At 33.0% G+C, this 67,076-nt stretch overlaps 3 protein-coding genes across 3 annotated transcripts; all 3 read left to right on the forward strand.

Annotated features, from left to right (window-relative positions):
- Positions 1–600: 600 nt before the first annotated feature.
- Positions 601–3,300, forward strand: LOC142611658 (putative 26S proteasome regulatory subunit p28). The gene is made up of 3 exons (XM_075783756.1): positions 601–1,402; positions 1,578–1,727; positions 3,002–3,300. The coding sequence occupies exons 1-2, from the start codon at positions 874–876 to the stop codon at positions 1,634–1,636; spliced, it is 588 nt and encodes a 195-aa protein (XP_075639871.1). The 5' UTR covers positions 601–873; the 3' UTR covers positions 1,637–1,727; positions 3,002–3,300.
- A 28,350-nt stretch (positions 3,301–31,650) lies between these two features.
- On the forward strand, positions 31,651–40,293 carry LOC142612511 (uncharacterized). Its single transcript, XM_075784596.1, has 8 exons — positions 31,651–32,244; positions 32,421–32,570; positions 33,564–33,755; positions 35,634–35,780; positions 35,881–35,994; positions 36,626–36,937; positions 38,497–38,837; positions 39,631–40,293. The coding sequence occupies exons 1-8, from the start codon at positions 31,716–31,718 to the stop codon at positions 40,237–40,239; spliced, it is 2,394 nt and encodes a 797-aa protein (XP_075640711.1). The 5' UTR covers positions 31,651–31,715; the 3' UTR covers positions 40,240–40,293.
- A 2,692-nt stretch (positions 40,294–42,985) lies between these two features.
- On the forward strand, positions 42,986–54,327 carry LOC142612512 (uncharacterized). The gene is made up of 8 exons (XM_075784597.1): positions 42,986–43,506; positions 43,850–43,999; positions 45,781–46,170; positions 48,281–48,349; positions 48,842–48,955; positions 49,803–50,102; positions 51,310–51,653; positions 53,716–54,327. The coding sequence occupies exons 1-8, from the start codon at positions 43,017–43,019 to the stop codon at positions 54,325–54,327; spliced, it is 2,469 nt and encodes an 822-aa protein (XP_075640712.1). The 5' UTR covers positions 42,986–43,016.
- The last annotated feature ends 12,749 nt before the right edge of the window (positions 54,328–67,076 follow it).

Genomic DNA, 67,076 nt, shown 5'->3' on the forward strand with positions numbered 1-67,076 from the left:
GCATACATTCCCTATCTTTTTCTTTTTCTTTTTCTCTGCGTACATTCTTAAAAGAAGGACCGAAACGCATACCAAAAGAAAAAAAGAAAAAAAAAAAAAAACGTGGTAGTTTTTATTTATTTTATTTTTTTTTTTTTATTCTGAGAAGGAAAAAAGAGTAGTAATTGTTTAGATAGAGGAAGAAGTTCTAGGGAAGAATAAATTTTAATCTATGCTGTATAGTATATAAATCCAATATAGGGTGTTTGAATGTAGCTTTTTACAGAAAAAATCTATTTGTTGACATGAAAATTGATTTAAATATAATTGCATATGGAAAATATATAGCTTTAAAAACCGTGTAAAGTGAGGTAAGAATCTAATTTGTTCAAAAGGAAAAGCTTGGATTCTGGTGTGAAAAACAGGTGGTCGAATCATCATCATTTGGAACATACTTCGCTTGAGGTCCAAGTCTAGTGGGATAATCTATTGTTTTTTAACTTGACATTCTATTCGACGTTATATTTCTTAAACTTATTTGGTACAAATTCCCCCACACTCTGTTCACTGTCACTAATTTCATCAAAAGCCAAATTGACTCCAGTAATGTTGCACAATTAATTCCACTGTTTTTTTTCCTGATCCTTTTTCTAAATACTAATGACACTACAAACTTCAAGACGATGTAGTCTTAATCTACAAGCTACAAATATGCTAGTAAAAACTACAGCATGTGGAAGAAGCTTTCCTTAAAAGTGTTAGTGTGTTTCTTTATGGCACTAGCACAGACTCGGTCTCTAGTATATTATATCAATACACAAGTCCCAGTTTCACCCATCTTCTACTCATCTAACTCCACTCATTTCCTGTCCTCCTTTGTTACTGTTAGAAAAAATGGCTTCCACCTTAGACCAACTGAATCCAGACATGGAGAGCATCAAGAAAGATTTGTTCAAAATGGCCATGAAAGGCGAATGGGATAGCGTGGTTGAAATATATAGGAAAAATGCAATGGCCCACACGGCCAAGCTCACCAGGTCAGGGGACACAGCATTACACATTGCTGTCTCCGATAGCCAAGAAGGCATAGTCCAAGAACTTGTAGAATGTATTTCCACTCACCGAAAAGGCAAAGAGAACGAGGTTCTAGAAATTGGAAACGAGCAAGGGAATACTCCTCTCCATATTGCTGCATCGATAGGGAGTGTGGCTATGTGTCAGTGCATTGCAGAAGTTGAAAATTCATTGGTGGGTGCTCGCAATCACGACAAAGAGACCCCTTTTTTCTTGGCAGTTCTCTATGGTAAAAAAGAAGCCTTTCTTTGTCTTCACCGGCTCTGTGGTACCGAGAATGGCTATGCATATTCAAGGAGGAGGGATGGTGACACTATTCTTCATTGCGCTATCTCTGGAGACTATTTTGGTGAGTATTTTAACTATTTATATATATGTATGCTTCTTTACTAATTTGCAACATATGTTACGTATTAAAGAGGTTGAGGAAGCAGCAAAATACTTGTTATTTAGAGAATTTGGGCTACTGATTTTTTTATTTGGGTACTAAGACATGTTTCAAATTAATGTTGCTTTTTTGACAGATTTGGCATTTAGAATAATTCACTTGTATGACGAACTAGTTAACTCTTTCAATGAGTAAGGGTGGACCCCTCTTCATTTATTAGCGAGCAAGCCTTCTGCTTTCAGAAGTGGTAGCCACCTTAGACGATGGTATCAAATGATTTACTATTGTAAGTAACACAATATAGTACATAGAATTCAAATCTTCTAAATTTTTTAAGATATTTTACTAAATAAAATTTCTTAAATTCTAACTATATTTTAATAATTTAATAATTTAGATTTTGTTGTGTCAGTATTCTACTCATTTATGAAATCTTATATAGTCACATCGAACAAAATGCTTTCAAATTTCATCCTCCTTTTTAGTTGCATTAATTTACAACAACTTATTACTTCCCGAACACCTTTTCCTCACAAAAAAAAAAATTTCCTGAACTCAAAATTCTAGTCTTTTATATATATAATTAAATTAGAACTTTTTAAGTGTACGTACATTTATATTTATATATATATATATATATAAACTAAATCTATTTTATAAATTGATACATTTAATATTCCAATTTCTAATGAATGTATGAGCATGAAGTACATAATCAATCATTTTCCTTCCTTCCTCCCCATTGTTTTTTTTTTTTTTTTTGGCATTCACGATGTGTGCATGGCAATTTAATTGTCAGTCCTGGCGTATAATCATAGAGTATAAAATAAAATAAGACAATTAGTCCTAAAAATAATCGTGGTTGCATGCATTATTAATTACATCAAGAATCTAGCTATCTTCTCTTTGTCTTAACTGCTAAGTGCATACACTCTCTTATATTATTGAGATAGTTTACTTAATTTTTAAAATACTTTATTTTAGGTAAAACTTTATTACCTAATTTTCAAGAATTTAAAATTTTACTCCAAATAAAATTATATATCAAAAGTTTCAAATAATTTAAAAATAAAATTTTATGTTTTTCTTAATTATTTAGATTATATGATAATTTTTTTTAATAATATACATGGAAAAGCTTGTACATTAGTAAATTCGTAATATAACAAGCAACTTAATTCACATGTATTATACGTTGTAATGTGTTTGTCACATGGCTCAATAATTTCTAATCTAGTTTCAGTGATATTAGTAAAAAAAAAAGTAAAAAACTATTTTATTTACATACAGTTAATATTTTTTTTTTTATGTATTATTTTTAACTACAGCACACTGCAGGCTACTAATAATAATATAATAATAATAAATTGAATAAGAAAAAGATGAAATGGGACTTTAACCTCTTTTTCAGTCAAAGATAGAAAACTTTAACTTTCTTTTATTTCTCTAAGTGGCACTTTAACTTTAATTTATTATTTTATGTTTTATTAATATAATCAATATTCAATATCCGATCTATCACAGATCATTGATTTACCATCCTCTATTGTTATTTGGAAGGTATCTTTGTTGATGAGCTCAAGAAGGAACCATCTGATGACTATTCAACGGGACCAAATAACAATCTCAATCGCCAAAAGAAGAAGTATCCAGAGAATTACAGAACATGCATAAACTTCTGGAAATTAATGGATGATGTGGTTTTACTCACCAACTTCCTCCAATGGTTTTGGAATGTGGTTACAGGTGGTATGTGACGGAATCTTTGTTTTAATATTTGTTTAAGTACAGTAAATATCTGACAAACATCATACCAACGGGATCATATTGTGTCTGATTTAATTGTTTGATATAAATGGCCCTCCTTGCGCGCAGATGCCCTAAGATAAAATTATGTTCCCTCATTTCGATTTTACAATGACATACTTCTTTCTGAGGTAAATAAAAGTATCAATTGTATTTAAAAAGAAGTACAATAAACATGATAATAATGAAATGAATTGATATTATATATTAGCAGCATAATAAAAAATTTCTTTATATGATTAAATTCTTATTTTATATACATTTTAATTTAGAAAAAACAATATAGACCTTGAATATCTCTATTGAAAATATTAAGAAAGTGTAAATATTTTAGATCATTGTCTTTTTTTATGATGAAATGAAAAATAAAAAAATCTCCACTTTTGGAGGGGAAAATATCATCTAAGCCCGCACCAAGGAACAATCTACTAACTAGATATGGCCTCACAAATGTTGGGACTCATAATTTGCGAGTAATCCATTCCATAAATGGGCTCATAAGAGCATTAACATTCAGTTTCTAAAAAATATTTCATTTTATTATCTTAAAAGCTACTTTATCCATTATACTATATCATTTTACAACATACCCAACATCCCAAATTTTATTTTTATATACAATACATTAAAATAGTATAAATTATACAATAAAATAATGTAAAAAAATCTATCTGTCTTCTCTCTTCATCTCTGTTCTCTCTCTAATTTCTTTCTCTCCATTTCCTTCTCTCAACCACCCACCACCAACCCAAACCTAGAACAACCACCCACCACCAAACCCAAACCCTGAATAACCACCACCAAACCCAATCATCACCACCATCAAACCCAATCAACACTACCACCAAACCAACCCAAACCCAATCAGCACCACCACCATACCCAATCAGCACCCACGGCAAAAACCTAAATCCACAAAAAAAAACCCATGGCATACCCACATACAAAAACCCATGGCAAATCCACAACAAATCCAAATACAAAAATTTGGACAAAAACCCCCAACAAACCACCACCATCAATCCATGCCAATATTTGCCTTGATCGAAGTTACCATTGTTGCTAAACCCCAACAAACCCCAACTTCGCTTTTAGGTATTTTTTGCTTTTGCACTTTGATCTGATTTTTCATTTGGTTCTCCAAAAAAAAGGCCGATTTGAGATCCACCTCATACACTGCTCCATGCCAATTTGAGAGTGAGGAAGGATAGAGAGGGTGGGAAGAGAGATAGAGGTTGGAAGGCTGAGATGAGACGAGAGAGACTTAGATGCGAGAGAGAGAGAGAGAAAGAGAGAGGTGAGCCAGGGAGAGATCGAGAGAGAAAGAGGAAGATGTTTTTTAGGAGAATGAATAAAAATAGCATTTAATTTTTGCAAGTGAGCTACAGTACCAATGGACTATCATAAATTTAGAATAATACTGTACCACAATTGTAAACTTTTTTACAATTACAAGACCAGATAATGAGATTTTTTTTTTTTTGGCTTTGATACTAAAATATAGCATTTTATATCATATGCAAGACCAGGTACTAATGTTCTAAATAAGATAATTGGTCCCATTGGAGGTCTGGAGCTTAAATAAAGTAATACATATGGCTTGCTATTGACCAAACCTTCTCCTTCTTCTTCTTCAATTTTGTTTTAGCTATATGCGTACTTAACATCTAAATAAGATTGGCATCTGCGAAGCCCAAAGCCACACGGACATAATGCCTATCTAGTTATGACTCATTTCCTTTGTGCTTGCTATTGACGAAACATTGTTTTTTAACTCTAAGAAAGAAGGTGCGAACAGATGCACACAACTTTGATGAAAGATCAAAGATTATAAAAATAGCAGATAATATTAGTGGAGTACTAATAGATGTAGAGAACCCTAAAGGATCAAAGATGAAACCAGCTGGAGGGGGTAATCAAGGTGAGCCAATTTTTTTGCACGGGTCATTTACTACAAAAAAACGCGGGCTGTAGCCGCGTTTACAAAAAAATGCAGCTATAGCTGATCAATAGCCACGTTTAATAAACGCGGTTATAGTTGACCTATAGTCACATTTTGAAAATGCAACTATTCTGTCAATTTGGTATCAGAGCATATTCTGCCTTCATGGCCGAAACATGATCCTTGGCTACTCTCAATGAAAAATACAACACTCTTTCATTCACTTTTGACCAGCATGAATAAGAAATATGAGGAAATCACCAGAATTTGGATGCTATGGCTTCTGTGCTGCAACCCTTGACAGAGACTGTGCAAGGACTTACTGATGCTAGAAATCAATGGCACCAAAGGACTTCACCCTCATCTCCTGCAACCACAACAACACAATTGGACTCACTTGCAGCAATTTCGAAGACAGTGAGATTGGAGTTTCCAAGATTCAAAGGAGATAATCCCTCTGGTTAGGTTTATAAGGCTCACTAGTTCTTCCAATCGTACAACACACCCATCAATGAAAGGATTCTTTTAGCTTCTTACCACATGGAAGATGAAGCTTTGATTTGGTTCCAAGATACTAAGGAAACAGGGCAATTCACAAGTTAGGAAGCCTTTGTGAGAGCATTGCATACCAAATTTGGAACTTCAGCCTATGATGATCCAATGGAAGCTCTAACAAAACTAAGGCAAGTTAGTTCTATGTCATCTTACAAAGCTCAGTTTGAAGCTTTATCTAATAGGATTAAAGAATTGTCTGAAAAACACAAACTTAGTTGCTTCTTGAGTGGTTTGAGGGATGAAATCCGTTTGCCTATCAAGATATTAAATCCACAAAACCTTAATTCTACCTTTGGTCTTGCTAAGATACAAGAAGAATATCTCCTTAGTAACAAGAGAACTACCAAACCATGGATGAATATGTCTAAAACTTCCATTCTTGGTCCATCACCAGCAATCAAGAATGAAGGGAATGATGTCAAAACTACTAAGTTCCCTATTCAAAAACTACTTGCTGCACAGATTGAAGAAAGGAGAAAGAAAAGGGATATGTTTTCACTGTAAGGAGAAGTGGCATGTAGGTCACCAATGTAAGGTTCCAAGGATCTTTCTTATGGAGGGGTTGCAAGATCTCAATTCTAGAGTTCGATTGCAAGAAGTGGTGTTTGAAGATGCAGGTGGACTGGAACAAGATGTGGTGGAGGGTGTTGTAGATTTGAAAAGCAGTGTTGCTAAGATTACTCTTTATACCCTACTTGGTAGTCCTTCTCTAGGTACAATGAGGGTTTTGGCAAGGATTAGACAATAAGAAATGGTCATTTTGATTGATAGTGGGAACACACACAATGTTTTGGATGAGACTATGTGGTTGGCATTGAATTTGCCCTTATCATCAGAAGAAACATTTGAATTTCAGATTTCTAATGGTGTCTTATTTAGAACTAAAGGGGGTAGCTATGGGGTTCCATTTAGGGTTTAAAGGCATAATTTTAAGGTGGATTTGAATATACTGCCCCTTGGTGATTGTGCAGTGGTTTTGGAACACAATGGCTATATTCTTTGGGCTGATTCAGTAGGACTTCAAACACCTCACCATGCAATTCTAGTATGAAGGTACTTTTGTCCTGCTTAAGGGCTTACAACCCTCAAAGCCTTCTCTTCAAGAGGGTGAAAGGTTTTTAACACCTACTGTCAAGAAAGGGCTATTGCTGTAGATTTTATCCACACCATCAGTAGCCTCAACAGTGCAGCCTCATCTTGGTCTAACTCAGCTTCTCTAGGACTTTAGCAAAATTTTTGCAATGCCTTATGGACATCAAATTATCTTGAAGGAAGGAAGCCAACCAATCTGTGAAAGACCCTACAAGTACCTTTTCTATCAAAAATCTAAAATTGAGAAGATTGTGAAGGAGTTGCTTGAGGCAGGTTCTATTAAAGCTAGTCAAAGTCCTTTCTCTTCACCTATTTTATTAGTTAGATAGGCAGATTGCAACCAGCGTATGTGCATTGATTATAGGTCACTTAATAAAGTCACTGACAAGGATAAGTATCCCATACCAGTGGTAGATGAATTTGTTGATGAATTGTGTGGTGCAACTATCTTTTCATAATTGGATCTTAGGTCTTGTTACCATAAAATCAAGATGAAGGAAAGTGACATTCCAAAAACTGCATTTAGGACTCATGAAGGGCATTATGAGTTCCTAATCATGCCTTTTGGCTTAACAAATGCACCATCCACTTTCCAATTATTAATGAATCATATCTTTAAGCCTTTCTTAAGGAAGTTTGTTTTGTTGTTCTTTGATGACATTTTAGCATACAACAAGACATTGGATGAGCATGTTTCTCTTTTGAAATTGGTCTTGAATGTGCTGCTTGTGAATCAATTATTTGCTAAAATGAGCAAATGTGTTTTTGGGTGTCATGAGGTCGAGTATTTACTATTTAGGCCATTTGATCTCGGGTAATGGGGTTAGGACTGACTCTAGGAAGATAGAAGCTATGTAGAATTGGCCTACCCCTACCTCAATTAAGGCTCTCAGAGGTTTCCTTGGCCTAATAGGCTATTACAGAAAATTTATCAAGGATTATGGGGTCATTGCTGCAGCTTTGACTGCCCTACTTAAGAAAGACTCCTTCCATTGGTCCCTTGATGCTGATTTGGCCTTTAATGCACTCAAACATGCTGTCTCCAATCCACCAGTTGTAGCTCTACCAGATTTTTCAAAACCCTTTGTAGTTGAATGTGATGCTTCTGGATATGGTTTAGGGGCTGTCTTAATGCAAGATAATAGACCCTTAGCTTTCCATAGTGAAGCTCTTAAAGGAAGATGTTTGCATCTATCTACTTATGAGAAGGAGCTCTTAGCATTGGTAAAGGCAGTTAAGAAATGGAGACCATATTTGGTTGGAAATCATTTTCTCATCAGAATTGATCAGCAAAGTCTCAAATTCATTCTTGAACAAAGAATTGGTACTCCCACACAACAGAATGGATCACAAAGCTGTTGGGTTATTCGTTTGTGGTGGAGTATAAAAAAGGAAGAGAAAATAAGGCTGCTAATGCTCTTTCTAGAGTGGAATCCTCTGCTGATTGTCTTGATCAAACTGCATCACTTTATCTCATTTCATTTCCTTGTCCACTATGGTTGGATTTGCTTAGGGATAGTTACAATTCTGATGATACTTATCAGAAGTTGCTCTCCAAGCTTACTGCTGATCCCACATTCACTCCAACTGGTTATTCCTTTCAGAATGGTCTAATTTTTTACAAGAATAAGATCTTTCTTAGCCCTTCTTCTCCCTTGAAACCTTTGATTCTACAGAATGTGCATAATAGCCCAATTAGTGGTCATTCTGGTTATCTAAAGACCTTCAATCAGGTTAAGCGGGATTTTTATTGGCAAGGCATGAAATTTGATATTAAGTACCACATTAAGTGCTATGAGGTTTGTCAAAGAACCAAGGGTGACACTTCCAAACTTGTTGGCCTATTGCAACCTCTTCCAATACGTGATAGCCCTTGGTTGGATATTAGCATGGATTTTATTGAGGGGCTGCCTAAGTCATATGGTTATGATGTTATTTTGGTGGTGGTAGACAAGCTCATCAAGTTTGTGCTCTTTTCTCTTCATCATCCGTTCACTATTGCTAAAGTTGCTGCTGTCTTCATGCAAGGAGTTTTCAAGTTACATGGCATGCCTAAGTCAATTGTTAGTGATAGGGGGCTGCTTTTACTTCTGCTATCTAGAGAGAATTGTTTAGGTTGCTAGGCACAAAGCTAGCTATGTCTTCAGCTTACCATGCCTAAACTGATGGGCAAACTAAAGTTGTTAATAGGAGCTTGGAGCAGTACCTTAGGTCATTTGTAAGTGACAAACTGCATACTTGGACTGATTGGTTGCATTTGGCAGAGTTCTGGTTCAATACAAATTACCATACCTCTACCAAAGTGACTTCCTTTGAGGCCTTGTATGGTTACTCTCCACCTAGGCTTTTGGATTATGTTCCAGGTATTACTCAAGTGGAGGCAGCGGATAGCTTCTTGCACTCTAAGCATGAGCTTATTCCTCTTTTGAAGTAGAACCTAGTTTCAACTCAAGCTAGGATGAAGTTCCTGGCTGATCAACATAGGTCAGATAAGTCCATCAATGTTGGTGATTGGGTTTACCTCAAGCTTCAGCCTTATAGACAACTCTCTCTACGGATGAAGGGTTTCAATAAGCTTTCTCCTAGATTTTTTGGTCCATTTCAAATTGTTCAGCATATTGGTGAGGTTGCTTACAAGTTGGAATTGCTTGTGGACTGCCCAATTAATCCTATATTCCACATCTCTTGTTTGAGGCAGAAGTTGGGGGATCAGATTACTCCCCTTCCTACCTTTCCCTCTTTGGCTGTTGAAGGGTCAATTTAGCCAGAACCTATTGCCATTTTGTAGCAAAGGTCTAAGCAATTGAGGAATCGTACAATTACTGAAGTCTTGGTTCAGTGGCAGGGGCAATCTGTCGAGAATGCATCTTGGGAGACCCTTTATGCACTCCAACATCAATTCCCTCAACTTGTGGGCAAGGTTCTTTGAGATAGGGGGAGTGTTTGGGCTGTCTAGAACCTTGAGGACAAGGTTTTTTTTTAAGGGGGATGGATTGATAGGAGCAATTGATTGAGTTAGTGACTTAGTGTTTAGTGTTAATTGAGTCAATGATTGATGGAGAAGTTAGTTAAGAAGTTAGTTAGGGTGACAACTGTATACAGTAGTAGGATAGTAGTTAGGAATGAGCTAATGATTGTAACTAACTAAATGGTATATAGAGAATAGATGTGAGAATGGGAGAGATAATCAGAAATAACACAAGCACATTCTTTGTTTCCTTTTCTCTCTAATCTCTCTAATTCTTCTATTTCATATTCTCATTCCTTAGAAGGCCAGTTCCTTTGAAGAACTACTGAATAAAACCATCACCATTAAGGTGATTTCTATTAGGGAACACGGTTTAGACCAAGTTAAATAACGACTCCTAGTTGCAAAAGGATCCTAGTGATCACAACTGAAAATGGAAGGACAATCTTCTTAGAATTGTTCCAATATTTGTCTATTATGGTCTAAGTTATGTGCCTACACAAATATATAGGAACATGTATGCCCAGTGCCCACTTTGTGTAGTAGTATTTATTTATTTCTATTAAGTAAAATTAAAGTACATGAGAGGAGTGGATATGTTATAAGTGTAAATCCCAAGTGCATCTCAAAACTCTCAAAATGCAATACGAGACATTTTATTATTAAGATATGTGTAATGACTTAGAAAACACATATCAAGCCTATAAATGAGTTTATACTTGTTTTGTATCGAGCCTCATAGTTCACGAGCATGTTAATGAACAAATATTTTTGTTTGGGCTCAGCTTATTTACAAAACAGCCTAAAACCAAGGCTTAAACATGGCCTGTTTATAAATAAACAAACATAAACGAGCTTTTCATCGAGCCGAGGTTGAGTTGTTTATGAACGGCTTGTTTCATTTATAGCCCTGATAGTTATTACTTATTTGCTATTTGCTAGTGAACAAACTTTTTTTCTTCTTCTTATCAGTCGTAAAAAAGAATTGGGTGCGAAAGGCACAGAACCATGAAATATCAAATGTCATATCTATAGCAGAAACAAAGAGTGGAGTGGCAACAGATGAAGAAAACCCTAAAGCTGAAGCAGGTAATCAAGTTGAGGTGTGACACCACAGATATTATTGACTAAATTTTATAAAGGTATTACACAAACATATGTCTAATCTCAGAATATTAAGTACAAAGTTTATCTGAAAAATAAAAAATAGTTACGGAAGAATCCCAAATATAATCAATATTTTTGGGATATCATCGGAAAGGGTATATAGGGTGTAAATGTAAGGGTTATCACAATATCCCTTTTGATAAATGATAAAATGACATAAACAATACCAGTGTGTCTATCAGCTATAGTTTTAATGCCACTATTGGTGCTATTAAGTAGAACTAACTAAGAAAATATTGTTAAAATGTTAAAAGTCTTGCAAATTATAAAAAAAAGTAATTGAATTGTTTTCCAGCCTAACCATAATACAGTGAAGGCTCTGCAATTATATATAAATGTATAGATGATCAGATACAAACTATTTGAGATATAATGACTTTGAAATACCGAGAAGTTTGACATACAAATAACTCTTCTTATCTTATCACAATCTACAGATTTAGTTGAGTTTGTATTTCATAATGTAGTTATCACTTATCATAAATATTTGAACTCTTGGACTCTATGAGTTGGCTCTTATCCTTAACACAAACCAACTGGCATCTTTTAGTATTTTCAACAAAAATATCCGAAGTTCAAATCTCTTATTCTTCTTTATAACTATCAAATTTATCCAAAAAAGAAAAAACAACCAACCAAATATTTGTAGCAAAGAATAGAAAAAATAAAAGATTTGATTAGATATTTTTTTGAGATAGTTTTAACCTATGACGTTCCCTCTGAAAACAAATACGTTGTCTTTACACAGAAACAAAAAGTGGAGTGGCAACAGATGAAGAGAACCCTAAGGCTGAAGCAGGTAATCAAGTTGAGGTGTGACACCTCAAATATTATAGATTAAATTTTATAAAGGTATTACACGAACATATGTCTAATCCCAAAATAATAAGTAAAAAGTTTTCTGAAAAATAAAAAATAGTTACGGAAGAATCCCAAATATAATCAATATTTTTGGAATATCACCGGAAAGGGTATATAGGGTGTAAATATAAGGGTTATCACAATATCCCTTTTGATAAATGATAAAATGACATAAATAATACTAGTGTGTCTGTCAGCTATAGTTTTAATGCCACTATTGGTGCTATTAAGTAGTACTAACTAAGAAAATATTGTTAAAATGTTAAAAGTCTTGCAAATTATAAAAAGAGTAATTGAATTGTTTTCCAGCCTAACCATAATACCATGAAGGCTCTGCAATTATATATAAATGTACAGATGATCAGATACAAACTATTTGAGATATAATGAGTTTGAAATACCGAGAAGTTTGACATACAAATAACTCTTCTTATCTTATCAAAATCTACAGATTTGGTGTAGTTTGTATTTCATAATGTAGTTATCACTTATCACAAATATTTGAACTCTTGGACTCTATGAGTTGGCTCTTATCCTTAACACAAATCAACTGGCACCTTTTAGTATTGTCAACATAATCATCCAAAGTTCAAATCTCTTTTTCTTCTTTATAACTATCAAATTTATCCAAAAAAGAAAAAACAACTAAGCAAATATTTTGAAGCAAAGAATAGAAAAATTAAAGATTTGATTAGATATTTTTTTGAGATAGTTTTAACCTATGACATTCCCTCTAAAAACAAATAGCTTTTCTTTACACAGAAACAAAAAGTCGAGTGGCAACGGATGAAGAGAAACCTAAGACTGAAGTAGGTAATCAAGTTGAGGTGTGACACCTCAAATATTATAGATTAAATTTTATAAAGGTATTACACGAACATATGTCTAATCTCAAAATAATAAGTAAAAAGTTTTCTGAAAAATAAAAAATAGTTACAGAAGAATCCCAAATATAATCAATATTTTCGGAATATCACCGGAAAGGGTATATAGGGTGTAAATGTAAGGGTTATCACAATATCCCTTTTGATAAATGATAAAATGACATAAATAATACTAGTGTGTCTGTCAGCTATAGTTTTAATGCCACTATTGGTGCTATTAAGTAGAACTAACTAAGAAAATATTGTTAAAATGTTAAAAGTCTTGCAAATTATAAAAAAAAGTAATTGAATTGTTTTCCAGCCTAACCATAATACAGTGAAGGCTCTGCAATTATATATAAATGTATAGATGATCAGATACAAACTATTTGAGATATAATGACTTTGAAATACCGAGAAGTTTGACATACAAATAACTCTTCTTATCTTATCACAATCTACAGATTTAGTTGAGTTTGTATTTCATAATGTAGTTATCACTTATCATAAATATTTGAACTCTTGGACTCTATGAGTTGGCTCTTATCCTTAACACAAACCAACTGGCATCTTTTAGTATTTTCAACAAAAATATCCGAAGTTCAAATCTCTTATTCTTCTTTATAACTATCAAATTTATCCAAAAAAGAAAAAACAACCAACCAAATATTTGTAGCAAAGAATAGAAAAAATAAAAGATTTGATTAGATATTTTTTTGAGATAGTTTTAACCTATGACGTTCCCTCTGAAAACAAATACGTTGTCTTTACACAGAAACAAAAAGTGGAGTGGCAACAGATGAAGAGAACCCTAAGGCTGAAGCAGGTAATCAAGTTGAGGTGTGACACCTCAAATATTATAGATTAAATTTTATAAAGGTATTACACGAACATATGTCTAATCCCAAAATAATAAGTAAAAAGTTTTCTGAAAAATAAAAAATAGTTACGGAAGAATCCCAAATATAATCAATATTTTTAGGATATCACCGGAAAGGGTATATAGGGTGTAAATGTAAGGGTTATCACAATATCCCTTTTGATAAATGATAGAATGACATAAATAATACTAGTGTGTCTGTCAGCTATAGTTTTAATGCCACAATTGGTGCTATTAAGTAGTACTAACTAAGAAAATATTTTTAAAATGTTAAAAGTCTTGCAAATTATAAAAAAAAAAAAATAGTAATTGAATTGTTTTCCAACCTAACCATAATACAGTGAAGGCTCTGCAATTATATATAAATGTACAGATGATCAGATACAAACTATTTGAGATATAATGAGTTTGAAATACCGAGAAGTTTGACATACAAATAACTCTTCTTATCTTATCAAAATCTACAGATTTAGTTTAGTTTGTATTTCATAATGTAGTTATCACTTATCACAAATATTTGAACTCTTGGACTCTATGAGTTGGCTCTTATCCTTAACACAAATCAACTGACACCTTTTAGTATTGTCAACATAATCATCCAAAGTTCAAATCTCTTTTTCTTCTTTATAACTATCAAATTTATCCAAAAAAGAAAAAACAACTAAGCAAATATTTTGAAGCAAAGAATAGAAAAATTAAAGATTTGATTAGATATTTTTTTGAGATAGTTTTAACCTATGACATTCCCTCTAAAAACAAATAGCTTTTCTTTACGCAGAAACAAAAAGTGGAGTGGCAACGGATGAAGAGAAACCTAAGACTGAAGCAAGTAATCAAGTTGAGGTGTGACACCTCAAATATTATAGATTAAATTTTATAAAGGTATTACACGAACATATGTCTAATCTCAAAATAATAAGTAAAAAGTTTTCTGAAAAATAAAAAATAGTTACAGAAGAATCCCAAATATAATCAATATTTTCGGAATATCACCGGAAAGGGTATATAGGGTGTAAATGTAAGGGTTATCACAATATCCCTTTTGATAAATGATAAAATGACATAAATAATACTAGTGTGTCTGTCAGCTATAGTTTTAATGCCACTATTGGTGCTATTAAGTAGTACTAACTAAGAAAATATTGTTAAAATGTTAAAAGTCTTGCAAATTATAAAAAGAGTAATTGAATTGTTTTCCAGCCTAACCATAATAGCATGAAGGCTCTGCAATTATATATAAATGTACAGATGATCAGATACAAACTATTTGAGATATAATGAGTTTGATATACCGAGAAGTTTGAGATACAAATAACTCTTCTTATCTTATCAAAATCTACAGATTTAGTGTAGTTTGTATTTCATAATGTAGTTATCACTTATCACAAATATTTGAACTCTTGGACTCTATGAGTTGGCTCTTATCCTTAACACAAATCAACTGGCACCTTTTAGTATTGTCAACATAATCATCCAAAGTTCAAATCTCTTTTTCTTCTTTATAACTATCAAATATATCCAAAAAAGAAAAAACAACTAAGCAAATATTTTGAAGCAAAGAATAGAAAAATTAAAGATTTGATTAGATATTTTTTTGAGATAGTTTTAACCTATGACATTCCCTCTAAAAACAAATAGCTTTTCTTTACACAGAAACAAAAAGTGGAGTGGCAACGGATGAAGAGAGACCTAAGACTGAAGCAGGTAATCAAGATGAGGTGTGACACCTCAAATATTATAGATTAAATTTTATAAAGGTATTACACGAACATATGTCTAATCTCAAAATAATAAGTAAAAAGTTTTCTGAAAAATAAAAAATAGTTACAGAAGAATCCCAAATATAATCAATATTTTCGGAATATCACCGGAAAGGGTATATAGGGTGTAAATGTAAGGGTTATCACAATATCCCTTTTGATAAATGATAAAATGACATAAATAATACTAGTGTGTCTGTCAGCTATAGTTTTAATGCCACTATTGGTGCTATTAAGTAGTACTAACTAAGAAAATATTGTTAAAATGTTAAAAGTCTTGCAAATTATAAAAAGAGTAATTGAATTGTTTTCCAGCCTAACCATAATACCATGAAGGCTCTGCAATTATATATAAATGTACAGATGATCAGATACAAACTATTTGAGATATAATGAGTTTGATATACCGAGAAGTTTGATATACAAATAACTCTTCTTATCTTATCAAAATCTACAGATTTAGTGTAGTTTGTATTTCATAATGTAGTTATCACTTATCACAAATATTTGAACTCTTGGACTCTATGAGTTGGCTCTTATCCTTAACACAAATCAACTGGCACCTTTTAGATTGCCAACAAAAATATCCAAAGTTCAAATCTCTTATTCTTCCTTATATCTATCAAATTTATGGGAAAAAAAAAAAAAACTAAGCTAATATTTGTAGCAAAGAATAGGGAAAAAAAATTTTGATTAGATATTTTTTTGAAATAATTTTAACTTATGACGCTCCCTCCGAAAACAAATACCTTGTCTTTACGCATGGTAATTTTTAATTTCCCACCAAAAAAAAAAAACTGAGTTTCATAATTATTAAACTAGTCATACTGGCAGGTTTTAAGACAGTGGAGAAAAAATAAATTAAATAATATGTTATCGTGAGCCAATTTTATGAAGGATCAAATTGTTAAATCAATGAGGTCCTATATTGTTCTGACTTGATCTTTAACACTGAGGTCCAAGCACTGTGTAGACTATAACTCTTGAACCTTGTTTTTTAAGCATCGCAATCATCTATCTCATTCAGGATTCAATGCTACCTGTGGAGTACCAGGGCATCAACTGTTTCCAGCTAATTATGGCACCTGCTTTGAGTTTGTCAAGTTCGCATCCAAGGCAATGCTGGTCAATTTTGGACTAGGTAATGTCATTATAGGGGAATGCTATGAAGTATAAACACAGTTTTTGTTCACAATCTTGTTTACAACTTACTAAAATGGCAAATTTTGATTGAAGAAATGTCTTCACTGGAATCCATCCTCATACCACTTTACTATATATCAATCAAAATGGGTCATTTCAACAATTTTTTTCACTAGATTTTTTAGTCATTATATAACCATATATCCTCACCTCCGCCTTTTTTTTTTAAATAATATTATTTTTCTTAAAATATTACAGTATGCTACAGATATTTTATTATTAAACGAGATGGTATTTACATTATAACATTTTTCTTTTCCCACTAAGACTAACTCATAAGATACTTTTCTTTTCTCTTTCGTTGAAAAAATAAAAAGTGCATGCACGCACAAGGTAGTGACGTACTCATGCATTATGTACATATACAAGATAATTCACATGGTATCTTACAATATAAATTGCATTATGTTAATAAGGATCTACTGGGATAAGAAAGATAGAAGAGAAGAAACAGAAGCACACATGGGCCGTTCAGATCATGAACGAACTTCTTCGTTATACTTCAACATATGAATATGATGCCACTGCTGGGGCGAACCCCGTGGCAGCAACAATATCCAAAACAATGGCAACAGAGACAGAGACAGTGCCTTATGATGCTATCTCAATTACTGGTACTTCGAAAACTAACCATGAAGACAGAAACAAAGAAACTGGCGATACCGATAAGTCGATAACACAAAACAAGGTATATATAATCCGCTATATATCCTTCTCACTTGTGAACTTTCTGATTAGCTTACAAAACTCATAGAGGGAATTCATTAATCACTAAAACAAAAACAAAAAATCCTAGAGGGTATTTAGGATTTTTTTTTTTTTTTTTTTTTTTATATACAAGATAAAAATTCTATTTTAGCCTAATTTAAGTATATATATGTGTGAAGTTGCTTTCGAAAGACTTGAATTCCAGCTCTTACCTCCACACCTTACAAACACTTATACTTATAGAGTAACCATTGCACCAATAATACACGGTTGAAAAAAAAAAAAAATTTGTTTAAGAGCGTAGGAGTTTATAAGATTTTTTCCCCTTAAGGAAAGTGAAAATTTTTCAAGAAAAATAAATAAGTATTATATTAGGGCGAGTGCCAGCATCCGACTTTGTCACTTGTGAGCCTACTTACGAAATAAGAAAATAGCAAATCTAAGAAACACTTTACATCAATTTTGTCGCTGTTGTTATAAATCTATCAACGTGACACCTTAATACTTGTTGAAAAGAAGTGGTCCACATTTGAGTCAAAGCCAACAAATACATAGTGTTTATTACTCACACTCTAATGCACACACTTTTACACAACTGAAATTGTGATTTCGTGTCTTGAAGAATTAAAGTCACGATTTCAAAGTTAGAAGTCATGACTTGAAGTCATTATTTCAATTACTTTTTTAATTGTGTAGAAGTGTATGCAACAGTATTTATGGATTTTTTTTTTTTCAAAATAATACTAATTTTCAATCTCTACTTCTTCTTCTTCTTCTTCTTCCTCGTCTCCCTTTGAAAAAAAAAAAAAAAATCCATGACAACCAAAGAAACAACAAAAACACAAACAAGAGATCAAAGCAAAAACCACACAAAGTAAGAGATTTACCACAAACCAATGGTGAATCCACAAACCTAGTCGGCGAACCTAGGCGGCAAACCCAGTAGCGAACCCAAGCAACAAAACCCACAAACTCAGGCGGTGAACCCACGAACCCAGGCCGCAAAACCCACAAACCCAAGCTCGGATTAAACGAATGTGTGTGATTCCTTAGGCGAAGGTCATTTTCTCTCTATTTCTCTCTTTTTTATTTGTGCAGAGCAGGAACTCGAGTCTCTAATATTCAAGTTCCACTGGAAATCGTTTCCTAGAGACTCGAGTTCCACTGAAAATCGATTCCTACAGACCCGAGTTGCTACAGTAAACTCGGGTCTAAAAGACTCGAGATGTTAGTTTCATAAATAGTTTGAAAACGATGCTAAATAATAAAATTATTTGAAAATTAGTGTTATTTTGAAGAAAAAAATATCCCAATATTTATCGTTTCAAAAGGCATTATTTGGCTGGATGATTCAGGTCTCATTAAGGGTTGCCTCCAAAAAAAACACAGCATAATTTTTCCATGTTTTCCTCTCCATTTTTTTTCCTTTTTCCTTTTTGTTTTTTTTATTAGCAATATTTCAGTAATTCATTGAGTCATTTGACTATTTTGCTCCTCTCAACTTAAAACTATCACCCTTTTGTTTTGTTTAATTTGATTTGTTTTTGTTTTTGTTTTTGCTTTTTTTTTTTTTTTTTTTAATTTGATAGTTACAATAAAACGTATTTTTGTTGAAAATACAAGAAAATATCAATTGAACTATAAGATTCTTACACATTAATTTTTTTAAAAATAAGGTAAAACTTAACAATGTAAATTAAGAATATTTCTAACTAAATTATTGAAATGAACTAAAAAGTTAGAGCTACGATAATAGAAAGCTACCCAACGAGGGAAAAAAAAAAGATTTATTTGCTTCACGTACCTATTGCCACTTTAGCAATATATATATATATATATATATATATATATGTTGCAAACAGTTTGAACAAAGACCAAACATTGCTTAAGTGCCCCTTGTGTTATTGTTAGCGAAGGAGAAACCCCCTGAAATTGCAAATAAGATTGGTATCACTGAAATTGTGGAGAAGATCGTGGAGCTTTATCCCGTTGCCCTACATGATTTATTGGCAACGAAGGAGAAACTTGCTGAAAAGGTAAAGGTAAAGAGGGAGACTCCTGTCTTAATTGCAGCTAAGAATGGTATCACTGAAATTGTGGAGATAATCCTGGAAAATTTTCCCGTTGCCATACATGACATGAATGAACACAAGAAGAATATAGTGTTGTTGGCGGTGGAGAACAGGCAACCACATGTATATCAGCTTCTGCTACAAAAAAATATGATGAAAGAAAGCGTGTTTCGGAAAGTGGATGACGAAGGTAATAGTGCCTTGCATCTCGCGGCAAAGCTTGGAGAGCATAAGCCTTGGCTAATTCCTGGAGCAGCATTGCAAATGCAATGGGAAACCAAGTGGCATGAGGTATGATTCTTCAGTAAAATTGGTGAACTCATGAGCTCTCTAGTTCATTACCAGAATCCTTTAGGAGGGAAAATCTAGATTAATCTAATTAGTTTAATTTGCCATATTAATTTTTCCGCTTGTCTCTATTCTTCTACTCATGTGGCATCACAACCCTAGTTAAATCAATGAGTTAAAAATATCCTAAAAACGAGTAAATTAATGAGTCAAAATTAAGATTACCTTAGAAAATATATGTTAGAATTATAGTTAAATAATTAAATTCATTATTCTCTAATATCTTATGTTTTTCAAACAATTAGTAATTTATCATGTTATAAGGGCAAGTTGCCAAGAGCTTCATAGGCTTGTTGTTCAATTAGTTGGCATCTACTGATATTTTCAATTCAAACATTAAAACTCAAATTCTCATTTTCTCATTGTACCTATTGAATTTCAAAAAAAACAAAAAAAGAGCATACTAATAGTTCAATTAGTTCGAAATTACCTACAGACTAATCAAACTTTTTATCCAATTCCACTCAACATTAATTTGTTGAGTTTAATGTTGACTCATTAGGTTGTAAAACTCCTATAATAAAGCTAGCTGACATGTGCACAATGCATACATAGTTACATACAATTACTTAAATGTAATCTAGTAATTAAACAAGTATCATCTTCCTATTGCTAGTTGTAATCCAAATTTATAGCCAAACGTGGTCACAAATAATGTATCCAAGAGTAACAAAGTCATTTATTTTTGTTAAGAAAATGCCAAAGTTGTAACAAAGTCAGTATAATAAATTAATAAATCTTTGAATGATTTATTGCAATTAATGATACAGAATTGTATACTAGAATTAGTACTATAATCACTCTTTTTTAACCTTTTGTTATTTCAGTTTATCAAAGAGTCCATGCCTTTCCACTTCTTCCAACGCTACAACAACAAGGGCGAGACCTCAAGAGAGATATTCACCGAAACCCACAAGGATCTCATCAAAGATGGCAGCAAATGGCTAACCAGCACCTCTGAATCTTGCTCTGTAGTCGCTGCACTCATAGCCACCGTGGCCTTTGCCAGCGCCACCACAGTCCCCGGAGGCGTTAAGCAGGATATTGGCACTCCAACACTTGAAAACCAGCCTGCATTCGCCGCCTTTGCCATCTCATCACTCATTGCGCTCTGCTTCTCCGTCACGGCTTTGGTCATGTTCCTCTCCATCTTAACATCTCGGTACCAAGAGAAGGATTTTCATCGTAACCTGCCAATGAAACTTCTGCTGGGTTTGACATCACTGTTCGTTTCCATAGCTTCCATGTTGATTGCCTTCTGTGCGGGACATTTCTTTGTGCTAAAGGATAAACTGAAATATGCAGCGTTTCCAGTGTATGCAGTGACCTGCTTGCCGATAACATTTTTTGCAGTAGCGCAGTTTCCACTGTACTTTGATCTTATATGGGCTACTTTCGTGAAGGTGCCACAACGTAGCTACAAGGTGGTTCCTCTTTAATGTGTGAGTTTATTTCATTATTATAATTATAACTTTTTTTTTTTCATTTTCTGGAATTTGATGTTTAAGGGTGTCTCAAAAATATTACAAATTTTATTATTTGAGCTTTACAAACATGTATTAACTTTTAAATACACAAGAAAAAAATAATAAAAATTTAATATTTAGTGTTATAGCGGTTTGTAAGTTTTAAAAAAAATTTGAAAAATTAGTAATAATTTTAACATTCTTTGTTAATTATTTATGATTACATAATTATTGTTATTTGAACATATTACAATAATTCAAATAAGCAATAGTACTTAATTTTATAATATGGTGGCTCTAAATTATATCTCAAAAGAACGGGGTGAGGACGTGCACACTTGATCCAATCTTGTCCCGCTATATTATCATCCCTAGGCTTTGCTTATTTGGATGATTTTTTTTTTATGTTGATTTTTTTAGAATCTCATCATTTCAAGAAAGCATCTCTTATAAAAGATGTACCTAACACAAATAATTCTTGAATGAAGTATTTAACTCCAGAGATAAATTGAAAAAGAAATATTTATTGGTTCTACTTCGAAGCGAATATGAGATAAAATTCTATCTCCTATTTTAATTAACATTTATGTAGTAACACAATATTTGAATTTTATATAAAAAATTTTATTTAAAAAAAAAATCAATGTTGGTTCCACCAATCTTTGTCATGAATGACTTGATATAATTGTTACAAGAGATAAATTCTCAATTTTTTCCAAGTATAATTTATTTATACCCAACTCATTTTTTTAACAACATAAACCTACAAAATAAGCTCCCACAAACAAAGAGAATCATAACTTGTGATGAGTTATGATAATCAGCATCCCTTGTCTTCTCTCTCAGCTCTCTTCTTTTTCTTTTATTTGTATCAATGCCACCTCTTTAAGGATATGACAAAATATCTCCACCCAACACCGATCGGCTGATCCAATATTCCCAATTTATGTGAGTTCTCGCACTATAGAGAGGGCTTGATAGAGACGACACGCCCATTATCCAACCACATCATGCACGCTAAACATTGTACAGTGAAATATCTAAGGATAAAATGACCTAAACATGAAGCCACATTGTTAGATTTTATTTATTACACACAAAAACTCAATTACCATTTCAAGATTATAGATAAATTTAAGCCGACATTAATGTCTACATCGTGATTTTTTTTTTTTTTTGGTACTCTTTAAAAGTCTCTCTATGAATTCACAAATAACAAGATTTCTCAGCAAATATTGCATCTTATCCTCCAATTGACTTCAAAATCTTGTCTGTAAGATCCCATAAAGGAACCAAATCATGAAAATATGAAATTGATCTCGATGGTGGTCATTAATCATTATCCTAAAATGTTATCACACAGTCCGACTAGGACCTGTTGAGATACACCTAAATCAATGACTAGCTCGAATCTCTGTGAGTGCTTTCTTGATCTGACCTAGCTCTAGTAAAAATTATAAATAATTAAGTCTCATGGCACAAAGTTTTCATAACCTTTTTGAGTGCTCCATAGTCCATTCTAAAATGTAAACCTTAATAGCAAAAAGTTGGCCAATCATAGGTTTTTCATTGTAGATGCATCTTAATAGCAAAAATAAATATAATATTAGAGGCTCACATATATTAGCCTCTAAGATTATATCTATTTTCTTCTACATATTTTGTTTATATACTTTATCATTGTACTAAAGCCTTGTCTCTCCTTTTCTAACATGTATCAAAGTTTCCTTTTTATCTTCTGTAATAACCATGCATTTAAAATTAGGGTTAAAAATCTTTTTAATCTCATTCCAACCCTAGCTCAAATGAAGTTTTGTCAAAATTCTCCAACCACCCCTACCCTAATAAAAAAAACGTATAAAAAGGGGAGGGGGGGGGGGGAATGAGGTGAATGTAGACATATTATGTAAAATTGTGTGACATTTCAGTAAAATTTGCTATTAACAGTATGATATGAGCATGGGCTGGTGTTTAGTCTTTTCCCCTAATGATTATATCAGGGTTTCCGCTGTACTTTCATTTTACATGGCTGATGGGCTATCTTCAAGAAAGTGCCACATCATCACCACATGATAACTTCGGCTGGTTTTCATATTAAACATTAAGTAAAAATTAATGCTCCACTTCCTTCCTATCTTATTGAAGACCCAGTACTGATGAGTCAGATTTAATATCGATAAAGTCATTTATTTATTTCCTATGATGATCAACTTGTACTGTGTGATCTATTGAATATTATCTTTCTTCTTAATTAATACTAGCAAGATGTTCTACAATTGCTACAATTTTATCATTGGCAGTCTCAATAATTTGTCTAGAGCTATCATGATTCTTGACTGTCTGCTCCTGCATTACTTTCTACCTTACAAATAGCACCCTCAACACTTTTGCAACAGAAATGGTACAGCTCCTTGTACCAAAAAGAAAAAATCGCACCTCATGCACTTACAAAAAACAGGGAACATATTCCTTTTTCCCTACCTTAGGAGAGTCGTGCTCGACACCCTTTGATGAACTGGTTTCAGGTTTATGAGAGAGAGTGGCTTCCTAGTTCCTACACAAAAGAGAGCCACACCTTGTTAGCACCTAATTCGTCAAAAAAGAAGAGAGACCAGTACAGGTAAAGTAGAACCATTTTGCTTTTACTTTGCTGATTTCAATCTCAACATCCTTTTTTAGATTTGGAAATCCACGAAGGTGACATACTGTGGAACAAGGGTTGGGATTATGCTTGGCTTAGTCGAAAGAAAGGAGAAGAGAATTGTGGGGCTTGATGGGAATAAAGGGCAGTTTTCATTCTGAAGCAAGTTAAAGTTAAAACTTAAAAGGGTAAATTCCACAAACCACCCCTGAGGTTTGAGATAATACCAACTAAGTCCATCACGTTTTAAAACCTACCAATATCATTCAAAAAGACAAGTTTGACCCTGAGCTTTATAAAAAAATAAACGCCGTTACTTTTTTTTTTTTTTTCCTCTCCCACTCTTCTCTGAGTTTCTCTATCTCAGAACCCTCTCTCTCCACAATGCCAAGGCCGTGAAGGACCTCCGATCCTGCATGGATGCCGACGTGTCCCTCGCTCTCAAGAAGACAACCTGATCAAAGTCAAGCTCGAGGCACTATGGACTCGGTTTGTCTTCAGACTGGACCAGGACCTCCATGGTGAACAGGCTGAGGAAGAAGCTGAAGGATTCGATGGAGAATTTCAATAATCTCTGGCAATAGATCTCGTCGGAGCATCGGGAGACCATACAACACTGGTACTTCACCATCACCATCATCTGAAGGTTTTTTTTTTTTGAGTTTTTTGGGTGGGTTTTTTTGAGAATTTTAGGAAATTTCATTGTGAATTTACAAAGGGATTTATGTGTTGTTTGGTTGAGATTTTCGCTAGTTTTTTGGTGGGTTTTGTTGGGATTTTTAGGAAATTTCATTGTGAATTTACAAAGGGATTTATGTGTTGTTTGGCTTGGATTTTTGCTTGTTTTTTTGGGATTTTTGTTGGGATTTTTAGGAGATTCATTGGGAATATTCAAAGGGATTTATGTGTGTGGCTTGGATTTTTGCTGTTTTTTTTTTTTTTTTTGGGTTTCTATTGGTTTTGAAAGAGATTTTTATTGATGCCAGTGACCAAGTCATGGGCTTCACTGTGGCTAAGGTTCCATTACAGAGAGTTCTAAGATGGAGAACTCAGAGAAGAAGAGAGGGGGAGATGGAAATTAAAAAAAAAGAAGTAACGGCGTTTATTTTTTTTAAGTTTAAGGAAAAAATTGTCTTTTTAGGATGAAATTGGGAGGATTTAAAATGTTGTGGACTTAGAGAGGGTTTGGATCCAGATTATTTTTTCCACGTTTTGCTTCTTTTTTTCTTTTTTTTTTTCTTCGTTTCTGCTGCAAGGGGACAAATGCACAGTGCACGCACTATTCATGTACTTTTTTAGCAATTTTTTATTAAATATAGGTTTCGCAGCACTATTCACACATTTAAAAATTATTTTGTTACAATATTTTCAGTTTTCAGTTTTCAACAATAAATTTTATCCAAACAGATCCTTAGTTAAATATTATCACAAACTTCGGGATTGTTTGTGGAATTTACCCAAACCTAAAACACATGGCCAATGACCCACGAACGCATTTTTGTTTGGATAACAAGTCAAAAAGGCCCAAGGCCTACCAGCCCATTGACCGACAAAATCAAGCTTAGATTATAGACAGGCCCCGTGCAAGGTTGTTATGAGATTGACTCAAAATAGGCCCATAAAATGCCCAGCCCCTGACCACAAAAGTTTGGCCCATATGCATGCCTAGCCAAGTCATACAAAAACATCTCTCCGCCGCTTTGTATGACTTGTAAATTAGAAGTATTTAAAAAAAAAAAAAAAAAATTAGAAGCACAGTGTGGTTCAAAATTGGTTTCACTGTAGGCTTGTAAGTTGTAAATGTAAATAACAATTTTGGGGCTTGGGTAATGTTTTGGAGTGGGCCTATTCTAAAAGGGTAATAGCGGCTTTTGGATATTGGAATGGTGTGGACTGTCTTCTAGCTAAAACCTGGAAGGCCGAATGTGTAGGGTGTGGAAATTAATATTCAGGTATTTTATTAAAAATATAAGGGAAATTTTTTAGTGGCCAAATCAAAACGAACCTTGAAATGGAATTCCAGGATCTCAGTTGATCATACACCTTATCCACCATGTATGCCAATATTGATTGATAGTGACGTTTTTTACAGGCTGTCGGTACATTAAGAAGGCTGACGGGAATATACAATCCGTCAGCCATTGTCATTGACGCCTTATTTTGACGTTTGAGGCCACACCCCTTACGTGGCGACGTTAGGCTAAAGGATCAAGATGACGAAGTCAAGGCTGACGGCCTTGACTGTGAAGGTCCTTAGCTAACGTTCTTTTTGGAGACGTACATAGGCTGATGACAGTGTAGGAGGTGCACGTTGGCTGACGACCTTGGCAGGTAAAAGCTGAAGGAGTAATCCAACCTTCATTCTTAGTCTATCTTAACTTCTACATACGTGAATATAAGGAAAGTTCTTTCGTTACATGTTTGACCTTAGTCAAGAAGATCCCTATAAGGAAAATGGCTCTATACGATATGCAAAGATCCGCAAATTACTCTTCTAAAAGGAAAGTACTTCCTCACCAAGGCGTTTATTTCGGCTCCATACCACTATATAAACCCCAAAAACCCTCATGACACAAAGGTACGCACAACCATCCCAACTCTGGCACTTTAGGGTTGTTTAAGACTCTAACTTGACCTTCGGAGGGTTTTTGGCCAACACCACACCGGTGCTCTCTTTTAGGTCACTTCGTTTTCTCTTTGCAGGTGTTAACTAGAGTTGGAGAGTACTTGCAACTTACTGGTGATTTTTTCGACCTCATCATTGATCATTTGTGGGATCAATATATATCTATTGATCATTTGTTTTATGTTGTATATGATTTTTTTTTGGTACTGTACATGATATCTATACTATTATTTAAGAGATTTTCTCTATTTGAATTCCTCATTTTTTTAGTTCAAAAATACCCTTACATCCCATATGTTTAAGTAGAAACAAAACTAAGGGTCCGTTCAGTTAGAGGAGCGAAAAAGTGGGAGGATGGAAAATTGTGGGAGGATGGAAAATATTCAGTTTTCTCTCTTGTGTATTCGGTTGGAGGGATAGAAAAGTAGGAGGGTGGAAAACTCTTTTGTTTGGTTGAAGAAAAAAAAGGGAATGATGAAAAATGTAATTTATATAAATTGACTATTATACCCTTGTTACATAATATTTAAGAAATAGATTTATTTGTACTCATTAAATAATATAAAATTTACCACATCATATATATAAATTTATATTATTATTTTTATTATTATAATGTAAAAATTATAATAGTGTACATATAAATTTAATTAGGCAAAGAATTTTGTAACTAGCAAAAAGGTGGTTAGCAAATTTACACTACAAAAAAAAACTAATACACATAATTAATCATGTAAGAAATTTTTCCAAGCTTAAGTTCTTAATCTGGGCAGTAAACAATATCATCTATATTTGTAACATGTTCCTAATTAAAATCAATAAAAAAAAATATAACCAAAAGATATGACATGCTTCATACCTAATACAGAGTATTGCCTCATACTTTTTCTCAAGCCAAGTTTTTTATTTATACAAATGGTTTTAGAATAACTTTCTTTTTGACTAATTTTGATTGAGTTGAAAAAAAAAAAAAAAAAAAAAAAGAAGAAGAAGAAGAAGAAGAAGAGAGAGAGAGAGAGAGAAGAGAAGAGAAGCTGGACCCGTTGGTGAAGGAGATGAGAAAAGGAAAGTGATGAATGTTTGTAGGCAAAAGTTATCAGGTAGGTAGGTGGAGGGTAATAGGTGGTCATGAATGAGTTGGTGGGAAGGGGGCATTTGTGTACAAGTGGTACTCTAGCACTTTTCTCCCCACATTTTCCTCCCAATTTGGGAGGAAAAAAAAATGTGGGGCTGGGAGAAAAAAATTTCTCCCGGGTTTTCCATCCTCCCTATTTTCCTTCCCCAACCGAGCAGTGAAAAACAGCATTTTCTACCCTATTTTCCTCTCTCTATTTTTCATCCTTCCTATTTTCACCCTAAATGAATACACTATAAAGGACAATCTGGTAAAAATGCAACTCTAACGCTCACTAATACATTGCCTAAAATACGCTCATCATATTCACTTACAAGTTTTCAATTAATGGGGATAAATATGTAAATTAAAACTCCTACACTTTAAGACCCACAAACTCGTGTGTTAGTTTTCACCTCTCATTCTTCTTTAGATTGAAGACATTTAGTTTAGCTCTACATCCTCCTTTATTTTTCTTCAGATTGAAGACATTTACTGTTAGAGGCTCCAACAAATTTTCAGGTTCTATCTTTTGCAGGGGTACGATGGCTTATTACCGTGGCTGGCTTATTAACTTTTTTGAGTTCTTTTTTGAAATTCACGGTATTTTTATTAAGGGAATTAAGCTACTTGGATGAGAATTAAGACTGATTGATTTTGCATTTATTTGTGTAAGTATTGGATAAGATTCGATTTGAGAACCTCACAGACAAAGTCAACAAGACTCTCTCTATTTATATTTATGTGTGTAGGTACTTATATATTATTCTTCTCTATTTTGGTCCAAAAACTTAATATATAATGTGATTTTAGATTACTAAAACTTTTTCTAGTTTTTAAGTTATAGATCTGGTGAACAATTTGAGTACAATTGCAAGGTCTAGGACCAAGGAATTTATGGAAGCATTGCAGGCCAGAGCAGATGTGAACATGATTGGTCAATTTGGCACTCAGTTTTAAGGGAATTAAGCTGCTTGAAATGGTAATTTATGCTAATTTTTTTAATATAATTTATGCTACTTTTTTTTAGATGGTATTATGTAAACAAGTTTTTCTATGTAATTTACACAACTTTTTTAAAAAAATGTAATTTACGCTACCTTTTTTTAGAGGGTATTATTATATATTTGATGTATCATGTTAATGGTTACCCAATTTGAACCTCACATGAAGTGGTTGTTATCTAAGAAATTATTGTAAAAAAGAAAAAAAAATTTGTAACATAAATTATAATTATCATTTGAATAATTCTATGTGAAATTCAATTTATATATTTTTTTATAATTATTAATTTACTACTCTATAAAAAATGTTACGTACCCTTCTTTAGTTTTAAGGGTAATTGATATCTTTGAAATTTAAACTTTTTTTTAACTTTTGTTATGGATGTGTAGTAAGTGGCTAACTATTACGATTAAAACACTACATTTTAAGATTAAAATTGATCATTTTACTATAAAATAAATATATTTGAAATTTAAACTCTTTTTCTCTTTTATTATGGATGTGTAGTAAGTGGCTAATTTTTAGGATTAAAACAGTACATGTAGTTATCCACAAATGTGTACTATTTTCAAACTTTGAATTTGAAAAAAAAAAAAAAAAAAAGGTGGCCAGGTATTTTTTTTTGGATAGAATATGCGATTTTAAAAAAAAAAAGTTTAATCTTGAAATTTTTAAACATGTAGTTTTTCTTTTGTGATAAACTTTTAAATAAGGATAGGGTTACACAAATTCTCCACGTTAATCTTTTAAATTTCCCTCAAATTTAGCTTTTTATTTTCTTTCAAAATCAAATATGCTAGTACCTAAATATAAGGATATGGATGGAGAAGTTATAGGAATGGTTTTATACTAGGAGTCTTCTTTTTTTTTTTTCAAAATAAAGAAGAGATTAAAAAAAAAGAAAAAAAAAAGAGGAAAACAAGAGATTTTTTATTTTTTTAGAAAAGAAAATGTGAGTAAGGAAAGTGAAGTTTAAAAAAATAAAAATAAAAAAACAGATAAATCTTGATAGAAGAAAAAAGGAAAAAAGGAAGAGAGAGAGAGAGAGAGAGAGAGAACGTGAGGTGAGTTTTCTAAGGAACATGAGAGAGTTAACTTTGAAAACCAACATAAAAGTAGTCTTATTTTGTAGGGAGTTAGATATGTATTTTTACCAGAGTGTCCTTTAGTTTTGTCTCTGTTTAAATCCAGGAGTTGCACTAATTCCCCAGGTTAATCTTTTAAATTTCCTTAAAATTTTTCTTTTTATTTTCTTTCAAAGTCTGATATCTTGAAAATTAGGTTTTCTTTTATATTTCTTTTTAAGGTTTTTTTTTTAAATTCTGTATAGATGAGGGTTTTTTTTTTTTTGTTATATTTTTTTCCGAGTTCTTTTTCATTCAGTACGGATGATTTTTGTTTTGATAGAATTATTGATATAAATTACCATGGGATAAGGATAAGGTATTTTAAACTTTGAATTGGGAAAAAAAAAAAAAAAAAGGTGGCAGGGTAGGGTTCTTTTTTGGATTGAACGCGGGATAATTTTATGTTTTTTTTTTTTTTTTCAAAATAGGGGTAACTTTTTTTTGGATAAAATATACGACTTGATAACTGTCATAAAAAAAAAAAAAAAAAAAAAAAAAAAACATGAATGCATATCTAGAGCCTTTCCTTAACAAATGATAATGAATGCAAATTATTTACTTTTTTTCAAAAAAAATAGAAGAGCTTCTGAGCACGCGTGTGAACGCATGTTGAGAGGCTAGTTAATTTTACTCTTTTTCTATCTACTTGTTTTGTTGAGCCCATCTTATTCTTGTTTTTTACTGTTTTTCTTTTCAATAACTTTAGAGTCACAATAATTTTTATAAAATTATTAAGACAACAAATTGTTAATAAAAAATAATAAAGTAATATAAGTGATAAACCAAATAAGAATCAATGCATGCAATTAAGTCAATTCAACTTTTGTAAAAATTTATTATATCTATAACATTACTATTTTCTTTTACCTTTTCTTTTGCATACATTCCCTATCTTTTTCTTTGAATACATTCTTAAAAGAAGAACCGAAACGCATACCAAATGAACAATTTTTTTTTTTTAAAGGACAATGCATCTTTCAAGAGAGAGTAGCTGTTTCTCTATTTTTAAAAAAAAAAAAAAAGAAAAAGAAAAAAGAAAAAAGAGTGGTAGTTTTTTTTTTTTTTTTTTTGAGAAGAAAAAAAGAGTAGTAGTTGTTTAGATAGAGGAAGAAGTTCTAGCGAAGAATAAATTTTAATCTATGTTGTATGGTATATAAATCCAATATAGGGTGTTTGAATGTAGCTTTTTAATTTACAGAAAAAAATCTATTTGTTGAAAATTCATTGAAATATAATTGCGTATCGAAAATATATAGCTTTGAAAACCGTATAAAGTGAGGTAAGAATCTTTTTTGTTCAATAGGAAAAGCTTGGATTCTGGTGTGAAAAACAGTGGGTCGAATCATCATCATTTGGAACATACTTCGCTTGAAGTCCAAGTCTAGTGGGATGCTCTATTGTTTTTTAACTTGACAATCTATTGGACGTTATATTTCTTAAACTTATTTGGTAGAAATTCCCCCCAACTATGTTCACTGTCACTAATTTCATCAAAAGCCAAATTGACTCCTATAATGTTGCAAAATTAATTGCACTGTTTGTTTATTTTCGTTCCAGTTTCTATTAGTTTCTGTCTTTTTGATTGGCAGGTCGTGGCAAAAGTTTTTTTCTTGATCTCTTTTTTAAAAGGATATGTTAATAAGTACCATGCAACGCTTGTTAATGTTTCTCAAATTGGGTCTTACTTAATAAAGATGACAAAAAATTACTTAAAAAATTGTTCAAAAAATAAAAAATTACTAAAAAATTATCAAAAAATTGAGAAAGTAAAATAAATGCAGCAAAAAACTGTAAAAGATTGTTGTTAATGGCACCCTAACACAATCCTTTTTTAAATACTAACTACAAACTTCAAGACGAGGTAGTCTTAATCCACAAGCTACAAATATGCTAGTAAAAGCTGCAGCATGTGGAAGAAGCTTTCCTTAAAAGTGTTAGTTTGTTTATTTATGGCACTAGCACAGACTCGGTCTCTAGTATAATATATCAATACACAAGTCCCAGATTCACCCATCTTCTACTCATCTAACTCCACTCATTTCCTGTCCTCCTTTGTTACTGTTAGAAAAAATGGCTTCCACCTTAGACCAACTGAATCCAGGCATGGAGAGCATCAAGAAAGATTTGTTCCAAATGGCCATGAAAGGCGAATGGGATAGCGTGGTTGAAATATACAAGAAAAATGCAATGGCCCACACGGCCAAGCTCACCAGGTCAGGGGACACAGCATTACACATTGCTGTCTCCGATAGCCAAGAAGGCATAGTCCAAGAACTTGTAGAATGTATTTCCACTCACCGAAAAGGCAAAGAGAACGAGGTTCTAGAAATTGGAAACGAGCAAGGGAATACTCCTCTCCATATTGCTGCATCGATAGGGAGTGTGGCTATGTGTCAGTGCATTGCAGAAGTTGAAATTTCATTGGTGGGTGCTCGTAATCACGACAAAGAGACCCCTTTTTTCTTGGCAGTTCTCTATGGTAAAAAAGAAGCCTTTCTTTGTCTTCACCGGCTCTGTGGTACCAAGAATGGCTATGCATATTCAAGGAGGATGGATGGTGACACTATTCTTCATTGCGCTATCTCTGGAGACTATTTCGGTGAGTATCTTAACTATTTATATATGTATGTATGCTTCTTTACTAATTTGCTATATATGTTACGTATTAAAGAGGTTGAGGGAGCAGCAAAATACTTGTTATTTAGAGAATTTGGGCTACTGATTTTTTATTTGGGTACTAAGACATGTTTCAAATTATTGTTGCTTTTTTGACAGATTTGGCATTTAGAATAATTCACTTGTATGACAAACTAGTTAACTCTTTCAACGAGCAAGGATGGACTCCTCTTCATTTATTAGCGAGCAAGCCTTCTGCTTTTAGAAGTGGTAGCCACCTTGGACGATGGTGTAAAATGATTTATCATTGTAAGTAACACTATAGTATATAGTCACATTGAACAAAATGTTTTCAAATTTCATCCTCCTTTTTAATTTTATTGCATTAATTTACAACAACTTTTTTTTATATAAGAATTTACAACAACTTATTACTTCCCGAACTCCTTTCTCAAAAATAAAAAAAAAAAAAAAACTCAAAATTCTATAGTCTTTTTATGTGTGTGTATATATATATATATATATATATATATATATATATATATATATATATATTATAATTAAAATAGAACTTTTTAAGTGTACATACATTTATATATTTTTTTTATATAAACTAAATTTATTTTTTAAATTGATACATTTAATCCACTTTCCTTCCTTCCTCCTCATTGTTTTTTTTTTTTTTTTTGGGCATCCACGATGTGTGCATGGCAATTTAGTTGTCAGTCATGGCGTAAAAGCATACAATATAAAATAAAATAAGACAATTAGTCCTAAAAATAATCGTGGATTCATGCATGATTGCATCAAGAATCTGGCATTCTTCTGTTTGTGTTAACTGCTAAGTGCATACACTCTCTTTAATTATTGAGATAGTTTACTTAATTTTTAAAATACTTTATTTTAGGTAAAACTTTATTACCTAAGTTTGGTAATGTGTTTGTCAAATGGCTCAATAATTTTTAATCTAGTTTCAGTGATATTAGTAAAAAAAAACTATTTTATTTACATATAGTTAATATTTTTTATTTATGTATTATTTTTAACTACAGCACACTGCAGGCTACTAATAATAATTTATTAATAAAAAACTGAATAAGAAAAGATGATATGGGACTTTTCCTATTATATAGACACTTTAACCTCTTTTCAGTCAAAAATAGAAAACTTTAACTTTCTTTTATTTCTCTAAGTGACACTTTAACTTTAACTTATTATTTTAATTTTTATTAATATGATCAATATTCAATATCCGATCTATCACGGTTCATTGATTTGCCATCCTCTATTGTTATTTGGAAGGTATCTTTGTTGATGAGCTCAAGAAGGAACCATCTGATGACCATCCAACGGGACCAAATAACAATCTCAATCGCCAAAAGAAGAAGAAGTATCCAGAGAATTACAGAACATGCACAAACTTCTGGAAATTAATGTATAATTTGGTTTTACTCACCAACTTCCTCCAATGGTTTTGGAATGCGGTTACAGGTGGTATGTGACTGAATCTTTGTTTTAATATTTGTTTAAGTACAGTAAATATCTTACAAATTAACATCATACCAACGGGATCATATTGTGTCTGATTTAATTGTTTGATATAAATAATGGCCCTTCTTGCTTGCAGATGCCCTGAGATAAAATTATGTTTCCCTCATTTTGATTTTACAATGAAAAACTTCTTTCTCAAATAAATAAAAGTATCAATTATATTAAAAAAGAAGTACAATAAACATGATAATAATGAAATGAATTGATATTATATATTAGCATCATAATAAATATTTTTTTCATGATTAAATTCTTATTTTATATACATTTTAATTGAGAAAAAACAAAAGCAGACCTTAAATATTTCTATTGCAAAAATAAAGAAAGTTTAAAATTTTGAGATCATTGGCTTTTTTTTATGATGAAATTAAAAATTAAAAAAATCTCCACTTTTAGAGGGGAAAATATCATCTGGACCTACACCAAGGAACAATCTACTAACTAGATATGGCCCCACAAATGTTGTGACCCATAATTTGTGAGTAATCCATTCCATAAATGGGCTCATAAGAGCATTAGCATTCGATTTCTAAAAAATATCTCATTTTATCATTTCAAAAACTATTTTATCTATTATACCATATCGTTTTACAACATACCCAATATTCCAAATTTTATTTTTATATGCAACACATTAAAATAGTATAAATTATACAATAAAATAATGTAAAAAAATATTTTGTCTTCTCTCTTCATCTCTGTTCTCTCTCTAATTTCTATCTCTCCATTTCCTTCTTTCAACCACCCACCACCAATCCAAACCCAGAACAACCACCCACTACCAAACCCAAACCTAGAACAACCACCACCAAACCCAATCAACACCACCATCAAACCCAATAATCAAAACCGCCACCAAACCAACCTAAACCCAATCAGCACCGCCACCATGCCCAATCAGCACCCATGGCAAAAACTTAAATCCACAGCAAAAACCCATGACAAACTCACATACAAAAACCCATGGCAAACCCACAGCAAACCCAAATACAAAAATTTGAAGAAAAATCCCAACAAACCACCACCATCAATCCATGCCAATATTTTCCGTGATCAGAGTGGCCACTACCGTCGAACCCCAACAAACCCCAACTTCGATTTTAGGTATTTTCCGCTTTTGCACTTTGATCTGACTGTTTGTTTGGTTCTCCAAAAAAAAAAAGCCGATTTGAGTTCCACCTCATACGCTGCTCCATACCAATCTGAGAGTAAGGAAGGATAGAGAGACTGAGATAGAGAGGGTGGGAAGAGAGAAAGGTTGGGAGGTTGAGATGAGTTGAGAGAGACTTGGACGAGAGAGAGAGAGAGAGAGAGAGAGAGAGAGAGAGAAGTGAGCTAGGGAAAGATCAAGAGAAAAAGAGGAAGATGCTTTTGAGGAGAATGAATAAAAAATAGTATTTAATTTTTGCATGTGAGCTACAGTATCATTATAAATTTAGAATGGTATTGTAGCACAATTGTAAATTTTTTTACAATTACAAGATCAGGTAATGAGATTTTTTTGTGCTTTGATACTAAAATATAGTATATATATCAAAAATATAGTATATTATACCATATGCAAGGCCAAGTACTGATGCTCTAAATAAGATAATTGATCCCATTGGAGGCTTGGAGCTTAAATAAAGTAATACATCTGGCTTGCTATTGACCAAACCTTCTCCTTCTTCTTCAAATTTTTTTTTTTTTTTATAGCTATTTGTTTACTTAACATCTAAATAAGATTGGCATCCACGAAGCCCAAAGCCACACGGACATAATGCCTACGTAGTTATGACTCGTTTCCTTTGTGCTCGCTGCTGACGAAACTTTGTTTTTTAGCTCTAAAAAAGATGGTGCGAACAGTTGCAAACAACTCTGATGAAAGATCAAAGGTTATAAACACAGCAGATAATAATAGTGGAGTACCAACAGATGTAGAGAACCCTAAAGGATCAAAGATGAAACCAGCTGGAGGAGGTAATCAAGGTGAGCCAATTTTTTGCAAGGATCATTCCTTAATCTTTAATCTCTGGGGTCCACGCTATCTGTAAACTTCAACTCTTGAACTAAATTATTTCTCGTTCAGGATCCGATGCTACCAATGGGGTTCAAGGGCATAAACTGTTTCCAGCTAATTATGGCACCTGCTTTGAGTTTGTCAAGTTTGCATCTAAGGCAATGCTGGTCATTTTGGGACTAGGTATGTCATTAACATAGAGCAATGCCATGAAATATGAATAAAATATTTTTTACAATTTGCTAAACTGGTAAATAATGATTGGAGTAACATATTTCATAATCCATCACTCATACCATTTTTATCATACGATAATCAAAACAAATTATGTCAACTGTTACAAAAAAAAATTCCTATCACTAGATTCCTTGGCCATTATATAACCATTCCCACTCCTTTATATATATATATATATATATATATATATATATATATATATATATGTATACACACACACACTTTTAAATACTATTCCTAATTTGTCAAATACTCAAAAAGCATTTCAATTAAAGTAATTTTACTCCCTACAGAAATATGGAAAACATGCAGACCCTTTGCTCAGGTGAATGTAAGATTGAATCTTAAGTCCCTATCTGATATCTCTAAGACTCTGACGATACTAATTAACACCTTCATTATCATGCCAAGCTAGATAGGGTGACCTTGCACACGCATAAGCTAAGCTGTGTGTTTCTCCTTCACTTCACACAAGCATGCGTGCGTGCGTGCTTGCACATACTCATATATGTTCAAGATCATTCACACTGTTTCAATTTTATAATATGAATTCATTGAATTGTACTATGTTAATAAGGATCTACTGTGATAAGAAAGATAGAAGAGAAGAAACAGAAGCACACATGGGCTGTTCAGATCATGAACGAACTTCTACAACATACTTCAACATACGAATATGATGACGCAGCGGGGACGAGCCCCATGGCAGTAACAATAGCCCCAACAGATAGTGATCCGACAGAGCCTTATGCTGTTAGTGATGGCAGCACTGTCAAATTTGCAGGTGAGGGCTCCATGTTGGATCCAGAAGCTCTGACAACTGACACTGTGGGAACTAAACCAGAAGAAAAAAATAGGGTAACTGGCGGTACCGATAATACAAACGAAGGTATAATCTGCTATCTTTCTCATCTTCTGTACTAAATTTTTGATTAGTTCACAACACTCACAGAGCTCTTCATAAGACAAAAACAAAGGGGGTGTTTGGTAGAATAGTGTGAGATAGGATTTTTGTAATTTTTTAAAATAAGTGTGGGTGAAAAAGTGTCTAAAAATATGTGTAATGTTGTGTAAAATGTGAAAATGTGAATTAAAGAGTAGAGACCAAACAGACCCAAAATTCCTAGGGCATACATAGGGAAATTTTTTTTTTTAGAGGTAGAAGTTTAAAGCATATATAGAGGAGAGATATGTAACCATTTGTAAGGTTTTAATTTAAAATATTAAATAAAATCTCATTTAAAATTTTAAATGATATAATATCTTGTATTGGTTTAGATTCAAAACAAAACAAAATATTAACAATGAAAGATACTATTCTTGAAATGTAAAGAATCCTAAAAAGATCATTAACAAGTATATAAGGGTTAGGCTTCATCCAACTTTGCCACCATTGTACTCCAAGAAATTCACCTGTGAGTCTATGTTATACCAAATAAGAAAATAGCAATGTTAGAAACACAAAATTTTTTTTTTTTTTTTTTCTTCTTTTAAAATTTATATCAAATGGTAGGTTGTTATTGACATAACATCAATTTCACATGGCCTCATTAATATCATTTTTTTTATACAACTATTAGAATATAACACCTTAATAATTATGAAAATTTTGTAAAATATGTCGCGGCCCAAAAAAAATGGTCCACATGTAAGCTGAGGTTGACAAATACATTTTTTACACTTCTTAAGTGGAGAAGGGGTATTCAAACCATTGATGTCTCTATTGAATTGAAGTTGACAAATACATTTTTTATATTTCTTAAGTAAGGAAGGGGAATTCGAATTATTGATGTCTACATTCAATTGGCTATAGTATTAAGTTACAAAACTCTTGATAGTACATATTTTAATAGGCACTATCAGGTTTGTGTGATCCAAAAACCTCAATTGGGATAGCCTTCCATATATAAAACACACAACACCACTTTTCCATCTTTATTTATTTATGGGTTTGGTTAATGGATGCCTTAGGGCATTTCTTAATTTACTACAAAAAAAGCGGGCTTTAGCCGCGTTTTTATAGACCCTAAAATTTAAGAAAATTATAATAAAATTTTGTCAAAAAATCTAGGTACTTTTTTCTTTTTGGATTAAATTTTAAAAAATATATATTCTCTAAATCAATGCCCATAAGGTATCCATTAACTTTTCATTTTATTTATTTATATTTGTTTTTTACTAACAACATTTCAATTATTCTTTGAGTCATTTGATTAATTTGGTCCCCCAAATTAAAACTATCACCCTATTATTGGATCTTCATTGAAAATAAAAAATAAAATCCCAATTATTGGAATGGCACCAAAGAGTGAGGGAAGATACTAGAAAAAATATCAAATTTTTAATTATAAAATATAAAATAAAAAATAAAAAGAAGAAAAGAAAAGAAAGATTGATTCGCTTTAGTCGATCAGCCCATGCCACTTAACTGCACCTTGGTGTTATTAGCAGCGAAGGAGGAACCCCCAGCAAAGAAGGAGTCTCCCATATTAATTGCAGCAAAGAATGGTATCACTGAAATTGTGGAGAATATCCTGGAACATTTTCCAGTTGCCATACATGACATGAATGAACACAAGAAGAATGTAGTGTTGTTGGCGGTGGAGAACAGACAACCACATGTATATCAACTTCTGCTACGAAAAAATGTTCGGACAGATAGCGTATTTCGGAGAGTGGATAACAAAGGGAATAGTGCCTTGCATCTCGCGGCAAAGCTTGGAGACCATAAGCCTTGGCTAATTCCCGGAGCAGCATTGCAAATTCAATGGGAAATCAAGTGGCATGAGGTACGAAAAAGGTTAAAGATCCTATTAGTTATTGGGGCTCTCTAGAATACTTTAGGGGAAAAAAAAGGTCTGGAATATAATTTTTCCATATCAATTTTTTTTTCTCAAAAGGAAAAAACATTGAGGAGAGCCCCACTAACTAATAGGAATCAATACTTGTAATCCTAGATAGCATAGGAACTGTAGATGGGAGACTGTAGGAGCTCCCTCTCCAAGCTTTGAACACACACTTGTGTGCGTTTGAAGCTAAGGGAATTAAATCTTGCCATTGGATTAAATTATTAAATTCATTATTTTTAAGAGATTCAGTAGTTTATCATGGTGTCATAGTAAAAAGTTGCAAGTTCAAATCTTGCCTCTACCTTGCCCTTCTCATTTAAATTTTTTCTTATGTTGAACTCCACTTAATAAGAATAATTTAAGCCCACACATAAATGAAAAGTGTTAAATTAAATTATTATATTCAACATTTCCTAACTTAACTGCTCTCTCTCACATAAGCACAACCCACACACTACATGTCCTTCAATACCACCATCACAAACTGTGAAACTTTCTATCCAATTCCACTTGTTAATGCATTTAGATTTAGGAAGCTCTCAAGTCCACTCTTAAGCTCACCATACTAATTATACTAGGATCCATCATACAATCACCCTTACAATTATAAAATTAGTTATACTAATAATTTGTCCTAAGACTAAGAGTAACAAAGTTATCAAATTTTGTTATTTCCTTATTCCCTCTTCCCCACTTCGGTGTTTGTTTCTCAAAAAATATTGTGTTATTTCAGTTTGTGAAGGAATCCAAGCCCTTCCACTTTTTCCGCCGCCAAAACAAGGATGGAAAGACCTCCACAGAGATATTCACTGAAACCCACAAGAAGCTTGTCGAAGATGGCAGTCAGTGGCTGACAAGCACCTCAAATTCATGCTCCGTAGTTGCTGCACTCATTGCAACCGTGGCCTTTGCCAGCTCCACCACAGTTCCCGGAGGCGTCAAGCAAGAAAGTGGCACTCCAACGCTCGAAAACCATCCTGCATTTGATGTCTTCGCCATATCATCACTCGTCGCACTTTGCTTCTCCGTCACGGCCTTGGTCATGTTTCTCTCCATCTTAACATCTCGATACCAAGAGAAGGATTTTGGGGGAGACCTACCAAGGAAGCTTTTGCTAGGTTTAACATCATTGTTCGTTTCAATAGCTTCCATGTTAATTGCCTTTTGTGCGGGACATTTCTTTGTGCTAAAGGATAAACTGAAATATGCAGCGTTTCCAGTGTACGCAGTGACTTGCCTGCCAATAACCTTTTTTGCAGTAGCGCAGTTTCCACTATACTTTGATCTTATATGGGCTACCTTCACAAAGGTGCCACAACGTAGCTACAAGGTGGTTCTTTAATGTGTGAGTTCTTTATCATTTTTTCATTTATAAAATTTGATGTTTAAGAGTATTACAAGGAATATTACAAATTTTATTACATGGACTCTACAAACATCTATCTCAAATTAAGTAATTATTATTATTCTTATGACATGGTGGCTCTAAATTATATCTCAAAAGAACTCGTCTACATGGGAAATCTTCCTTTATCCAACCGCCTCCTGCCTCATTGTCCATCACTAATCCTAAACATATACTCTGAAATATTTATGGATAAAACATTCTAGACATAATCCACATTATTAGATTTTAATTTACTTACGTATACATTCAAAACTCAATTGTACTGTTTCAAGATTATAGATAATTCGATATTAACGTAAACCTCAGTATTTTATTTTTTGGCTCTTTCAAAGTCTCTCTATGAATTCACAAATCAACAAGACTTATCTGCAAACATTGCATCTTAGCCTCCAATTGGCTTCAAAATCTTGTCTGTAAGATCCGGTAAAGGAACCAAATTATGAAAATATGAAACCTAAAATGTTAGCACACAGTCCGAGTGACACCTGTTGAGATACACCTAAATCAATGACTAGCTCAAATCTCCGTGAGTGCTTTTTTGATTGACCTATATAGCTCCAGTAAAAATTAAAAATAAGTCAAATGACAAAATTTTCATAAAGACTGCTGCATTCTAAAATATAAACCTCAATAACAAAAATTTGGCCATCAAAGGTTGTTCATGGTAAATCATGATTTTAAAACCTGGACCGAACAACACGGTTTGACCAGGTTAACCAAAAACTGTTCACCAACACGGTTCTTTAAACCTCAGGAATCGACCCATGTAAAAAAGTTAGTGAACCGTGCCCACTGCAGTTAAAACTTCCAAGTTTAAAAACCATAAACGTTTTTCACAGGTCAGACTATTAGAGGTTTATTTTGGGTACTTACAGGTTTACAGCTATTATTGAAGACTAAAGTTTCAACCAAGTGAAATGCTATCAGATGAGATCACACAGCCATTTCCTATATTTATTCTTTGTCTCGCTTGCTCTCTCTCTCTCTCTCTCTCTCTCTCTCTCTCTCTCTCTCTCTCTCTCTCTCTCTCTCTCTCTCTCTCTCTCTCTCTCTCTGCATTTTTCATTTTTGACGATGTTGTGTCTACATTTTTGCTCTAAAGTCTTTAGTCTTCTTCTTGGCCATAGTAGACAAACTAATATCTCTCCTAACTATTTTATTGGGTCTCATAAAATAAAAGTAAAAATAAAAATTATTGGGTACTAAAAATGTGATTTGGCATAACTTAAGATAATTTTGAAACCTAATATCTAATTATTTTTTCTTAGAATTTATTAACTCTTATTTGTATTATGAAAATTATGTTATGAAAAATACTGTGTATATTTATTTGGACTATTTTAGTCAAATTTTTACTAATTTAATATATTTATTTATAATTTAAATTAATTATGATGTCATTATAGTTTGACCTTAGTTTGACCTTAGTTTAACCTTGGTCCAAACTCAAAAATCTTAAACCTCTCTTTTTTACGGTTCATTGAACAAACTAGATTTCAAAATCATGTTGTAGATGTGAGCCTCTAAGATTATACTTATTTTCTTCTTCATATTTTGTTTATAAAATTATATCATTGTACTAAAGCCTCACCTCTCCTTTTCTAACATGTATCAAAGTTTCCTTTTTTATCTTCTGTAATAGCCATGCAATTAGAATTAGGGTTAATTACATGGTTAACCATGTCATGATATTTTTTATGGTGTTTAATGTTTATAATTCAAACCCTACTTCCCCCTTCCCTAATATCTACCTATCCCAAAAGAAAAAGTAAAAAAAAAAAAAAACAAATAAAGCATTGAACATCTATTTGTCAAGAATCTCTCTCAATCAACATGTATTGAGATTTTAGAACTTGTCATTTTTTTTTAGCAATCTAGGACTTCAATTACACATGAAATACATTCACAAGACACAACTTTTGCTTACGTACAGTTTGCTAATCTAACAATATGAATCCAACAGTGCATGTTTATTAAGAGTCTTATAACTTAGTAACATTGTTTGATTTTCTTGTAGATGAGAACTACTTGAGTTTTAAATCCCTCACCCACTACCTTGATGTAAGCCAAAAAACTTTAAACTTCCAAAATTTTGTTTTTTTTAGTGAGACAAGAATTCTTTTTATTCAGAAAGAAAGGCTTGGATTCTGATGAGAAAAACATGGGCTCGAGTCATCATCACTTAGAACGTACTTCGCTTTACCAAAGAATAAAAATATTCTTCGCTTGAGGTCCGAGTCTTGTACGGTATTCTCCTTTTCAACTTGACAATAATTCACCATGTTCACTGTCTATATTTATCAGAAGCTTAGTGGACTCCTATGAATAATATTGGGCAATTAATTAATTGTGTTGCTGATTTTCTCTTCTTATTTTTATTCGTTTCTGATTGGCAGGAGCTGCCGGAGGTAAAAGTATTTCAGTTTATTTTTCTAAATAATAGCTAGAAACTTCAAGACAAGGTAGTCCTAGTCTCCAAGCTACAAATATGCTAGTAAGTACGCTACAGAAAGTGGAAGAAACTTTCCTTAAAGTGTGTGTGTTTCTATGTGGCACTAGCATGCACAGAACTCATTTTCTAGTATAAATCAGCACACAAGTCCCAGTTTCTTCATCTTCTACTCAACCCTAATCCTAACTCCTCTCATTTCCTATCTTCCTTATTCCTGTTTTAGAAAATGACTTCCACCACAGACCAACTGAATCTGGACATGGAGAGCATCAAGAAAGATTTGTTCAAATTGGCCATGAAAGGCGAATGGGATAGCGTGGTTGAATTCGATAAGAAATATCCAATGGCCCTCAAGGTCAAGCTCACCAGGTCAGGAGACACAGCATTACACATTGCTGTCTCCGATGGCCAAGAAGACAAAGTCCAAGAACTTGTGGAATATATTTCCTCTCAACCAGATAGAAAAGCGGTTCTAGAAATTAAAAACGAGCAAGGGAGTACCCCTCTCCATATCGCTGCATCAATGGGGAATGTGGCTATGTGTGAGTGCATTGCACAAGTTGATAACTCATTGATAGGTGCTCGTAATCATGACAACGAGACCCCTTTTTTCTTGGCAGCGCTCTATGGTAAAAAAGAAGCCTTTCTTTGTCTTCACAAGCTCTGTGGTATCGAGAAAGGGTACAATTACTGTAGGAGGAAGGATGGTGACACTATCCTTCATTGCACCATCTCTGGAGACTATTTCGGTGAGCTTTAATGCTAAAGATACCACAATTTTATTTTATAAATTAATTAATCATCAATAATATATATAAAAAATTATTCTATATTTATTCATTTCGGTCGTTGAAATACAAGATATATATTTATTTATTATCATGTCAAATTATAATACGTTTAACTATTTTCTTAAGAATGTTTACTTACTAATTTTCAATGTGTCATGTAGTAAAGTGCTTGAGGAAGCAACAAAACGGTGTTGGCAGATATATATGTTATTACTTATTAGTGAATTTGGGCTATTAATGGAGTATTCTTATATTTTCTTTTATTTTTGGGTACTAAGACGGATTTCAAATGTTGCGACAGATTTGGCATTCAGAATAATTCACATGTATGAAAAACTAGTTAACTATGTCAATGACCAAGGATTGTCCCCTCTTCATATATTAGCGAGCAAGCCTTCCGCTTTCAGAAGTGGTAGCCACATTGGAGGATGGTATAAATTGATTTATCACTGTAAGTATCACTACATAGTCACATATATGAAATAAAATCTCTTCAAGTTTCATCCTCCTTTTCTATTGCGGTTATAAACGCTTATTAGTACTTCCCTATGTTCTACGCAAAACTCAAAATTCTAGAGTTTTATATCAATTTTTTTTTCTTTTGGATTCAAAACGATAGTAATTTGAATAATTGTGTTAAAAATTAAATACTATTTTATTTTTATAGTTTTATCATGGCATGTGTGACTTTGTGTTGATACGTATGTTCTAGATTTTATAGTCGAGATGAAATTGCTTGCGGATCCACTAGTAGGAGAAATTATACAATTCTCTGGTGGACCACGTCACTTGTCTATTATCCCACTAAAAGACTCTCATTTGTTTAAAATTGCTGAGTCAGTAATAAGTTTCTGTTTAAAAAGATTTTCTAACTCAACAATTTTATACAGGTGTGAGTTTTTTAGTGGAATAGTGGATCACGTCACTTGTCCACCATTGGACCTTATAATTTCTCCACTAGTAGGCAGTGGCACAGCAAATTAATGAATGGGTGGCACGGATAAAAATTATTGGTCTCGTATATATGTTCCATTTATACTTTACCAATTTTAGCCAGGTTCACATACGCTTTTTTTTTTCTTTTTTTTTTTTTGAGAAAGAATTTTTATAAATTAACTAAAATTTGATTCTCAACAAAAGAAGAAACTAAAGTTTAAAATGAAGAAAAAAAATAAAAAAATAACTACATGGGATATTGCATTAGATGAAAACTAAAATGTGATATTAAGAATTTTTATTCATGGGCATGTGGCTCATTATCAATATATCCTTTTGTTTGTTTTTTTTTATTTATTTACCCACAAGTGTGCATGACAAATATTTAGTCGATAGTCATGTCATAAAATATTTTTATAAAAATATAAAAGAAAATTAATGGTAGAGTTTACAATCAAACAAATTTGAAGAAAAATCCATTCAACTCATTATGTGGCTCCCCTAAGAAAAAAAAAATCATTATGCGGCAGTTAAATTGATTATTCACTTCTATAATCTGTAGTCTATAATCTTTATAAAACCGAAAGAATTTGACTTATAGTTGGCTTACATAAACTTCTAACGATTCACAATTTTTTTTTTTAAAGAAAGAGGACTCACAATTTTATACATAATATAATCTATATTTCTTAATTAAATTTAAGCAACCATATATTAGAATACTGGCACATCCTATAATAATAATAATAATAATAATAATAATAATAATAATAAAAGTGTCATATTAAAATTATATTATGTTAAAATTTTCTCATATATATTGCACTGTACCAACTAATTAATATATTTTTAGTTGTAATACATTTTTAATGAATCATTTGATTTATTTAAATAATATATGTGAATGACTTCTAAATTGTCACCAATCAGTAGTAGGTCAAAAGAATATTTCTCCAAACTACATTGTCATGAGATGAATAATAATTTCCTTATTATGTGAAATGAAACTTTTCCTATTACAATGCATGTATACGCACTTACCAAAAGATATATAAGCACTTTAAAAAAAAAAAAAAAAACTCTTTTTTTTTTTTCTTTTTTCTTTCCCTCCAAAAAAAAAAAAAAAATTTCTTTTTTTTTTTTTTAACTATAAGTGCACTTTAGCTTTAACTTTAACTTTTTTTTTTTTTTTTTTAAGAAGACTTTAACTTTAACTTTAACTTATACTTTACTTTTTATAAATATAATCAATATGCATTTTATCACGATATATTATCTTCTATTGTTATTTCGAAGGTATCTTTGTTGATGAGCTCGAGCAGGAACCATCTGATTACTTGACAAAGAGTCTTAATGGCCAAACCATTCAGAATTTGGAAATTGTCTTTGTTGATGAGCTCGAGCAGGAACCATCTGATTGCTTGACAAAGAGTCTTAATGGCCAAACCATTCAGAATTTGGAAATTGTCTTTGTTGATGAGATCGAGAAGGAACCATCTGATCACCTGCCAGTGATACCAGAAATCATTGTCGGTGGCGAGATCAAAATTGAAGAGAAAGAACCATCTGATTATCCGGCAACGGGTACAAAAAAAAGTGTCCATGACCAAAAGAAGCAGAAGTATCCGGAGAACTACAGAACATGCGTCAACTTCTTGCAATTGTTTTGGACTGCGGTGTCAGTTGGTATGTAACTAAATCTTTATTTATTTGTTATTAACTAGTAAAATATCTTATAAACATCATAGTCTAGAGAGAAATCTTTCAAATTCCTTTTATATCTTTGAATTTGAATAAATATGTATATACTGTAAAGATGATAAGTGAAAACATATGAGAATATAGGATTTAAAATAAGGGAATATGCTTAAAAATATAAACTGCCTCTATGGATGAAATTATGAAGAAGAGTAGTTTGGAATGAAAACGGTCAAGGTCAAAGAAAAGCGATTAATATATAGATAAAAATGAGTAAGTTGATTCAAATTGGAGGAATAAATAGAGAAAAACCAAAAATAATACTAGTAGAAATAGTGAAAATAACATGTCCATTAAGTTATAGAGAATGTATAGAACTTTGGATAAAATATAAATGTTGCAAAAATGAATACATGTAACCTATCTTGACTAATTAATCAATTGAAAATTCGTAGCTGACCCAAAAAAAAATTTAAAATTAAGGCTTGAATAGTTCACGTGGAAGTGCATAGTCCTTGTCTTGGAAGGACTGGTAAACCAAGTCCTTGTTGGTTTACTTTGCCGACTTAAGAAATCCTAGTCCAACTTGGATTTTGTATTGTACTCCACGACAAAAGGCCCACGTCTCTTTGCTTATATATACACTAGTTATGCGGCCATTGTTCCATGTGTTATGAGTCCCGCAATATTAGAATAAGTTTCTCTACTCTGTTATTTTGATAGAGTTCTAAGGATTTTCTCTAGTCACGTACTTCTCTTTTGGGTGTATCTGGGGTTTGGGTATTGTGAGAGTATTTTGGTATCATTTTTGTAATCTCTTTTGTTAGTGAAACTTTCTTCTCGGTGCTGCCCTGTGAACATAGGCCAAAAGCTGAATTACGTAAATTTTTATGCTCTAGTGTGATTGTTTCTTATTTAGCTACACACCCAACAAATAGATATTTTCGCTTCCGCTATTCTCAACAAATTGGTGTCAAAGCTTCTGCTTTTACAACATTATCTATTGTACCATGCCTCCTCTTACCAAAGGATGCACCCCACAATTAAAAAGTCCTATAAATGAGGTTTCAAAAACATTCTTTGAGGTTTCAATTTTTCCATATCCGCCAAATAAACTATTGAAACTAACTTCTGATAGCTCTTATAGATAGAAAAATCATGTTAACATGATAGGACGAGTGGTTCAAATTAGTTTGTGAGTATTCTTAATGTGATCACATGATAATTAAGTGATTTTTCCATCCATAAAAGCTTATGGAATTTAAGCTTAGAAGTCAATTTGGCAGTTATGAAAAACTCAAAGAGTTATAAGGAAAAATTAAAACCACATATGGTGTTTTTGCAACTATCCCAAACCCAAAGACCCAAAGAGGTGCTTTTGACCTATATAATATCTACGGAATACTTTCTCGTATGAGCAGTGAGAAAGAGAACCGAGACAGCATTGGTTAAAATTCAAGCTATTATGAACCTTTTTGAGATGATAGAAGATGTTCAAATGGTTATCCTGGGTGGCTGCATATGTGCCGTTCGATTATTTTACGGGTATTTGCTTTTCTACTGACCAAAAATTGAAGGCTATTGGATAATAGAATAGGAGAGGATTCGATCCTACATAACATCATCAATTTTAGTGGTTGTTTTGCATGGTGATATTCGAAGAGTAAGAGAAAACTTTTGCTTTTAAATTAATTTTAATTTGAATTATTTTATGAAAAGTATTATTTTATACATAAGACTAATATGTAGATTTAAGCTCTATTAATATTTGGATATAGGTTTAAGTCCTAAGTTTATGCAAAAACTTTCTTAGTAGTTTAATCACTTATAAAGTCAGCTAATAGATTCCAATAAGCTCAACTAATAAAATCTATTATTATCGAATAAGAGATGTAAAGTTCATACTCCACTTACGTTAAAATCAATTAATGTCAAACTTATAAACTCAACCTCCAACTCCCTCTTCAAATGTCACATTTGTAAAACGATTAAGATCCATGAACCCAAAGCAATAGGGACATAATGCAAGTTTTTTTAATTTTAAACCATTACTATGTGTTATGTAGTGACCTAACTACTTTTTTCTTATCTGTCCTAGAATTGAATCTGGTGCAAAAGTTTACGGATGCACAGAACCCTAAAGGATCAAAGGATGCACATGAAGCAGGTAATCAAGATGAGCTGTTACACCTCCAGTTCTATGGATTAAATTTTATAAAGTAATTACACGAACATTCGTTGAGTTTCACAATATATAATTGTGTACTTCACATAGATGACATTGGTGCTTCCCTATCTCTTCAGTTTTCATGAAACTGTTGGTGCCACTAATTAAGCAAATAGTTGTATTGATACAGGAAAAAAAAAAAAAAAAACTGGATATGATATAAAAAGGAGAAATGAATACCCTGTAATTGCATGCGAATATTACAAAAAATTACAAGTCTGCGTTCGTAATCGTTAAAATAGTCATATACTGACTCATTTTAATCAAAGGGGAAAAAGATTATAGGCCAATTTTTGGGACGGATCAAATTGTTGAATCAATGAGGTCCTACTGTCATCATGACTTATCTTTAGTCACTAGAGATATGCATTGTGTAAACTACAACTCTTGAACCTTGTTTATCTAAGCATTACAATTATCTACCTTATTTAGGATTCAGTGCTACCAAAGGAGCTCAAGGGCATCAACTTTTTCCAGCTAATTATGGCATCTGCTTTGAGTTTGTCAAGCTTGCATCCAAGGCCATGCTGGTCATTTTGGGATTAGGTATGTCACTCTAGAGAAAAGTTTGAACATAATTTTTTTCATATTATTTTGTACAATTTGCCAACATGATAAGTTATGATTGGAGAAATATCTTTGATATAAACCTTATCTATCACTCATACTTCTTACTATATATACACCAATCAAAATATATAGGTCATATCAATAGTTATAAATAAATAAAAAAATAAAATCACTAAATGTATTAGTCATTATATATCACGAGTGATTTTAGGACCATAATCTTTACTACACTTTTTTTCTCACAAATATCTTATGTGATAAATTGTGATCGACCGTCTATCACTTTTTCTCCACCACTTACAATCAACTATATATAATAGTTATGGCAAATGGTGTGGGAATGGGTGTGATGCTAGAACCATTGATTACAACCTCCATTCTTTTGTATCAAATATTATTTGTCCTAAAAAAGTGTTACAAACTTTTTTATTATTACTAAAACATCGTAACTATATAAGGCTAGGTTCTCTTGAACTGCCTAGTAACAGTCTACGGTCCTGAATTTTCTTTTCAAGGGGTGTTAAAACTTAAAAGTGCTTTAAGAGCAAATTTTAGTTAGAATTGTCAAATATTTGTAAATTTCTTTAAAACAATTTCAAGGACTCCTTTAAATTTTTTAGAGGGTAAAAGAACACTCAACAATTCAATATTCATACTTTATAAATTCCAAACTTTAAACACTCAAAATCATAAATAGCTTTTTCAATTAGAAGAACTACCTTAGGTGAAGCTTCCACATTATTACTTTCTTTCTTTCTTGGAGGCGGGGGTGGAAATTCATATTGTTTCTAATTGGTAAAACTTTATTATGTTACTTAATTAGGATCTACCAGTATAAGACAGATAGAAGAGAAGAAAAAGAAGCACACATGGGCCGTTCAGATCCTAAACGAACTTCTACATTATACTTCAATATACGAATATGAGGACACTGGGTCGAACCCCGTGACAGCAACAGTGACATCTCAAACGGATGTTGAAACAAAGCCTTATGTTCTTAGCGATGGCAGCACAGTCAATTTTTCTGGCGAGGCCTTCTTTAGGGATCCTCCTATTGATACTTTGAAAACTGACAAAGAAGACAACAACAAGAAAACTGGCAGTAACGATAGAACAAAAGAAGGTACAATAATCTGATTTTCTTCTCACTTTGTTTTTTGATAATTAATTTGATAGTTACAGTAGGAATAAGAATTTTCAACTTTAAATGTTTTCATTAGAAACACTAGAATGTAACAACTTATATGACTCTTAGCTACCATCATTCTCACCTCTAAACTTTTTGACTAGCTTACAAAACACAGAGGCCATAGGGGTATTCATGAAAAGAAAATTCCAAATGGGGTATTTTGGGAAATTTCTGTTTTAACTTTTAAGACTAGGGGTTTTAAAACATTTTCCCCCCATAAGGAAAGAGAGAATTTTTCAAGGTTTGCTAACGGAAAATACAATTCTTACTTAGACTCTAGATTCTAGAATAAGCTAAGAGTTTTGTGACTAATAACATTGTCCAGTTTTTCTAGGTAAAAAACCTAGATTCAAATATCCATAAGGAAAAAACTAATTAATAAGCATGTTAGGGCTAGTCCACCATCCGACTTTGTCATTTGTGAGCATAGTTACCAAATAAGAATAAGTGAATTATGTGTATTGCATTTGCACATAACATAGATACATGTCATTTTCTTAGTTTGGGTTGAAGCTTACTTAGGGATCCAAAAATGTTTAGAGTCAAATTTTATCCTTAAGATATAGCAAATGTAATAGACACTAATTAACATTATTTTTTTTATACACCAATAAAATATACATGACACCTTAATAATTGTAAAAAACATTATAAAATTTTATTTGTTTTTTAAAAAGAAAATGGTCCACATGTGAGTCGAAGCCAAAAATGCATATTGCAATAGGCATTATCAGGCTAGTAATTCAAGCTTAGGCTGGCCTTCCAAAAAACACAGCATAACTTTTTCCTGCTTCCTTATTCAATAATTCTTTAAGTCGTTTGATTATTTTGTCCCTCGGCTTAAAACTATCTTTCTTTTTTCTTTCTTTTTTTTTAATAATTCGATAATTAAAACAAAGATGTCTTTGTTGAAGATACAAAAGAAATACTCATTGAACTATAAAAGGTTCTTGATTAACCAATTATTTGGAATGACCTAAAAGGTTGAGGGATGATAATAGAAAGCTATCAATTAGGAATAAAATATAAAAGGATTTATATAATTATATTTACTTCACGTACTGCTACTTTAGCAATGAATGTTGCAAACAGTTTAAACAAAGATCAAACATTACTTAAGTGCCCCTTGTGTTATTGGCAGCGGAGGAGAAACCCACTGAGAAGGCAAAGAAGGAGAGCCCCATATTAATTGCAGCTAAGAATGGTATCACCGAAATTGTGGCGAATATCCTGGAACTCTTTCCCGTTGCCATACATGACATGAATGAACACAAGAAGAATATAGTGCTGTTGGCGGTGGAGAACAGGCAACCACATGTATATGAACTTCTGCTACAAAAAAGTAGGATGAAAGAGAGCGTTTTTTTAAGAGTGGATGACGAAGGTAATAGTGCCTTGCATCTCGCGGCAAAGCTTGGGGAGCATAAGCCTTGGCTAATTCCCGGAGCAGCATTGCAAATGCAATGGGAAATCAAGTGGTATGAGGTATATATGAGGGATACAGTTAGAGTTCCTCTGTAAAATTGGTGAACTCATTCTAGCTCATTGTTAGAATCCTTTACTACTACAACATTAGTCCCAAAATTGGGATAGACTATGAATTCTCAACAAGTTAGGACTCGTTTGGTTTAGAAATAACTCAGTTTTCATAACTCAAAACTCAAATCCAAAACTAATAACTCTTAACTCAAACCTCACCTTCACTCAAAAAATGCAAAACACTTGTTTGGTTTAAAAACTCAGTCACATATCTCATTCTAATAACTCAACTTTTTGCCAAAATTATAGACCCCACCCACTGAAAATCAATTTTTAGTTTTTGAAAACACTCAAATGTTGTTTCCGAATTCCATTACTCAAACTCAAATTTTTAAGTTATGAATGATGGAAACAAGTACTCAAAACCAAGCCAAACACAAGATTTTTTGTGGGACCCACGCGTTTTGGAATTTCAATGATAAAAATTGAGTGATATCACTCAAAATCAGTATAATCCAAGCAGGCTCTTAGATTGCGTCAGTCTCAAGAATTGCTAGAATTTTTTAGAGGGGAAAATTCTAGAATCTAATTATTTAATTTGCAATATCAATTTTTTTTTCCTTAACTATTTCTCCGCTCATGTTCTACATCACAACCCTAGTTAAATTGATAAGATAAATATCCTAAAACAACTAAGTCAATGAGGTAAAATATCCCAAGACAAACATCCTCATTGAAAATGAAGGTTATGTTGAAAATATCTATTAAAATTATGGTTAAGTTATTAAATTTATCATTTTTTGATGGTTTATGTTTTCTGAACAATCAATAATTTATCATATTATCAAAGTAAGTGGCCTCAAATTTGAACCATGTCTCCAAATCAACCACAGACTAATCAAACTTTATATCCAACTCCATTCAAGATTAATAATACAACTAATGTTAATAATTGTAAAAAATTATAACTACTACTTAAAGAAATTCATAGACATCAAATTAATAATTATATAAATGCTAAAACTACTTCCAATTTAATTTACTTCAAAAAATTTAGAAACTGGCATGACAACGAATATGATTAGTATTGTCATGTTAACAAATAATAAATAAATATATTTCTGAATGTGTTGCATTTGAAGTTGAATTTGTAAAACTTATATAATAAAGGTTGTGCTATTCTAGCATTTATATAAATAATTTATCTGAGGAGTAACAAAATCACTTATTTTTGTTAAGAAAAAACAAAAGCTACAACATGGTTTATAACAAAAATTTTACGAAATAACCTCACCATGAAATTATTAATGCCAATTCAACAAAATAATAAATAAAATTTTAGATGATTCTTTTGTAGTTAATGATAATTCGTTCATTTATAAGAATTCACCTTCTATATAAAATTATTTGGCTTTTTGTTGACCTCAAAGTATTATGTAATGTAAGTTTTTGAGCCCTTACAATTTTGCACATTATTATTATAATATATTTTTAATTTATAATTAATTTAAATTATATTCTATATTTGAACCTCCCTTAGAATTAATTTTAACACATCATTTTTTTTTTAAGTACTTTTATATACAGACAGGTACACAATCATAGTAAATATCTAATCTAAGAATCTATAACTTCATATATAAAACCCATTATAATAAATATTTTTTAATAACTATATATCATTCTGCTGAAGAAAAAAATTATTAATAACTATCATATTTTATACTGTATTTTTTTTTAAATGACAAAATTATGTACAGTATCCTAGATGCTATTTCTTAGGTTCTCATCTTAAGATTCTGTCATGTGATTACTTAACTTAAAAAATACACTTCCATCCATGAGAAAAAAGTCACATGACAAAATCTTAAGAGATAGACCTAAAAAACAGCACCTAAATACTGTACTTAAGTCTTACTCTTTTTAAAAATCATTATGTTAAATTTTTTTTTTTATATAACAAAAAAAATTTAATCATTATGTTAAATTTTTCATATATTACACGGACTGGTTATATACTAAAATTTGTACTATAATCACTCTTTTTTTAACTTTTTAATATTTTCAGTTTGTCAAAGAGTCCATGCCCTTCCACTTCTTCCTACGCTACAACAACAAGGGCAATACCTCAAAAGAGATATTTACCGAAACCCACAAAGATCTTGTCAAAGATGGAAGCGAGTGGCTAAGAAGCACCTCTGAATCTTGCTCCGTAGTCGCTGCACTCATAGCCACCGTGGCCTTTGCCAGCGCCACCACAGTCCCTGGAGGCGTTAAGCAGGATATTGGCACTCCAACACTCGAAAACCAGCCTGCATTCGACGCCTTTGCCATCTCATCACTCGTCGCGCTCTGCTTCTCTATCACGGCCCTTGTCATGTTCCTCTCCATCTTAACATCTCGGTACCAGGAGAAGGATTTTGGCGGAGACCTACCAAGGAAGCTTTTGCTAGGCTTAACATCACTGTTCGTTTCCATAGCTTCCATGTTGATTTCCTTCTGCGCGGGACATTTCTTTGTTCTAAAGGATAAACTGAAATATGCAGCGTTTCCAGTGTATGCAGTGACCTGCCTGCCGATAACATTTTTTGCAGTAGCGCAGTTTCCATTGTACTTTGATCTTATGTGGGCTACCATCAAGAAGCTGCCACAACGTAGCTACAAGGTGGTTCCTTTTTAATGTGCGGAGTCTTTTTCTTTTTCTTTTCTAAAATTTTAAAATTTTATGTTCATAATATTATAAAGAATATTACAAATTTTATTACATTGGCTTTACAAATACACGTATCTCAAATTAAGTAATAGTTATTAATTTTATAATATGGTGACTCTATATTATGTCTTGAAATGACTTTATTGCATGGGTTTTTCCCACCCCAAAGAGGAAATGAGACAAGGAGCAGGCACCCTTGATCCTATATTATCTCTCCATATTACCATTCCTAGGCTCAGTTTTATTTGGGTAATTTTTCTCTTATAGTTTTTTAGAATCTCACTTTGTACAAAAGAAAACATCTCTTATAAAAGGTGTACTAGAGTATCCTTGCAATAATAACAAAATGAGTGAACACTATATAAATTATTATTATTTTAGTTATTTATCAATGTGTTGGTTCCACCGAACTTTCTCATGGTTGACTTGAAATAATTGTCACAAGATATACTTTCTCAACTTTTTCTAAATATAATTTATTTTTACCCAACTTATTTCTTAAACAAAATAAACCAATAAAAATAAGCTCCTACAAATATAAAGAATCATAATTTCTTATGAATGTCATCATCCCCTTCCCTTTACTCTCATCCCTTTACCACCATGTTAAAGATGAGTAGAGATGACAAAGTACCTCCACCAAACACTGGTCGATTCCATTCCTAATAAGCGTGAGTTCTTTCTAAAGAGAGGACTAGCTAGAGATGGTTCACACCCCTTATCCAATCACCTCCTGAACCATTGTCATCAATAATCCTAAACATATTCTCTTAAATATTTAAGGATAAAACGTTCTAGACATAATCCACATTGTTAGAGTTTATTTTACTTACCGTTTCTCAAAATATATATATATATATATATGTGTGTGTGTGCGCGCGCGCGCGCGCGTGCTTAGACATTCAAAATTCAATTACCGTTTCAGGATAATACATTAATACTAATCACTAACCCATGTAATGCACAGAAAAATTATTGACTCTAAAAAAAACGAACAATGAATAAATAGACATTCTGAAAAAAAAAATAATAATTAATTGAAATTAATCCAAAAAAATAATTAATCAACCAAAAATATAGCTGGTTCAGATTCTTAACTCGTACAAAGTGGCTTCGGGACAAAAAATTAATGAAGATAAATCATTGGTTTTTTTTAGCCCCAATACTCCCAATGATGTTAAGGAAGAAATCTTAAGCATTCTTGGCCCAATGCAGTGCTCCCAACACAGGAAATACCTCGGCCTCCCTTCTCTAATTGGTAAATCCAAAAATCAAGTCTTTGCCGAGATTAAAGAAATGGTGAGCAAGAAGTTGGCTAGTTGGAAGGAAAAACTTCTTTCCATTGAGGGTAGAGAGATCCTCATAAAATCAGTTGCTCAAGCGGTGCCGACATATACTATGAGTTGCTTCCAATTGCCAAAGACTCTTTGCGATGATTTAGAAAGACTGATGAGAAATTTTTGGCGGGGCCAAAGAAACCAGGAGACAAAAATGGCATGGGTGTGTTGGAAAAAATTATGCAAATCAAAGCTTTATGGGGGTATGGGATTTCAAAATCTCCAAGCTTTCAACTCAGCTCTCCTTGCCAAACAAGGATGGGGGATTCTATCAATCCCAAACTCCCTAATGGCTCGGGTCTATAAAGCCAAATACTTTCCCTATGATGATATTTTGAATTCAAAGTTGGGAAGCAACCCAAGCTACGCTTGGAGGAGCATCTTTAACAACCTTGAGGTTATTAGAAAAGGCACTAGATGGCGGGTGGGCAACGGTAAGAGAATCCACATTTGGGAAGATAAGTGACTTCCAACTCCAACCACTCACAAAGTGATCTCCACTCTGAGGGCTTTTGAGGATTTCCCAATGGTCTCGTCCCTCATTGATGAGAATAGCAAATGGTGGAAACCGGACTTGGTGAAATCTCTTTTTCTCCACTTTGAAGCCAATGAAATCCTAAAAATCCCTCATTTTGAAAAGTGCCTATTATGTCACTAAGGAACTGGTTGAGACTGGTGCAGCTAGTGAAAGCTTATCAAACCACCAAGCTTCCCCTTTTTGGAAGAAGATTTGGCAATTAAATATTCCTTCGAAAGTTAAAATTTTTGCTTGGTGTGTGTGTTTCGATGGCCTGCCAACAATGCTCAATCTTAGGTGAAGGGGGTTAAATATTGCTCGGTTTTGTCAAATCTGTGACACGAAGTTGGAATGAATTTCCCATGCTTTGCTTCAATGCAACCATGCAAAGTAAACTTGGTCTTGTTGGAGTGATTGCCCCATGAACCTCTCTTTGCCAACTCAGGACTTTATTGGTATTGTGACCCAAATCCTTGAGAAAGGGTCCTCCACTGATCTGGACCTTTTTTTCATGGCTAATTGGTCTATTTGGGGAAACAGAAACAATGTCATTCACAATGATGCTGGCTGCCCTCCAACTCAAGTTTAGGAGATTGCTAAACAATCATTGATAGACTTCAACACTTCCAACTTACATGATCACCCCTCTCACCCCACGGTCAGAGCTCATTGGTCTCCACCCCCTCTAGGTTATCTCAAAATTAATGTTGATGGGCCAACAACAATTGACGGTGAACACTCTAGTATTGGAGTTATTATCAGAGACCACACTGGAGCCACTGTTGGAGCTCTCAACACGCTGCTTCCGTCGGCTTTTCCTGCTTCTGTCACTGAGGCTTATGCTTGGCACTAGGGAGTTTTTTTGCTGTAGAAATGGGCATTTCCAAAGCTATCTTCGAGTCCGATGATTTAGCTCTTATCCAGGCAATTAACGCTAATGAAAATGGGGGTGATATCGGTCACATTCTACAAGATATTGGGTCTGCTGCTCTTGTATTCAACTGGAGCACCTTCCAGCATCTGTAAAGGGACGACAACAGGGTTGCCCATGAGTTAGCTAGAGATGCAAAGCTCATGGATCATTCTCACACATGGAAAGGGGTCTCACCTCCTTTTATTTAGCAGTTTTTGTTTGATGATCTATTGTAATTCTTTCTCTGGTCCTGTTGTAATCCAATTTCAGTTCAATGAAAGTCTATATTTTCCCATAAAAAAAAATAAGAAAACAAAAAATCACATGAACCTAAATAAAAAGCATTTAAGGTGAAAAATGAAGATTAACCTACTAATACGCAAATACCAAAAACCCCAAGACTTAAAACTTCAAAATTTATAGAATCCTCAAATTCTACTTCAAAACCAAATCAAATTAAACAAATTTATATATAACATACCAAATAAAAATGTGTTGTTCCCTATGCTAGAAGACATAGGTTACATCTTTGATTTTTCAAAAAAAAATAATAATGAGGATTTATCTGCCATGTACAATAAAAAAAAATAATTAGTAGAAATTTCAACCCAAAAACCAAACTCACGATTGTCAACGTAAGTCTCTTTTTTCAACGGTAGTCTTTTTTTTTTGGAGTCCTATTATAATTTTTGTTTTTATATAAATTATCAACGTTTGAGTTTGCGTTTAAGTTGGACTTGTTAGAGAAATAGAATTTCACTCTTTGTTAAATTTTGATTAAAAAAATAATTTTATTTAAAAAAATGATAATGCTAAATTCGAGTTTAAGTTGAACTTATCAGTGAAATAGAGTTTCACTCTTGGTTCAGCTTGAACTAAAATAATAATAAAATAATTTATTTAATTGTTAAGTTTTGATTAAACAAAAATAATTTTATCTAAAAAAATGATAATGATGATTTTAAGTTTAAGTTAGACTTATTAGAGAGATAAAGTTTCACTCCTCGTTAAGTTTAAACTAAAAAAAAAAATTTATTTAAATAAAATGATAATTTTATTTAAATATTGTGTTAATGTTGAAAATTGTGAGTGTTTCTTTGATTTTATATATATATAAGCCAACATTAATGTAAACCTCATAATTTTATTTATTGGCTCTTTCAAAGTCTCTCTAAGAATTCACAAATCAATAAGACTTTATCTACAAACATTGCATCCTAGCCTCCAATTGGCTTCAAAATCTTTTCGGTAAGATCCCATAAAGGATCCAAATCATACAAATATGAAATTGTCTCGATGGTGGTCATTTATCATTATCCTAAAATGTTATCACACAATCCGAGTATAACCTGTTGAGATATACCTAAATTAATCAATGACTAGATCAAATATCCGCGAGTGCTTTCTTTTTTCTTTTTCTTTTTTGAAAAAAAAAAAAAAAAAAGCTCACGTGTATAATCATTGCTCCACGCTTCAAGATACAATTTGGGTAAGCTTAAGGGTACCACCAACGCACAACAGGGCATACCACTACTCTCACCCATGTTTTATACCGTCAAGCCAATTTAGGCCAAATGTTGAAACAACCTACAAAAAGTTGCATGAGCTGGGACTCAAACCTTTGAGCAAATGGGACCTTTAAGTAAATGGGGCTTTCAAGAGTTTCCTACCACTGAACCACACTCGTCGGTAGTCCGTGAGTGCTTTTCTTGATTGACCTAGCTCTAGTAAAAATTAATAGCAAAAATTTGGCCATCAAAGGTTTTTTTTTTTTTTTTTCCGTAGATGTGGTCCCCTAAGATTGTATTTATTTTCTACTACATATTTTGTTTATATACTTCATCATTGTACTAAAGCCTTTTCTCGATCTCCTTTTATAACATGTATATCAAAGTTTCCTTTTTATCTTCTCTAATAACCATGCAATTAAAATTAGGGTTAAGAATCATTTTAATCTCATGCCAACCCTAGCTCAAATAAAGTTTCGTCAGAATTCTCCAACCACTCCTACCTTAAAATAAAAAAATTAAAAAAAAAAAAAAAAAAAAACTTAAAAAGGGAGGGGGGGGGGTGATGAAGTGAATGTGGACATATTATGGAAGATTGTGTGACATTTCGGTCAAAATTTGCTATTAATAGTATGCAAGATATGATTATGTGCTGGCTTTTAGTCTTTTCCCCTCATGATTAAAAATCATAGGAACGAATCCAAAACCCACCACAATCTGCCTTGCTCGATTTGTCTAGCTATATCCATCTATTATAGCAAGTAGCTAGTGATGAGTAGTGAGTCCAGTGATCACCAAATAATAATTTCTCAATGATGTCCTACCATTGATGCCCAGCCCAAAGCCACTTCATTACAACCTGTTCCCTAGCCTATTTTAGCTTTTGCCTTTAATTTTATGTTCTGCACATGATGATGCATAAGATGTTTTGCTCGTTAGGTTATTCTTATTTTTACTGAATCACTACCATTCATAAGGTGGGTAAACTATTCTCTGGAAGTGATCATTTGTGATTCAGCAAAAAACATAAGAAGTGATCATTTGTGTGGGGTGGCAGTGGCCCTTTCTGCAAAAGTGTATGTCCTTGGCTATTCTTCGGGTGCTAAATGCTAGTGGTCCTATTTTTTTCTCAAAAAAGAAGAAAAGATTGACATGATTTCCTAAGCAATATAATGAATTACTAAGTCATGGTTGAGAATTTCAGGGGAAAAAATGCCATGGAATTGAGAGAACTTAAATAAGGGTATGGAGGAGAAAGTCAATGTAGGTTTAGCCGGATCTAAGCTAAAGAGTAAAAAGTAAAACTCTACCTTTTCTGCTTTAGTTAATTTTTACTATTCACTCACATAAGCCTTTTTATTCTTTATCTATTTTATTTAAATATTTTAATTTAATTTAATTTTTCTCTCTCCACAAATATAACTTTTTTCTCTACCACCCTTTCCCATTTTCACATTCTCTCATTTACGGATAAATCAACACTTCACAAATTCACAATTTTTCACAATAAAATTACAAATCAAGCTTTCACAAATTTTGTTTTTTTTTTTTTTTTTTGCATAAAACAGGAGACTTATATTACAGAAACAGAAGTCTTACAAACATATATATTACAACAAAACTACAGATGTACTACATAACAACACACACTGACTGAAGCAAAGTAAAACACCATCCGACCCTACCAGACCTAAGAGAGGAATAGTTGAAGCTAACCAAAACATTACTGGACCTTATTATCCGCAATAACCCCAGGATGAAACAAAACTCATAGAGTCCCAATATAAACACTGCCACAGAAAGGTGGGGGCAAGTATCATATAACACTTCCCTTTTTGATTGGGAAGCACCCCGCTTTGCCAGAATGTCCGCACAGCTATTTGCCTCTCGCCATACATGCTCAACATGCGCCTCCTAGCCCCTGCGGAGGAGCCACCTACAATCCAAAACCAAGTTAGAAAACTCCATAGGGTAGTCAGCATTATTATTCAACCAATTGTATGTGAGAAGAGAATTAGTTTGTAGACAAACTCGCTGGTGGCCCACAGACCAAGCTTGAACCAATGCCTCTCTAATACCCCAAAGTTCAGCCATAGTGTTGTTGGTGACTCCTAGATGTAAGGAGAAGCCCCACAACCATTCTCCATTGGTAGAGCGTGCCCCGCCCCCTACCCCAGATTTACCAGGGTTGCCAAGTGAGCTACCGTCTGTATTAATAGTGACAAAAGGCGAGGGCACTAGACACCACCTGATAAATTTGATGGACAATGGAGCTAAATGCCCTGCATGGACAATGCTAATAAAGAACAATTTCATGGCATGAGAAATAGTGTTTTGCTTTAGAATATGATATGGAAGGAATGTACCAAAAAATATTAAAGAATTTCTACCGAACCAAATAGCCCATAAGGTAAACGCAAAAATAATGTTCCATGGAACATATCCTAAAGGAGATTGAAGTCTGGAATTACTTTTCCACCAATCATATAATTCGAGTTGGAAAAGTCTGAAGTCAAGAATTGGCTCGGAAAGGAAGACCAAATATTCCGTGCAAAGTGACAATCACATAGAACATGAATAAGTGTTTCAAGCTCATTGCAACGGACACACACTTGGTCGCTCAGATTAGCATATGGGAAAATGATTGATTTGGTAAGAATACAATGATGCGCACATTTCCACAGGAATAGTTGAATTTTAGGTGGAATTTTTTGCTTCCAAATCCAGGACCATGTTCTTTATGACTACACAATAACTTCTTTGGGTGTTAATAATAGGTAGTGATAAGCGGACCATATAGAGCAAACACCCGCATGATGATCCCAAACACGATCATCCGTTCGATTATTAGGAGAGCCATGAATGGGCAATGGTTGAGCATAGATAAATTGGGTTATCGTTGATGGCAAAATCTTACTAAGAGGTGTAAGGTCGCATTGGTGTGCGTTAGTAATCAATCTAGCTACTTTAATCTCATACTCGTGAGGAAATAAGGGGCCATGAATAAGACCACAAATCAGACTCAGCGGTAGCCAATGATTCGTCCAAAAATTGATGTTACTACCATTACGAATAATCCACAGGAAACCACTCTGCAATAGGGTTTTCCCCCTTAATAGAGCCTTCTACGAATGAGACCCAATTTTAGAAGCAATCTGTAGGAAATCAGTTGTTCGAAAATGCTTTGGAGCTAGGAATTTGGCTAATAAGGAATGCGGGTTTCGCCATATACGACATGCCTGATTCGTAAGAAAGACGTCATTGGTAGTTTTGGTCTCTCTAATACCCAGCCCACCACAGATCTTGGGCTTAGTAAGCGTGTCCCATTTAATTAGATGTGCATGTCATTGTGTCGATGTGTCACCCCATAAGAAATCCCTAATGGACTTGTGTATGTTAAAGGTAATGTTCCTAGGAAAAACAGTCGTTTGCAATTGATAATAGGTCAGAGGGGAAAAGACAAATTTAATCGAACTAAGTCTACTCGCCTACAAGAGAAGCTTAGATTGCCAGGCATGTATGCCGGTGTGTATTTTGTCCAATAAGAGTTGGAAGTTCTGGGATGACTTCCGTTTAGTAAGGAGAGGCATGCTCAAATATTTACCAAGATCTTGGACTATAGGCATGTGTGTTAGGGAAGAATTGCTACGTTGTATCTTAGAAGGAGTATTTTGTGAGAAGAATAGCTTAGATTTAGAGACACTACAAATTTGTCTAGACACCTCACTAAATTGTGAAAAATATTAAAGAGAGTCGTGCAATCTTGAACATTAGCTTTGGCAAATAGGAAAATATCATCCGTAAACAAGATATGATTGAAGCCAATAGGGCGACACCCAACGCGTATAGGGGATAGTTGTTTGGTATGTATTGCCTGGTTTAATGACTAAGACAAATGGTTGAGGCAAAGAATAAACAGATACGGAGATAAAGGATCTCCTTGCCTAATACCACGAGAGGGACGGAAAGGTGTGCCCGTCACTCCATTCCATAGGATAGAAATTGATGAGGATGAGATGCATGCCATGATTAAATCAATAATAGGAGGGGGGAAATGATAGAACAACAACGTATATTTTATAAAAGGCCATTTCAATTTATCATATGCTTTGTCCAAGTCAATTTTAGCAATTAGGAGATTAGTTTTCCCCCACTGGTGGTGGATATAATGTAGAAGTTCTTGCGCAAGGATGTAATTATCCGTTGCTCTTCTACCCAAGACAAATACAAATTGGGCCGGGTGGATCATGGCCAGAAGGAACAGTTTAAGCCTTTCACAAATTTTCAACAAACAAAAGTTTGGCCTTCGAACAACAAAAAACCTAGTTTGTTTGCTCTTCAAATAACAAAAAAAAAAAAACCTCTATTGGAAATTAGAAACCAACCCTTTTCTATTCCTCCAACTCCACCAATACCAAAAGTAGCACCATCCTGTCTACAATTGTTTTGGATTGGTTGTGTTCACAGATATAAAAACCCAATAATCGGATGAAAAAACCTCTTTGCAGCCAATAGCACCAAACAATCCACTAAACAAGAACAGTTAATGCATGTGTTAGTTTTAATTTCCTCTCATGTACTTTGGTAATTGGAGAGGGAGAAGGTAGAGAGAGGAAATGGGTATTAGATCTAGGGTTTTAGGACTCTCTAGTTCTTCAATCTGGGTAATGAGTTTACAAATTTCATGGGAAATGAGAGTTTATAAAGAGAGGCTAAGGATTGGTATTGTAAAGAAGTTCATAACAATTCTCTCAAGTTCTAGCAATTGCGCTTAAGCCAGTATCCTAAAAATGAAAGGTAAAATTGCTGCCTGAGTTGATTTGCAAAATGTTGTTCACCACACCCTTTGAGTTCACTCATGTGAGTTTCTTTTGTTTGCAATTCTAAACTTCAAACATCTAGCCCTCCTCAACCCATTACAAATTAAAATACACAACTTTATATAATTACAATGAAATTTAAAATTCAAATTACACCCAAATTTGGCAAAAAAAATGCCAAGGATCCTAACAAGTTTAGTTATATTTTAGCTAAAAAAAGAGAAACTAGTAAGTCTTGTATGAATGCTTTACGTTTTACTATAATTATTATTATTATTTTTTTTTTTTTTTTTTTTTGAGAAACACACGCATAAGAATCGGTAAGAAGCGTTGTACAAATTTTATGATAATAGTGGGCCTACTTAAACGGTGGAGAGAAATGTAAAGTTAGAAAGCATTTTATGCTGAATTTCAGCGAGATGGGCCTCACTCCTCAGTCCTTCCTAAGATGCTGAACATATAACACATTTATCAGAAAAATTCCAATATTTTAGTCTTTTTTAGGATGAATAAAAGGAATACATTTTCACTCTGACACAGGTGGGGAATGTTAGTGGAGCAGAGCCTTATTGCTGTGATTTTTCCTTTTAATCAGTGAAGCTAACATAGCCAACCAACCTCCCTCAACAAAGAAGTCATTTTACTATTTTAGTATTGCATTCTGAATTTTGAAAGAGGAAAGTGATGGACATTTCGGTCATTGGTGCATGATATTTTCCCGAGAATTCAAAGGCGAAAACATCGGCACTTGCTAGCTTTTTTTTTAATGGTTTTGTGTGAAAGATGAGCATGTGCTGCACATTGTTTCTCTCGGCCAGTAAGATAAGATGATAGTATTAGATATATATATATATATATATATTTTAATATAAGATAGTATTAGATGTTGTCACTCACACATATCCACATATCATGTTTGAATACCTGACTGCCCCACACATCATGAGAATCATATTAAACAATACATAGGAATGTCACACTCATCAAATAAATTTCATGCTCTAATGGAAAAGCAACCCTCATTTCACATCATGAAGGATACAAATTCAAAAGAAACAATCAAGAAACCGCGCATGAATTCATTGATGCCTTGTTTGAATAAGACGAGGTGTGTCACTCACATTATATTGGCTGCCTCTCTCTCTCCTGTCACATTCTTGTTTGTTGTAACAAATATTTCCAAAAAAACTTTAATTGATCTCATCTCACTCAACTCCATGTGTACAGTAACAGTGCTCTCCACAGCTGTGATTTCAATTATCATGATCACAAGTAATCATGTTAACTTATGACCAAATGATAATAAAAATTTTATTATACACTTTTCATCATGTTTTTTTCATCTTTATGATCATGATCTATACTTTTCCTTTTTCCTAAATAAAAAAGGTGAGAGGAGTAGGTTTCAGTTAACTCAATTGGTGAAGTTTCTAATGATTGAATAAGAAATCTAGGTTCAATTTTTGCCTATACCTAAAACTGATTGGTGTCTTGGTCTAATGATAAAGAACTATCATCAGAAGTTGATACCATACGTTGAAATTCTCTCTATAGAAAAAGGGTAAGACGAGAGATCAATTGACGATTATTATGACAAACCTACCACCTACCACTACCATGGTGTTATCATTTTAATCCCTAGTACTCCTATTTATGAAGAAACTAGTATTTTAAAGCCTTAGGAGGAGAACCCACAAGAAATTGACTCAATTGAGGGATTTGTAAGAACTCTTTTTACATGGTTTGAGGCATAGCATATGACTTTTAACTCTTTAACCCACTTGGGTCCAATAGCATTAGGCGATGGTCTAATGATAAAAAACTATCATCAGAAGTGGATAACATACGTTAAAATTCTTTCTATAGAAAAGGGTGAGACGAGAGATCAATTGACGATTATTATGACAAACCTACCACCTACCACTACCATGGTGTTGTCATTTTAATCCCTAGTACTCCTATTTATGAAGAAACCAGTATCTTAAAGCCTTAGGAGGAGAACCTACAAGAAATTGACTCAATTGAGGGATTTGTAAGAACTCTTTTTACATGGTTTGAGGCATAGCATATGACTTTTAACTCTTTAACCCACTTGGATCCGATAGCATTAGGCGATGATCTAATGATAAAGAACTATCATTAGAAGTGGATACCATACGTTGAAATTCTCTCTAAAGAAAAAAGGGTGAGAGAAGAGATCAATTGACGATTATTATGACAAACCTACCACCTACCACTACCATGGTGTTGTCATTTTAATCCCTAGTACTCCTATTTATGAAGAAACCAGTATCTTAAAGCCTTAGGAGGAGAACCTACAAGAAATTGACTCAATTGAGGGATTTGTAAGAACTCTTTTTACATGGTTTGAGGCATAGCATATGACTTTTAACTCTTTAACCCACTTGGATCCGATAGCATTAGGCGATGATCTAATGATAAAGAACTATCATTAGAAGTGGATACCATACGTTGAAATTCTCTCTAAAGAAAAAAGGGTGAGAGAAGAGATCAATTGACGATTATTATGACAAACCTACCACCTACCACTACCATGGTGTTGTCATTTTAATCCCTAGTACTCCTATTTATGAAGAAACCAGTATCTTAAAGCCTTAGGAGGAGAACCCACAAGAAATTGACTCAATTGAGGGATTTGTAAGAACTCTTTTTACATGATTTGAGGCATAGCATATGACTTTTAACTCTTTAACCCACTTGGGTCCAATAGCATTAGGCGATGGACAACATTAATTTTAATTGAACCAACATCCGGTTGAGTCCTTAAAAATTTAAACTCAAAGATCTATCCCACACCAAAATCATCTGCTACTAAAGTCACCACTCATTATGTTACTTCTTTTTAATCTCAATAATGTCATATACTATTTATAGCATTGGTTGGTTATATCGCTTTTTTGATTTAATCACAATGTAAGCATTAATAATGCACTAAACATTTGGGATTCAAATAACATGTTAATGACATTTTTTTAATGGTGTTTCATTTTTATAGTTTGAACCCCATTCCTACTACCCCTCCCCTAACATCTACCTATTCAAAAAAAAAAAAAAAAAAAAAAAAAAACCAGAGCACTAAACATTTAGCTAGTTCAACTAAAATTTGACAAACTGACCCCCAAAAAAGTGGTCAATATTGGCTACCTTGTAGCCAAACAAAACAATTGATTACTATAGTAGTGCAAGTCCAAATCTAACTAAGACTGTAGCTTAGTAAAATGAGTTTTTAATTTTTAATAATAATCTCTCTCTCTCTCTCTCTCTCTCTCTGTTCATCAAAAAAAAAAACTCTCTCTCTCTCTCTCTTTCTCCAAAAGGATCACTAATCATCATCCTTGCTAAGAGGCTAAGATTGGTCATTGCCTAACCGAATTGGTTGTGAGATGACTACCCTAGTCGTTGGGCGGTTATTGTGGTCTTGCGATGACTTCTTGTAGTCTTACCACATTACAATTTGTTTAACACTTTAACTCAATCACAATTTAGTCTCACAAGTTTTTATTTTAATTATTACATTTGACTCCTTTAATTTTGAATTAATTAAATCTTAAGGGATTAAATGTGGGCTTTTGTGATAGAGTTGGAGTCAGACTATAAAGA

The sequence above is a fragment of the Castanea sativa genome, chromosome 10, assembly GCF_040712315.1.
Source record: "Castanea sativa cultivar Marrone di Chiusa Pesio chromosome 10, ASM4071231v1".
In the NCBI taxonomy this organism is placed as follows: domain Eukaryota; kingdom Viridiplantae; phylum Streptophyta; class Magnoliopsida; order Fagales; family Fagaceae; genus Castanea; species Castanea sativa.

What these genes read in the sequence shown, in the direction of transcription:
- LOC142611658 (XM_075783756.1), top strand. Translation starts at nt 874, where the DNA reads ATGGCTTCCACCTTAGACCAACTGAATCCAGACATGGAGAGCATCAAG. An exon ending in TATCTCTGGAGACTATTTTG is followed by an intron (nt 1,403 to 1,577) that starts GTGAGTATTTTA and finishes CTTTTTTGACAG; the next exon opens with ATTTGGCATTTAGAATAATT.
- LOC142612511 (XM_075784596.1), top strand. Translation starts at nt 31,716, where the DNA reads ATGGCTTCCACCTTAGACCAACTGAATCCAGGCATGGAGAGCATCAAG. An exon ending in TATCTCTGGAGACTATTTCG is followed by an intron (nt 32,245 to 32,420) that starts GTGAGTATCTTA and finishes CTTTTTTGACAG; the next exon opens with ATTTGGCATTTAGAATAATT. An exon ending in TACCGATAATACAAACGAAG is followed by an intron (nt 36,938 to 38,496) that starts GTATAATCTGCT and finishes TGGTGTTATTAG; the next exon opens with CAGCGAAGGAGGAACCCCCA.
- LOC142612512 (XM_075784597.1), top strand. Translation starts at nt 43,017, where the DNA reads ATGGAGAGCATCAAGAAAGATTTGTTCAAATTGGCCATGAAAGGCGAA. An exon ending in CATCTCTGGAGACTATTTCG is followed by an intron (nt 43,507 to 43,849) that starts GTGAGCTTTAAT and finishes ATGTTGCGACAG; the next exon opens with ATTTGGCATTCAGAATAATT. An exon ending in GGGAAATCAAGTGGTATGAG is followed by an intron (nt 51,654 to 53,715) that starts GTATATATGAGG and finishes TAATATTTTCAG; the next exon opens with TTTGTCAAAGAGTCCATGCC.